The following is a 60,948-nucleotide window of genomic DNA, read 5'->3' as shown; positions in this document are numbered from 1 at the left end:
ATTTTCTTTTTTTTCACGAGAGTCATGGTTTTGCTTCCGCGAGAGGCACAGTTGTGCTTTCGCGAGAGTCACGGCCGTGGCTCTCGGAAACGAAAAAGCATACGTTTCTGTCTTCTTTTTCTTTCGCGAGAGTCACGGTTTTGCTTCCGCGAGAGGCACGGTTGTGCTTTCGTAAGAGTCACGGCTGTGCCTCTCGGAAACGGGAAAAAAATGTGTTTTCTGTTTTTTTTCGCGAGAGTCACGGTTTTGCTTCCGCGAGAGGTACGGTTGTGCTTTCGCGAGAGTCACGACCGCGCCTCCTCGGAAACGAAAAAAAGCGTGTTTTCTCTTTTTTTTTTCTTTCACGAGAGTCACGGTTTTGCTTCCGCGAGAGGCACGGTTGTGATTTTATGAGAGGCATGGGCATGCCGCTTTCGAAAAGGGAAAAACCCGTGCTCCCGGTTCGGTTTTTTCGTCCGGTTTTTTCATGAAAAAAGTTCGTCAAAACCTATCAACATAGGATCTAGTTTTGAAGATCTCGACGCGGGGAATCCAACGGTGAAAGCGTTTCGAGATTTGGACGCACGTTTGAGAGATAAAACGTTTTGAATAAACTTAGCTTAGAAAAAAGGGGAAACTCCCAGGTTGCGACTAGTGGCGCGCTGCATGTGCGCCATTTGTCACAACCAGGGGAGTTGGAGTGATCTTTGCAACGAGTACTCCTCAACTAGTGATTTCGCTCGTTTACTTTGTTTTCAAAGGGTTGATTTGGGTGGAACAACAAAAAGTGTACGAGTGTACGCTCATGCATATGGAGAGTCAATTGATGCAGCCGTCAGCCATGATGCCATAGCGTGGAGCTGGATCGCCTATAAATCCCAGCTGTCCAGCTGCATGCCTCCACGCAACAAGTTCCACCCAAGCTTCTTCTACTTCCTACCTGATCCAGACACCCGAAGAAAGCCATGGACGCCGCCGGCGAGAGCGCCGTGACGTGCGTCGACAAATGGGCCAACGGGTTCGGCATGAGGGCGCGGATCGCGCTGCGCGAGCTAGGCGTGGCGTTCGAGTACGTCGAGGAGGACCTCCACGTCGGCGAGAGGAGCGAACTGGTGCGGCGCATGAACCCCGTCCACCGCTCCGTGCCCATCCAGATCCACCGCGGCCGTCCGGTCTGCGGCTCCCTCAACATCCTCGAGTACATCGACGAGGTCTGGAGTGCACCAGGCGAGACCCGGCGCTTGCTCCCCGGCGACCCGGCCGGCAGGGCCGACGCCAGGTTTTGGGCCGACTTCGTTGACCACAAGGTAGGCAGTGGGCATACTTCTCTGTCGTTGCAACTTTTTGAGTCAATAGGACGTGCCTAATTTGTCAGAAGATAATTTGTCAGGATGGCCTGGAAATTAGGTGTTCCCTACTCAGACAAGGTTCCTGAAGAGCAAGGGTGAGGAGAAAGATGTGGCCAAGGAAGAGTTGGTTGAGCAACTCAAACGCCTAGATGAGGTGCTCGGGGAGAAGGGATTTTTTTCTGGTGACGAATTCGGGTTCTTGGACATCGTCCTCATCCCATTTTCAAGCATGTTCCGTGGGTACGAGCAGCATGGAGGGTTTGACCTCGAGGTTGAGTGCCCCAACCTCATGCGATGGGTGAAGAGGTGCAAGGAGAGGGAGAGTGTAAGAGAGGTTCTTCCGGATGAGGCAAAGATGTACGATTTACACAAGGAGTGGTACGGCATTGAGTAAAGAAGCCGGCTTCAGTAGCTGCGGCTGAATTAATCTAGTCCTCTATGTATGAGCAGTTAAAATTTGCCTCCCAAATAAATATTGTCGTTAGATACATGGTGAATTTTGTATTGTGTATTTATTAGGCATAGTTAATGTCGACGTTTTCCCTTTAAACTAGGTCAATTTTTCTTTTGTGATGGTAATAGGGTGTTTTATTTCAAACTCACAGAATTACAATCCTTAGCAACAAGTTCAGAAATAAAAGGAGGGGATTGGTTAAGCCAGCACGCAGTGCTATCCCCAGATCTACCATAATTTGCTAAGCAATGTGCAACTTTGTTTTGATCACGAGAAACTTTAACACGAACAAACACCCTATTCTCCAGTAAACCTTTGATTTCTGCCAAGAAATGACCATATGCTGATCTATCCAGTGAATCATTAGACAGTGCTGACAAAGCTACCGAACAATCAGATTGTAGCTGAACTGGTCGATTGGACCACTGAATCGCGAGACCTACTCCTTCCATAATCGCATGTATCTTTGCTTCCAGCGCCTCATTACAATGATAAATGCGTCGGTAAGCCGCAAAAATAACACCACCTTTGTCATCACGTAAAACCATACTCGATCATGCAGCTCCGTCTTCCGCACAATAAGAACCATCAACAAGAGAGAGCTACCCACCCCGGCGGAGGAGCCGGCCAAGGAAGGCATGGCGATGACGACCGAATTTTCTCAATCACCGGTTCCATCAACATTGGAGCCTTACCTTTGATCACCTCTTCCACACCCATGCAGCCTAATTGTAGCAAAGAGTTAAAATAGCTGCATAGATAATCACACGACACCTCTGTAGGTGGAATAGATTTCACATGCATGACTTCATTACGTAAATGCCAAACCCTCAAGAGCACCATAATGATCATGTCCCGGACATTGCTCTGCTGACCAGCAAGCAAGTGAAGAAACCATTCATCACCCGTACATCAATATCATACCTGTTCGGCAATGGCCAACAGTCCTTCATCGCGTCCCATAAGCTTGCCGCATTGGGACAGACTAGTAAAGCATGAAATGATGATTCATCTTCTCGCCCACACATTCCACAGGTCGCCCTTGTACTAATATGACGTCGATTCCTTTCTAAGTTAGTTGCTAGTGTACCAGTAATTACCTTCCATGCAAAAACTTTCATCTTAGGAGGAACCAAGGCACGCCATACAATATTCCACATACCACGTTCACCACCAGGACATGTACTGGTTGCTCCTTGTGAGAAACGGTCCATGTGCTCACCCATAGCTAAATGATAAGCGCTCCTAACAGTGAAAGAGCCCGACTTCTCAAAAGGCCAAGCAATAAAATATTCCCGCTGTCTTGGCGATGTACGAATTTTCAAAATAGCTTCAACGTCAACATGGCAGAATTTTTTTTCCAATAAATTTACCTTCCATGCATCATTGGCATCCAGAAAATCAGCAACTTTGTTTAGACGACAATTTCTTTTAGGGGAAATAGGCGTAAAAGGACACTCGTAGGACTCCATGGATCTCGCCAAGTTTGAATAAGTTTACCATTGCCGACTCGCCAGATCATACCTTTTTTCACCAAGTTCAATCCATGTCCGATACCCTTCCAAACTGCTGACGAGTTACTCGGAAAAACTGTATCCAATAGATTCCCATTTGGATAATATTTAGCCTGTAGCAGTCTTGCACAAAGCGATTCAGGTGCAACAAGGAGTCGCCAGACTTGTTTAGCAAGCAAAGGTTGATTAAACGTCCTCATATCCCTGCATCCCATCCCTCCTTTGGGTTAAGGTAGAACCAATTTATCCCATGCCATCCAAGCCATCTTTTCCTTACCATTTTGCACGCCCCACCAGTACTGTCTCATCAACTTTGACAAATCATCACATACCGAGAAAGGAAGTTTGAAAACACTCATTACATAGGTGGGGATGGCCTGGGCTATAGATTTGATCAGAACTTCTTTACTCGCCGAAGATGAGTATCTTTCACTCCAATCCACAAGTCTCTTGCTCATACATGATTGTAAAAATTCGAACCTCCCTTTATGCATTCCCCGTCTGGTATAGGGAGACCCAAATATTTTGCATCAAAAACTTACTGAGTCACACCAAGAATCCTTTTGACCTCCACAGAATCCGTATCAGGACAATCATCAGTAAATAAGATGGAACACTGGGATGGGTTAATAAGTTGACCCGTAGCTATAGCATAAGTGCTCAAAACATCTTTGACAATCGCCGCTTGATCCGGCTCCGCACGAAAAAATAATAGTGAATCATCCGCAAATAAAAGATGAGAAATAGGAGGAGCTCTTCGACAAATCTTTATAGCTTGTAAGCCCTTCTCTTGTACAACATCATGTAATAAAGCAGACAGAGCATCAACAACAAAGACAAATAAGAACGGTGATAAAGGATCACCTTGACGGAGACCCTGGGTAGGAGAAAACTGTTGAAGTAATCTTCCATTAAACTTTACTGAATACTTGACAGAGCGAACACACTCCATTACCCGCGAGATCCAGAGATTAGAGAAACCCCACTTAATAAGAGCTCCCTCCAAGAAATCCCAGTCAACACAGTCATAAGCTTTAGATAAATCCAACTTATATGCGCAAAAGGAATTACCTCCACTTTTCCCTTACTGGATATGATGAATACATTCAATGGCAATGATAGAATTATCAGAAATAAGCCGTCCGGGAATGAACGCACTTTGATTTTCTGAAATTAAATCCGCAAGAAGCGGCCGCAAACGATTCACCATACACTTCAAGACTATTTTATAAATCACATTACACAAAGATATAGGCCTGAAATCCTTCAAAGATATCGGATGAGCTATTTTTGGGATCAAAACAATAGCTGTATCATTCACCCACTTGGCATAAATCCTGTCCCAAAAAATAACTTGACAAAATCAATAATCTCCACTTTCAAACAGGACCAATTCCTCTGATAAAATCTCGATGGAAAACCATCCGGGCCTGGAGCTTTTAGAGGTCCTATTTGAAGCAATGCATCTGAAATTTCCTCCTCGGAGAAGGGTGCATTCAGACTTTCATTCATAGCATCTGAAACCTTCGGAACAATTAGTTCCAGCACATCATTAGTTAACAAGGTTGGGTCTTCAGTATACACTTCCTGGAAATAAGACTGGGTCATCCTCTTCATCTCAGACGGAACATTGCACCAAGACCCATCAACCTTTAGCAGCCTTCTTATATTATTTCTTTGGGCGCGCCATACAACCTGCTTATGGAAATATTGTGTGTTGCGGTCCCCCTCTTTCAACCACATAATTCTACTCTGCTGCAACCACATCATCTCTTCCATATACAAAAGCTCATCAAGTCTCTCCATCTTCCGGCGAATAAGAAGTCGATCATTATTACTTTGATGAAGGTCCTCAAGCTCTTGCCAAAGGAAAAAAAAATCTCTTGTTCAACATGAACAAAATGTGTTGGAATATTGTTGTATTGAGATAGGACTAGTGCTTAACTTGTAATCCTCTCCTATCTCTACTTCTGCTTATCTCCTCCTGTATCGACCTTCTCTTGTAACTTCATGATCAATCTCTTGATCGTCAGACTTGTAAGCCACGACATCCCTAATATAAATACAATCGCGGCCCGAGAAAAGGGTTCAACGCTTCCCACAATATTTACATGGTAATCAGAGCATCTTCTTCCTAGATCGAGAAGAGATCGCATCTAGCCTTCCCCAAAACCTAGCCATGACTTCGGCCTCCACCCAACCCAGCACCATGAGTGCGCTCACCACCTCCCTCGCCTCCACATCCACCTTCGCCCTTTCATCCAGTAGTTCTCAAGCCATGTCCCTCGGATCACCACCGCAGGAGAAGCTCACGAGGAACAATTTCCTCATGTGGAAAGCCATCGTGCTGCTACAAATCGAGGGCGCCCAGATGGCGCACCACCTCCATCCGACGAGCCAGGCGCCGCCGGAAACTCTCACCATCACTAAGGATGGGAAGGACGAATAGAGTGCAAACTTCGCAAGGTATCACTGGTACGCTCAACATCAGCAGGTTCAAGGTTTCTTGACGGGCTCCCTGTCTCGCGAGATTCTTGCAAAAGTCGTCACCTTGGAGACTCCGGCGGAGGTGTGGGCAGCGATCCACGCCACGTTTGCTGCCCAAAACCAAGCCCAAGCCATCAACACTCGAATAGAGCTCACAAATCTAAAAAAGGTAAACTAACCATGACTGAGTACCTTGCCAAGATTAGATGTTGTCTGATGAGATTGCATGCATGGGAGCGGCACTAGGCAGTGCTGAGATCATCTCCCACGTCTTGGCCGGCCTCGACCTCGACTACAACCCGGTCGTGCCGGCTATTGCAGCGCGGGTCGAGCCCGTGACTGTACAGGAACTCTTCACCCAGCTGCTGAGCTTAGATGCCCGCCTCAATCTTCTTCATGGGACGAACATCCGCCAATCCTCTGCCAACGCTGCTTCACGTGGTCATGGAGCAGGCCGTGGGGGCGACCAGCAAGGGCGGGGCCGCAGCAGCGGTGGCGGCGGACGCGGGCGCGGCAACAGCCAGAACATGCACTCTGGTTGGGGCGGCTTCACCAACAACAACGCTCCCACGTGCTCTAGAGGAGGTGGCTACACCAACAACAACACCTCCTCTGGATCTTCCTCCTCCACCCGCGTTCGATGTCAGCTATGCAAGAAGGCATGCCATGAAGTCATGGATTGCTGGCATCATTACAATGAGGACTATGTCCCTGATGCACGTCTCGTTGCGGCCACAATGAGGGAGCAAGGTGGTGGAGATGGCACAGCCTGGTATGCAGACTCGAGAGCTACTGATCATGTCACCAACGAACTAGAGAAGCTGGCCATGAGGGAGAAATACTTCGGCAATGACTAGATTCACACTGCTAGCGGTGGAGGTATGGACATACGTCATATTGGTCAAGTATCTATTAATTCCCCTACTCTTAAACGTTATCTAGTTCTTAAAGATGTCCTTCATGTTCCACAAGCTAAAAATCTTGCATCTATGTCTCGTTTGACCACCGTTAACAATGTCTTCTTTGAAACTCATCCTACGTATTTTTTTATTAAGGATCGCGCAACGAGGGAGCTCCTTCATCACGGTAGATGCATTGGAGGCTTGTATCCCATCACATCCGGAGCATTTAGTCGAAAGCGTCATCGTCAAGTTTACTCCATCGTCAAGCCCTCCTTGGCAAGATGGCATCAAAGATTAGGACATCCTTCTTCGATCATAGTCAAGCAAGTAGTGAATAAAGACAATCTTTCATTGTCATCTAGTCAAAATACTGAGTCTGTTTGTGATGCTTGTCAATGTGCAAAAAGTCACCAACTTCCTTATCCTATGTCAAATAGTGTGTCTCATGCTCCTTTGGAACTTATTTTTAGTGATGTATGGGGTCATGCAAGAGATTCTTTTGAAAGAAAAATAATATTATGTTAGTTTTATTGATGATTTTAGCAAATTTACTTGGATATATTTGCTTAAGTTCAAATCTGAAGTTCTCTCCGTATTCCAAGAATTTCAGAAACTTGTTGAGCGTCAATTTGATAGAAAAATCATTATAGTCCAAAGTGATTGGGGAGGGAAGTACGAAAAACTCAACTCATTCTTTCGCGATATTGGCATTGCTCATCCTGTATCTTGTCCTCATGCTCATCAACAGAACGGCTCTGCCGAGCGTAAACATCGCCATATTGTCGAAGTATGTTTATCCCTTCTTGCTCATGCATCAATGCCACTAAAATATTGGGATAAAGCCTTTATCCCTTTATTGCATTCCAAAATATAATGCTAATAGATTTATTTTATAAAAAAATCAAGCTTCATAAAGTTTGAGAAAATTTGTAGAGAAAAATGTCTACACCAATAATACCAAATAATATCATCATTACATACATGGTGAAACATTTAATATTGTATTTATTGGGTACTATTAATTTTGAAGTTTTACCTATAAACTTGCATGGTTGAACTTTACAAAGTTCTACTAGAATAATTACCGCAATTGTACGGCCCGAACAATTCCCCATGTATATTTCCAGCACGACACCGTGTGTATCGTTCGATTTGCCGAGCGTCCACGCACATCGATGGCTATATGGCACTACAATGATATCACCAGCACATCGATGGCTATATGTGGGGTTGCGTGAAATTATGTCGCTCTGTAGTGAAATAGATAATATTATACGTGCTATATTTTCAAACGAAGGGAGTGCAGGGTAGAAATGAGAACTTTAAACAAGTTGTCATTTTTTTTGCGAGAAAGCCCTCGGATCTATTAATAAGCCCAACCAGTTACGAGCAGCTCCGCATAAAGATTAAAAATTACAACCAAGTCCTCAGCAAACCACCACACAGCCGCATCCGCCGGAATGAGTCGATGGCGCGCCGCTACCGTTGCAGGTCCGCATGTTCGCCGGCGAATCTCCATGGCAGACGGGAAGTCATCATACTTAGGCCCAAAGGACAAGCACCCCGACGAAGAAGCCATCACCGGCAAGGCCTACAACAGATCTAAACACCCTCCCCCACAAGCACTGCAAAACCCATCCTCCGCACCGGCGATGGGAAACTTACCGGCGCAACGACGAAGAGGAAGGGGACAACATAACTCGGGAAGCACAGCCGCTAATGTCGCCTTGCCAACCGGCCAGAGTCGGGAACTCGTCGGATCCCAGGATCAACGAGGAGCAAAATGGACTCGCCATCCGCCGCTGCCACCAATGGATGCAAGGCTTGAACTACCACCGAACGGCGCTAGAAGAACGCCGTCCACAAGTCGGCCACCGCAACACCAGCAAAGGGGAGAAGGCTGGCGGATTTATTCCGCCGGAACAACGACGAGAACTCCACCACCACGTCGTCGCCGGGGCCTACCGCTACCCTATCTACACATTGGTGCAAGAGGAACGCGATCCCCACCTCTTCCCGCCGCCGGAGCGGCCGGAGGAGGCAAGGATCAGCGCCCTCGCCGGCGGAAAAGAGGGGAACTTGACGAGTCTCCCTTTCGCCGCTCTCAACTGTAGTAGGGGGAGAGGATAAGGAAACCGACGCGTGATTTTAAACAAGTTGTCATTGTACAAATTAGCTAATTAACTAATCATTGCAATTAAATTGAACACTCAAAGAAGCCGGGGAGTGGGCTGTTGGAGTTGAAAGAGATAGAATATGTTTTGCCGTACGTAACACGACGGACTTGCTGTGTATTAGTATGGAGGCAATCTTGGTTGCCAAGAATACATAGGATTACATGAGATCTCAAGGATCAAATAATAGGAAACAATCCTAGCTAATCTGTAGTCATAACTACACTGATTACATGCTGAAATATACATTAACAGTTGGGACCTCCCAACAACTATCTTTACGGTTCTTCCTCACGCATATTGGACATACTAGCAAAAAGGCCCGTGCGTTGCAACGAAAATCCTTACACGTACCTAGCGACACATCGGTCTGGTCACTTCTCCCATTCGTGGATGGTGGTCATGTATTCCACCTAATCACGATAAACACTTCCCCCGTTCGTCAATGGTGGTCATGTATATTCCACCTAATCACGGTAAACTTGATCAATTCCATGGCGATGAGGTTGGCCATCAGCAAAAGTGTCAAATTTTTCCTAAGAATATCAATAGTCATGTTGCAAATATGTCCGTACGTTGCAATGGGCGAAACGCTATTATCCCCACATGGCCGCATCCTCTTACTAAATGAACACGTTGTCCAGGACTCAAGAATCAGGCTATGGTGATGTGGTGGAGATAATTTTATTTGAAATTATATGCCAAAATAAGATAAGGACTTTTAAAAGGCAACTGAGACTAAAAGGGCTACGATGTTATCGTCGCCTAATTTCATATTAGCATCCACGAGTAGTCATTTTTGGTCCTATAAAGGCAGCCTCCATACACTGCGAGCATCAGAGTCAGTTATCTTCAAGCTTGACCTCCCTCCAGCCTTAAAGTACATCTCCAACAAATGAACAAATTTAGATTAATTGGTCTCACTTATGAGCAAGCGTTGCGGCTAGCTAGTGATGTTTATTAATGGATCGATCGTAAGCAAACCGATCCAAGACAGTCGAACAACAAAAATGATGAGACAAAAAATCAAATAATTGTTTGGAAGTTAATTAAAATGAAAAACTAAGAGAACAAACCGATAATTGAGAAAGAATTGTAATGCAATTGAGGGTTCGTCTCAGGTAAACCTTTTTTTCGGTTAGGTAAACTTTTTTTACACCATCTCAGATAAGCCTACTCGTCGAGAGCATCCAACGTGTGACATGTGATGAGGCTAACTTGATGCGAGCTCATAGGGATTGATTATTGAACGACAACCAGTTTTTTGTGTGCTTCCGTGCAGGTGTGCGTCGAGGTTTAATAGGAGCAAATACCACTGAATCAACAATTTCTATGATCCTCCCATTTGTTGAAATCCTTTCCCATCCTCTTTTCCTAAGATAGGAACACAATTCCTTTTAATTGTTGATCTTTCCTTTTAAGACAATCCACATAATTCCTTTAAATTGTTGATCCTTCCTTTAATGCACACCATCAAGACAATCCACATAATTTCTTTTAATTGTCGAAATGCATCCTTCCTTTAATTCCTCCAAGACAGCCCGTAATTCCGTTTTACCAGTTCTTGTCTTGCTGACATTTCATGTAAATTACGAAGTATATAAACTGGTAGGCATACATCTAAACCAGCGAGGTGGGATAAATTAGCATCCATTAGCCAAGTTGGTTGCAGCTATCGGGGGAAGATCATGAGTTCGATTCTCACGCAACACTTAAATTTTTGATGCACCACGCGTGGCCCATGAATGTACATTTCTGTCTTAAAAAAGGCCCATGGAAACAAAACATTTTTTATCCCCGTGTATAGAGTCGGGCGGTTTCTTTTATTTTCTAGGAAACTCTATTGGTCAATAACAGGGTGCCTTCTTCGGTTTTTTCATATAAGTGTTGGCTAGTTGAGTTGGATTGCAAGGGCGTTTGCTTTCTTGGCAGACCAGGTCCGAGTCCTATGTACAGCAATTTATTTTTTGACGCGTTGTTGTTTTTGATGTACGAAAAACACAGGATATATATGAAGGACGGACGAAAAGTATGAATACTTAAGGGGGCTTTATGCAAAAATTCTGGAATTAAACGTTTTTGGATTGGATTTGGATGAATAGTACCACCTCGGATGTAGAAAATAATATAGGTGGGAAAAATTGAAAGCGTAAATTCATGGGGAAAAGCGTATTGTGACGGTGAACCCACGGAGTCAATCCGTACTTTATTATTACTAGCACATATGCCCGTGCATTGCAACAGGAGAAATAAGTCTATACATCAAAACAACATCCGAACGGTGGCGTCCGGCAATGACACGGAGGTGCACGCCAAAATCTAGATAAATGTAGTTGTTTTTTGTTTCTCCTAAAAATCAGATTATTTGCATGAAGAAATGATGGGTAACGTAATAGATGCACTATTTTTTTCTATTAAAAAATTACAGACTAATAGCACAACATAAAAATCAATGAGTTTATCCCTTCACATCGAACCACGGGCCTCTGCATTTTCTATTTATCCCATGTCAGCACAAACCCATATAGACAACAGCAACAAAACTTCTCATAAAAGACAGAGTTGAACCAAGTTGAGCTGCAGTCTAGCTTCGTGTGGTAGCATAAATTGGGACGGCTCATGTTGTGCGGTGGTAGCATACACTGGGACATCTCTTGCTGTGCGGGGTGGGTTGACGGCAGAAGTCTCGCGTCTCACAACAGCAGCAACACGTGGCCTAGCAGTCGGAGTAGGAATGCGGCTTCGATCGTCAGAGCGTTGTGTGGTGGTGGCGGACAGACAGAGCATGCAGCGGCAACCTTCGGACCTCATCTTGTTTAAATACTCTTTATGCAGCCCATAATCCTCTGCCTTTAATTACTGAGGTAGCCTACAAATCCTCTTTCTTTTAAATTATGGGGCAGCCCACACAATCCTTTGTTTTTTGTCATGGAGCGTGCACAACACGCCCCCCCCCCCCATCTTGTTTATTTAGCTCACATCCTTTAGTCACAACAATGTTCCTTTCCTCCTTCCCCACGTTTGCTTGTTGACCATAACGTATAACAGCTGCAAATCCTTTTCTGACAGCGAGGTGGAAGTAATAAACATGGCATGTGCTAGCTCAGTGGTTGGTGTCTCCTAGACTGAACGAAAGGTCCTGAGTTCGACCCCAGTATTCTACATGGCGTCTGTTTTTTGCTGCTTTTCAAAAATCCCACGCTAGCCTCTGTCGGTCAGATGCGCCAAGGCCCATTACAGCAGGGGCGGAGGCCCATTATTGCTGGCAAGGCAATGTTGACGAAAATATAATCAGGTGTGGTGCGTCAAAAATTAGTACCACCTCATAAAAAACAATAATAATATAGATCATCTAAGCGGGACAAAGCCGGAAAAAAAACTAAAAGCGTAAATTTACGGGAAGAAGCGTATTGTGACGGTGAACCCGACAAAGTCAATCCGTGCTTTATTATTAGGGATAGATTAGGGAAAGATATTCAACTAGGCATGTGTTAGCTACTTGGAACTTGGAAGGTTCCCTCATCTCTTTCATAGGTTAAGTTAAAACAGATATCGCTATCAGCTGATAGGGACCGACTTTCCACCTGTCGGGCATATACAACAACAGCGGTCTAATTAAGTGTTTAATTATTAGTGTGTGTGTGTCAGCCATGATGCAATGGAAAGCAGCAGGATCTCCTCTAAATCGCACATGTGCTGCCTTCTTGCATGGAGAAAAGTACCGGTGCATGTCAATGAATATAAAGCGTTAGACTGGGTACCCTTCCCTGATCGATGTTTACTTTTCTCTACTTGTTGAAACTATAGCGGGTCCAATGACATAGGCGTCAGCCATGATGCCATCGAACCCTCCAGTGGAGCTGGTTGGTTCGCCTATATATAAATCCCAGTTGTGTGCAATGCATGCTGCCTTGGCCAGAGTTCGACCCAATCCAAAATTGCAATTCTTCCCACCTTGAAGACAGGACAGGACAGGACAGGGCATGGAGAAAGCCATGGAGATGGAGGCCGGGCGGGAGAGCGAGGTGACGTGCGTCGACTTCTGGGCCAACGAGTTCGGCATGCGGGTGCGGATCGCGCTGCGTGAGCTAGGCGTGGCGTTCGAGTACGTGGAGGAGGACCTCCGCGTCCGCGAGAGGAGCGATCTGGTGCGGCGCATGAACCCTGTTCTCCACATGGTACCCATCCTGATCCACCACGGCCGTCCAGTCTGCGGCTCCGTCAACATCGTCGAGTACATCGACGAGGTCTGGGGCGAGGAAACCCATCTGCTCCCCGGCAACCCAGTCGACAGGGCTGACGCTAGGTTCTGGGCCGACTTCGTTGACCACAAGGTATGCAAATTGTTGTCACTTTTCTGTTGGAGTAGATTTTGCTTCGTCGACTCGATGCGTTAATTTATATGAGTATGTGATGACCTGAATGAAATTAGGTGTTCGGCGCCCAAGTAAGGTTTCTGGAGAGCAAGGGCGAGGAGAAAGATGAGTTGGTCGAGCAACTCAAACGCCTAGAGGAGGTGCTCGGGGACAAGGCCTTCTTTTCTGGCGAAGAATTCGGATTCTTAGACATCGTTACTATCCCATTTTCAAGCATGTTTCATGGGTACGAGCAGCTTGGACGGTTTCACCTTGATGTGGAGTGCCCCAAGCTCACGCAGTGGGCAAAGAGGTGCAAGCAAAGGGAGAGTGTAAGAGCGGTTCTTCCGGATGACACAGAGATGTACGAATTACACAAGCACTTGTACGGTATTGAGTAGCCAACCCGACTTCAGTAGCTAGCTGTACGCGGCTGAATTAATCTAGTGTGCTATCGTTGTCATACAGATACAGAGTTTGCCTCTGCGATGCATGCACTTGTGTAACATAACGTGAATAAGTTTTGGCAGACCAATAAGACACCGGCATATATACTTATTTTCAATGACATTAATATTAATATATACTTAACAGCTATGAGAGTGACTCTTTCCTACTAGTAGAGGGTTCAGGCAAGGAGACCCCTTTCTCCTCTGCCTGTTTAATCTTGTAGTCGATGTGTTGACTAGAATGCTTAATAAAGCTACATGTTTTGGATTGGTCGAAGGTCCATGTCATAATGTTTTGCCTGGGGGGTTGTTAGTCTACAATATGCAGACGGCACTATCTTATTTGTAGATAGTAATCCTAATCTGGCTGTTAACATGAAATAGGCCTCACCTGCTTTGAGCAAGTGTCCGTGATGAAGATTAACTATGACAAAAGTGAGCTCATTCCATTGAATCTAGCACCCCACAGAACTGTAGAGCTTTCTAATGTTTTTGGTTGCCGTATTGGGTCCTTTCCCGTTAAATATCTAGGGATTGCTCTTCACTTTGACAAGTTTTCTAGGGAAGATTTACAGCCTTTATTAGATAAGATACTGAAGAGAATAGCTGGATGGAGGGGGAAATTGCTTTCTTATAAGGGCAGGATCATTTTAATTAAATCCCATTTAGCAAGCATCCCCATCTACTTGCTCTCCTTTTTCAAGTTCCCCAAGTGGCCTATTGACCTTAGTAATTCTCAAATGACTAACTGCTTGTGGAATGACTTGGGGCACAGGAAAATTCATCTAGCTAACTGGCAACTTGTGTGTATGAGACAAGAGTTTGGGGGTCTTGGGATCCCCAACCTTGATGATCTAAATATCTGTTTATTAGGGTCGTGGGTTAAAAGATACATTAATGGATAAGGGAAAACATGGAGGAATTTTGTAGATGCCAAATATATGTCTAACTACCCAAACATTTTCTGTAGTGATTCTTTCGGGCCTCTAACTTCGGGAAGGGAGTTATTTGGGTAGCTAAAGCTGTCAAATTTGGGTCTAGATGGATGGTAGGACATGGTAAAAACAATAGGTTGTGGGAGGATCTATGGTTTGGATCATCCCCTTTAGCTATGCAATACCGGGATCTTTATTGCATCTGTAGAGACCAGTGCCAGACTATCCAACAGATTTGGGATGATCAGACACATAAACTTTCTTTTAGAAGGAACTTTGATGATAATATGATGAATGCCTGGCTTGAGCTTACTGAGATAGCCAAGGGCATTTCCTTTACAGACTACTGATTCTCTATTGTGGCAATATGAAAACTCCGGGCAGTATTCATCTATTGCCCTGTATGCAATCATTAGTTTTAGAGGGGTGGTGCCTTTTTACATTTTTGCTGTTTGGAAACTGTTGATCCCACCCAGAATTCATGTCTTCTTGTGGCTCTTGTTCCACAACAAGCTCATCACTAGGGATAACCTCAAGAAGAGAAAATTCAGGAATCCTAAAGACCGTGTTTTCTGTTCTTGTAATGAGTCCATTCAACATATGTTTTTTGATTGCATAGTAGCAAAGCAAGTGCGGGGTAAAGTTAGTGAGTTCTTTGGTAGACCTTTAGGGAGCAATGTTACTTCAATTCCCTCTCTTTGGGTTGCAGGAAAAAGTCTAGATGCTTTAAATACAATCTGTGCTACTGTTCTCTGGGCCTTGTGGAAAAACAGGAACAATATTGTTTTTAATGGAGTTTCTTGGATATCTCTCAACCTGATCTGGTGTCTAGTCATACCGCTGGTTAGAAAATGGGGCCTGATCTACAAAGATCATATACTGGACAAGGTGGAGCAATTCTGCCAACATGTTCAGTAGACGATACGTTTGCCTTTGTAGCTGGAGTGTGGGTGACCATGAACCCTAGCATTAATGGTGGAGGTCATCTCCCGGAAGTTGACCCTGGAGCTGGTGACAATGGTGATGCAGCATGCAAGAAGCACATTGGAGTGGTATCTGAGAGCCCAGTCTCAACCCTTGAAGCTGCATATTTGGCGTCGCCATTCATAGCTTGAATTTCCTTGTAATATTGGAAGAAATCTCCAGGAGAATGTTTTTCGTTTTCGTAGTTTGGGCCCATTATTTTTAATATTTCGCTGCTTTTATGCTTTCACTAAAACACTGAGACCTGTACTGGACCTAGGTTTGGTCAAGCTTCTTTCTATCAAAGTGGAGCCAGGGAGCTCCCCCTGTTTTTCAAATTTTTAATATTAGTACACATTTTTAAAATTATCGCATATTTAGTTAATTTTTTCTCTTCCGCTCACATTTATCAATTCAAAAATAATATACTCCCTCCATTTCAGTACACAAGGCCACTTGATATTTTTATGTCTAACTTTGACCATTAATTTTACCAACAAAAAGTGAGTTATATGCCACAAAAAGTATGGCATTGGATGCACATTTGAAAGAACTTTCCGATGATATATTTTTGATGACATGTAACCCATATTTTGTTGACCAAATTATAAGTCAAAGATTGACATGAAAAATGAAGTGGCCTTGTATACAGAAATGGAGGGAGTATAATTGTAGTAGGTGTATTTTCTTGCTTCGACTAGCATCTAAAAGGCTTGACCATATTTTTCACTTTCAACGAATATTGCATCTCCATGCATAGGGGGAGTGCCTATTCAATATCTGGTGACTTTTATTTTAACAACTAGATGATGCTCCACATGTTGATGCGGGAATGCGTAGAAGTATATTTATGGAATCATAGACAAAAAATATAGAATATTGAGTAACATAGAATAATATAAAGAAAACCATTTGCTAGGTGCCTCATGGATTGCCATAGGCGCAAAATGCATGCATAAGAAGTCTCAGATGCAAAGGAAATGACACTAAGGGCATGTTTGGTTGCCCTCCACACTTTGCCACACTTTTGTGTCACAAGTGTGGCATGCCACAATTTTTAGGGTGGTCAAATTGATCGCCACACTCCTGGCAAAAGTTGTGTCTGGACCGGCAATGTGCGCAAGCATCAGAGCATGGCGGAAACACCTGAATGCCTTGTGTGCTATCAATATGTCGGGTGACTAATGATACATGGCGTCACTCCCTGTTTGACTATCGGATGGCTAGGTGCGTCTGGGCCTTAGCGGACAAGGAGTTGACAGAGTTAGCAATATCAAACCGCATGAATGATCCCATACATTGGATGCATTGGCTCGTGGACACTTTGCTGGCGGAGGACCTCACAAGGGTGCTTGTGACGATGTGGGCGATATGTGAAGGAAATATGCCCTAGAGGCAATAATAAAGTTGTTATTTTATATTTCCTTATTCATGATAAAGGTTTATTATTCATGCTAGAATTGTATTGATTGAAAACTTAAATACATGTGTGAATACATAAACAATAAAGTGTCCCTAGTAAGCCTCTACTAAACTAGCTCGTTGATCAAAGATGGTTAAGGTTTCCTAACCATGGACATGTTTTGTCATTTGATAACGGGATCACATCATTAGGAGAATGATGTGATGGACAAGACCCATCCGTTAGCTTAGCATAATGATCGTTCAGTTTTATTGCTATTGCTTTCTTCATGTCAAATACATATTCCTTCGACTATGAGATTATGCAACTCCCGGATACCGGAGGAATGCCTGGTGTGTTATCAAACATCACAACGTAACTGGATGATTATAAAGATGCTCTACAAGTATCTCTGAAGGTGTTTGTTGAGTTGGCATAGATCGAGATTAGGATTTGTCACTCCGAGTATCGGAGAGGTATCTCTGGGCCCTCTCAGTAATACACATCATAAGCTTGCAAGCAAATGACTAAGGAGTTAGTCACGAGGTGATGTATTACGGATTGAATAAAGAGACTTGCCGATAACGAGATTGAACTAGGTATGAAGATACCGACTATCGAATCTCGGGCAAGTAACATACCGATGGACAAAGGGAATTACGTATGTTGTCATAACGGTTCGACCGATAAAGATCTTCGTAGAATATGTAGGAGTCAACATGGGCATTAAGGTTCCTCTATTGGATATTGACCGGAGAGGTGTCTCGGTCATGTATACATAGTTCTCAAACCCATAGGGTCCGCACGCTTAATGTTCGATGATGATATAGTATTATATGAGTTATGTGATTTGGTGACTGAATGTTGTTCGGAGTCCCAGATGAGATCATGGACATGACGAGGAGTCTCAAAATGGTCGAGAGGTAAAGATTGATATATAGGACGAGGGTATTCGGACACCGGAAGTGTTTCGGGGGGTACCTGTTGGAAATATGCCCTAGAGGCAATAATAAATGGTTATTATTATATTTCTTTGTTCATGACAATTGTCTATTGTTCATGCTATAATTGTATTATCCGGAAATCGTAATACATGTGTGAATACATAGACCATAACGTGTCCCTAGTAAGCCTCTAGTTGACTAGCTCGTTGATCAACAGATAGTCATGGTTTCCTGACTATGGACATTGGATGTCATTGATAACGGGATCACATCATTAGGAGAATGATGTGATGGACAAGACCCAATCCTAAGCATAGCACAAAAGATCGTGTAGTTTGTTTGCTAGAGCTTTTCCAATGTCAAGTATCATTTCCTTAGACCATGAGATCGTGCAACTCCCGGATGCCGTAGGAGTGCTTTGGGTGTGCCAAACGTCACAACGTAACTGGGTGACTATAAAGGTGCACTACGGGTATCTCCGAAAGTATCTGTTGGGTTGGCACGGATCGAGACTGGGATTTGTCACTCCGTGTGACGGAGAGGTATCTCTAGGCCCACTCGGTAATGCATCATCATAATGAGCTCAGTGTGACTAAGGAGTTAGCCACGGGATCATGCATTACGGTACGAGTAAAGAGACTTGCCGGTAACGAGATTGAACAAGGTATTGGGATACCGACGATCGAATCTCGGGCAAGTAACATACCGATTGACAAAGGGAATTGTATACGGGATTGATTGAATCCTCGACATCGTGGTTCATCCGATGAGATCATCGTGGAACATGTGGGAGCCAACATGGGTATCCAGATCCCGCTGTTGGTTATTGACCGGAGAGGCGTCTCGGTCATGTCTGCATGTCTCCCGAACCCGTAGGGTCTACACACTTCAGGTTCGGTGACGCTAGGGTTGTAGAGATATGAGTATGCGGAAACCCGAAAGTTTTTCGGAGTCCCGGATGAGATCCCAGACGTCACGAGGAGTTCCGGAATGGTCCGGAGGTGAAGAATTATATATAGGAAGTCGAGTTTCGGCCACCGGGAAAGTTTCGGGGGTTATCGGTATTATACCAGGACCACCGGAAGGGTCCCGGGGGTCCACCGGGTGGGGCCACCTATCCCGGAGGGCCCCATGGGCTGAAGTAGGAGGGGAACCAGCCCCTAGTGGGCTGGTGCGCCCCCCATGGGCCTCCCCCTGCGCCTAGGGTTGGAAACCCTGGGGGTGGGGGGCGCCCCACCTGACTTGGGGGGGAAGTTTCCCCCCCTTGGCCGCCGCCCCCTTTGTAGATGGGATCCCAGGGGCCGGCGCCCCCCCCTAGGGGGCCTATATAAAGGGGGGAGGGAGGGCTGCTGTACCCTAGCCACTGGCGCCTCCCTCTCCCTCCCGTGACACCTCTCTCTCCCGCTTGCGCTTGGCGAAGCCCTGCCGGGATCCCCGCTACTTCCACCACCACGCCGTCGTGCTGCTGGATCTCCATCAACCTCTCCTTTCCCCTTGCTGGATCAAGAAGGAGGAGACGTCGCTGCTCCGTACGTGTGTTGAACGCGGAGGTGCCGTCCGTTCGGCACTCGGTCATCGGTGATTTGGATCACGACGAGTACGACTCCATGAACCCCGTTCACTTGAACGCTTCCGCTCGCGATCTACAAGGGTATGTAGATGCAATCCTTTCCCCTCGTTGCTAGTAAACTTCATAGATGGATCTTGGTGATGCGTAGAAAATTTTAAATTCTGCAACGATCCCCAACAGTACCGGGTACTTATCGGGTCACCGGAAGTGGTTCCGGGCACCTCCGGCAAAAGATATGGGCTTTATGGGCCAAGAGGGGAAACGCACCAGCCACAAGGGGCTAGTGCGCCCCCCATATGGGCCGGCCTAAGAGGAGAAGGAAAGAGGGGAAGGGAAAGGAAAGAGTCGAATAGGACTCCCCCTTCCTTCCATCTCCCCCTTCTTTCCTTCCCCCTCCGATAAACATGGCAGGGGGGCGGCCAAGGGCAGGAAGCACAAGTACGATTCAGACCTACTTGGGGTGCCCCTTGGCCTCTCCCCTCTCCCTCCCACCTATATATATGAGGAGGGGGGCACCTAGCACACCCCAGACAGTTGCCTAGCCATGTGCAGCGCCCCCCTCCACCGTTTACACCCCCGGTCATATTTTCGTAGTGCTTAGGCGAAGCCCTCTGGAGATCACTTCACCATCACCGTCACCACGCCGTCGTGCTGATGGAACTCATCTACTACCTCGATGTCTTGCTGGATCAAGTAGGCGAGGGACGTCACCGAGCTGAACGTGTGCAGAACGCGGAGGTGCCATGCGTTCGGTACTTGATCGGTTGAAGCGCGAAGAAGTTCGACTACATCAACCGTGTAGTGAAACGCTTCCTCTTACGGTCTACGAGGGTACGTAGACACACTCTCCCCCTCGTTGCTATGCATCTCCATGCATAGATCATTGCGTGTGCGTAGGTTTTTGTTTTGTTTTCCATGCAACGATTCCCAACAGCGGCATCAGAGCCTGGTCTATGTGTACATGATATGCACGAGTAGAACACAAATAGTTGTGGGCGGTGATAGTCATACTGCTTACCACCAACGTCTTATTTTGATTCGTCGGTATTGTGGGATGAAGCGCCCGGACCAACCTTACATGTCCACGCACATGAGACCGGCTCCACCGACTGACATGCAACTAGTTTTGCATAAAGGTGGCTGGCGGGTGTCTGTTTCTCCTACTTTAGTTGAATCGAATTTGACTACGGCCGACCTTGAAGAAGGTTAAAACAGCAAACTTGATGAAACACCGTTGTGGTTTTTGCGTAGGTAAGAACATTCTTGCTAGAAACTCATAGCAGCCACGTAAAACTTGCAACAACAAAGTAGAGGACGTCTAACTTGTTTTTACAGGATATTATGTGATGTGATATACATTATTGTATGACATGATCATGTTTTGTAAGATATCAAGCAACCGGCTGGAGCCTTATGGTTGTCTCTTTATTGTATGAAATGCAAACACCATGTAATTGCTTTACTTTATCGCTATGAGTTAGCAATAGTTGTAGAAGCAATAGTTGGCGAGACGACCACGACGCAACGATGGTGATCAAAGTGTCGAGCCGGTGACGATTCAAATCATGACGATGCTCTGGAGATGGAGATCAAAAGCACAAGATGATGATGGCCATATCATGTCACATATTTTTGATTGCATGTGATGTTTATCTTATATGCATCTTATTTTGCTTAGAACGACGGTAGCATTATAAGATGATCCTTTCACTAAATTTCAAGGTAAAAGTGTTATCTTTGAGTATGCATCGTTGCTACAGTTCGTCATTTCGAGACACCACGTGATGATCGGGTGTGATAGACTCTACGTTCACATACAACGGGTGTAAGACATTTTTACACATGCAGAATACTTGGGTTAAACTTGATGAGCCTAGCATGTACAGACATGGCCTCGGAACACTGGAGACCGAATGGTCGAACATGAGTCATATAGTAGATATGATCAACATAGAGATGTTCAGCATTGATGACTACCCCATCTCACGTGATGATCGGACATGGGTTAGTTGATATGGATCATGTATCACTTAGACAACTTGAGGGATGTTGAATTAAGTGGGAGTTTGTTAGTAATTTGATTAATTGAACTTAATTTATCATGAACTTAGTCCTGATAGTATTTGCAAATCTATGTTGTAGATCAATAGCTCGCGATATGTAGCTCCCTTATTTTTTGATATGTTCCTAGAGAAAAATAAGTTAAAAGATGATAGTAGAAATGATGCGGACTGGGTCCGTGATCTGAGGATTATCCTCATTGCTGCACAGAAGAATTATGTCCTTGATGCACCGCTAGGTGACAGACCTATTGCAGGAGCAGATGCAGACGCTATGAACGTTTGGCAAGCTTGATATGATGACTACTTAATAGTTTAGTGCGCCATGCTTTACGGCTTAGAATCAGGACTTCAAAAACGTTTTGAACGCCACGGAGCATATGAGATGTTCTAAGAGTTGAAATTGGTATTTCAGACTCATTCCCATGTCGAGAGGTATGAGACCTCTGACAAGTACTTTGCCTACAAGATGGAGGAGAATAGCTCAACTAGTGAGAATGTGCTCAGAATGTCTGGGTACTACAATCGCTTGAATCAAGTGGGAGTTAATCTTCCAGATAAGATATTGATTGGCAAAGTTCTCTAGTCACTATCACCAAGCTACTAGAACTTTGTGATGAACTATAATATGCAAGGGATGATGAAAATGATTCCCGAGCCCTTCGCGATGCTGAAATCGGCGAAGGTAGAAATCAAGAAAGAGCATCAAGTGTTGATGGTTAACAAGACCACTAGTTTCAAGAAAAAGGGCAAGGGAAAGAAAGGAAACTTCAAGAAGAATGGCAAGCAAGCCTGAAACTGAGTGCTTATACTGCAAAGGTAATGGTCACTGGAAGTGGAACTGGCCCAAATACTCGGCGGATAAGAAGGATGGAAACGTGAACAAAGGTATATTTGATATACATGTTATTGATGTGTATTTTACTAGTGTTTGAAGTAACCCCTAGGTATTTTATACCAGTTCAGTTGCTCAGATTAGTAACTCGAAACAGGAATTGCAGAGACTAGTTAAAAGCGAGGTGACGATGTGTGTTGGAAATGATTCCAAGGTTGATATGATCACCATCGCACACTCCCTCTACCTTCGGGATTAGTGTTGAACCTAAATAAATGTTATTTGGTGTTTGCGTTGAGCATGAATATGATTAGATCATGTTTATTGCAATACATTTATTCATTTAAGTCAGAGAATAATTATTGTTCTGTTTACATGAATAGAACCTTCTATGGTCATACACCCAATGTGAATGCTTTATTGAATCTCAATCGTAGTGATACACATATTCATAATATTGATGCCAAAAGATGCAAAGTTGATAATGATAGTGCAACATACTTGTGGCACTGCCGTTTAGGTCATATTGGTGTAAAACGCATGAAGAAACTCCATACAGATGGACTTTTGGAATCACTTGATTATGAATCATTTGATACTTGCGAACCATGCCTCATGGGCAAGATGACCAAAATCCGTTCTTCGGAAAAATGGAGCGAGCCAATGACTTATTGGAAATAATACATATTGATGTATGCGGTCCGATGAGTGTTGAGGCATGCGGCGGGTATCGTTATTTTCTGACCTTCACAGATGATTTAAGCAAATATGGGTATATCTACTTAATGAAACACAAGTCTGAAACATTTGAAAAGTTTAAAGAATTTCAGAGTGAAGTGGAGAATCATCGTAACAAGAAAATAAAGTTTCTACGATCTGATCGTGGAGGCGAATATTTGAGTTACGAGTTTGGCCTTCATTTAAAACAATGTGGAATAATTTCACAACTCACGCCACCTGGAACACCACAGTGTAATGGTGTGTCCGGACATCGTAACCGTACTTTATTAGATATGGTGCGTTGTATGATGTCTCTTACCGATTTGGCACTATCGTTTTCGGGTTATGCATTAGTGACAGCCGCATTAACGTTAAATAGGTCACCGTCTAAATCCATTGAGATGACACCGTATGAACTATGGTTTGGCAAAAAACCTAAGTTGTCATTTCTTAAAAGTTTGGGGATGTGACGCCTATGTCAAAAGGCTTTAGCCTGATAAGCTCAAACCCAAAAGCGTAGAAGTTCGTCTTCATAGGACACCCTAAAGAAACTATTGGGTACATCTTCTACCACAGATCTGAAGGCAAGATCTTTGTTGCTAAGAATGGATTATTTTTAGAGAAGGAGTTTCTCTCGAAAGAAGTGAGTGGAAGGAAAGTAGAACTTGATGAGGTAGTTGTACACCAACTAGATATGAAGCAAGTGATAATGATCATGAAACTTCAGATAAAGTTGCTACTGAATCTCGTAGGTCAATCAGAGCACGATCCGCATCAGAGTGGTACGGTAATCCTGGTATGGAAGTCATGTTATTAGACCATGGCGAACCTATGAACTATGAAGAAGCTATGATGAGCCCAGATTTCGACAGATGGCTTGAGGCCATGAAATCTGAGATAGCCACCATTTACTCTGTAATCTATTTTGAACATGATATGATTATATAATGAAGATAAATACATGAATTAGGATTAAAAAAGAAATATATAGAAGCACTAGATTCTGGTGTCAATGTCTAGTTCAGTCTGTCGACATCCGATGGTGAGATCGATCATTGGCACATGTTTGTACAAGTGGAACCACAAATGGAACATGCTCGAACAATTATACTTTTAACAGAAAAGGAATATGACCAAAGAAAAATAAAATCAATAAAATGAGTGCTTTTTAAATAAGAAGATTGATGCTCATATCGCGGAGTTCATAAGTATCTAAGCTATATTTTCTCCTTTCCAAAATACAAAAGATAGTGCATATAGATTTCCTTTATAAGAAAAGTGTAGTTTTCTACACTTTGACTAAGTTTGTTGATACAAAGATTTACTAAATATTATCGTTAGATACAAACCAATCAACAATAGATACATGGTTGAATTTTTTTTGTACTATATTTATTTGGTCTTATTAATGTGGATGATTTTCCCTGTAAACTAGGACAAAATTTACGTTTAACTTTGGAATAAAAACAAGGCAACTCTATAGTGCGAAACGTTCCGCACTTGTTCTTCTAGCGCGACGTGTGCATCTTTCGATTTGCCGAGCGGCCACACGCATCCGTGATTGTGATGCTATAATGATGTCAGCAACACATTATTGATACGGTGTCATGCGATACTATGTCACACACTGTAGTGGAATATGTAAAATTGTACGCACTATATTTTCAGAAGGGAGTACAAGATAGAACAAGCTGTCATTGTCGAAATCAGCTAATCGAACAAGCCAGGGAGTTGGCTATTGGGACCTCCCGACATCTTTACGGTTCTTCCACCCGCATATTGAACATATTCAACGATGCATGTGTGTAGACTACTTAGAAGGTTCCCTCGTCTCTTTCATAGACTAATAAGTTAAAGCGGATATTATCTTTTAATTAGATCACCTGACAAGGATCAACTTTCCACCTGTCGAACATATATAACCATACCGGTCTAATCAAGTCTCTAATTCCTCCGTTTCCAAATATTTGAAGTTCTGTGTTTGCCAAATTTCTTTAAGTCAATAATATACAACATATTGAACGACGCATGCATTTGCTACTTGAAACTGTGAAGTTAACAATTTTCTTTTGTTTTGTGTTAGACCAAACAAATACTATCTACGTCTGTCGGGCTGGCATACACATGCCGGTGCTGCCTTCTTGCATGAACAACTTCCAAGGGAACAAGCACATAATGGTGCTGCACGGCACACGTATTTCGATGACTGCCCGCGCAGATCTGACCGGTGCGTGTCAAAGAATATTAAGCGTTAGACTGGGTAACCTTCCCTGATCGATGTTTACTTTTCTCTGCTTGTTGAAACTATACTGGGTTCTTGATGTAGGTGTCAGCCATGATGCCATCGATCAAGCGGAGCTGGATCACCTATAAATCATTGGTGTCCGCTGCCTCTCATCTGCGCAAAAATTAAATTCGCGGGCGAAACTGACGCTCGACTAGAGAGCCTTCCGTGAGACTGTCCGTTTTTCCGCGATCTACCGCTATGGCCAAGATTGGTGCGCGAGATGGCTTTAAATGGCTTAGCGGTCGGGGTCGTTCCAATTTCCCGGGAATGGCTCATTTCAGCGGGCCGAAGCAGGGGGCCAGACAAATCTCAACCCAAATTTGCTCCGATAGGCCAACTCGTCAAGGAAACCTAGCTTTGTTCTATCCCCATTCCCTTCTCTCCCTCCCATCCGAAAAGCTTGCGGCAGCTCGACGGCTCAGCACAGCTGTGCTCCACAGGCCGGCGGTTGTTTCGCTGCAAGCCGAAGGCAGCGACTGGCGAAGCGGCAAGTCGGCGACCGGGGCTCCAGGCAGCAGGCTGCGACCCACAACAAGGGGCCTCTGCACCACGATGTCGTCTCAGCCGGTTCCAACTCCCAGTCCATCAACAGCAGGTAAAGGCACGTTCCTCTCTGTCCACTTCCTGATTCACTAACAATAGTACTGGACTCAACATTTTCCTGTATGGACAAAAGGTTATTGCTATCGGGGCCGTGGTGGGTTCGAGGAGGTATTGGGGTGACAGAAGCTATCTTCCGCCTTCTCTGACATCTTGATAGGGGATTACCAGAGACCGTCTTTATCTACATTCACGGGGAGACCCTTAATTATCAGTGCCGAAACATGAATGTGGGGACCAACTGTGATGACTTCTGTAATATGTGGCTGCTGCATGTATCCACGTATCTATACTTGGCTTCGCCCACTTGTAAAAAACATATAAAGTGGCTTAGAGATGTGGACCTAGAACTATGCATTAGCATATGTCACCATACATGCATACTATTCCCTGAGAATGCCTTAGCCTTATTAATTTCAAAACATTTATTATTCTCTTGCTCCTTTTTACTTTAATCTTGCACTTTTATTTTAGTCACCTATTACTTGCTTTAATTAAAACTTCCGCATGCTACTGGCATACTTGCTTGCTTCGGCTAGCGTCTAGAAGCTTCGGCCTTTTGAACCTTCTAGCAGAACAACAATATCGATACATTGTGTTAGAATTAAATACTCTTAGAGGAATAAAATTAAATTCAAAAAGTTCATATGTACATACTAGTCGAGCAAGGAAATTAACTCTGAAGAAGTCATGACTTCCAACCAAAAAAACATGACAAAAGAAAATCCAAATCAATAGAAATGGTCGCTTGCTAAATAACAAAAGTGATAGTATTCATTTATCGCCCTGAGTCTAGTAGTCCCTAGGCTATAAAAGGTAGAAATGAGAATGTTAAGCAAGCTGTCATTGTCAAAATCATCAACTTTCCATCTGTCAGGCTGGCATACACATGCACTACAACGCCAGTCTAAGTGTCTAACTAGTGTGGCCGTCAGCCATGATGCCATCCATGGAAGGGAGCTGGCCGGATCTCCTATAAATCTCATATGTGCTGCCTTGTCTTGCAGGTAGAACACGTACCTCCATGGCCGACAACATGGTCTCCGGAGAGAGCGAGGTGGTGTGCGTCGACTTCTGGGCCAACCTGTTCGGCATGCGGGTTCTGATCGCGCTGCGCGAGCTAGGCGTGTCGTTCGAGTACATCGAGGAGGACCTCCGCGGCCGTGAGAGGAGCGACCTTGTGCTGCGCATGAACCCCGTGCACCGGATGGTGCCCATCCTCATCCACCGTGGCCGTCCCATCTGCAACTCCATCAACATCCTCGAGTACATCGACGAGGTCTGGGGTCACCTTCATGCCGAAGCAGGTGGAACGCAGTTGCTCCCTGCCGACCCGCTGGAGAGGGCTTCCGCCCGGTTCTGGGCCGATTTCGTTGACCACAAGGTTTGCGACTAAACGCACTTTCTGCCTAACAACAATTTTGTCTTGTTTCTTTCATGCTCGCTGCGTTGGCTACAAATATTTACTTGATCATATACACCACTTCTTTTTTCCAGCCAAATTCATTTTATTAATGCAATTTCTTGAACTTTGACACACACGAAAAATATCTAAGCTGAAATGAACATTCTTGTTCAGTTTACTCATCCTTTTCTCTGATGAATTATTTTACCTAGGTGTTCAACACGGAGATGATGTTGTTCAAGAGCAATGGTGATGATCAGAAAGAAGCCGCAAAGGGGGAGCTAATCCGCCAACTCAGGCAACTCGAGGGGGCACTTGGAGACAAGAACTTCTTCTCCGGCAATGAGTTCGGATTTCTGGACATCGTTGTCATCCCGTTATCGAGCATGTTTCGAGCTTACGAACAACAAGGAAAGTTTGATCTTGAGGTGGAGTGTCCCAAGCTGATGCGGTGGGAGAAGCGGTGCAAGGAGAGGGAGAGCGTCAAGAGTACTCTTCCAGATGAGGAGGAGGTGTACAGGATGCACAAGAAGTGGTACGGCATAGAGTGAAGTGAGCCATAGATTGTGCTCGAAACCTATCATGCTTTAAACTTGTATAATACTCTCCATCTATTATTGTTTGACACACAAAAATAATACACTATGGGACGTGTCAGTGTACCTAAGTACAGGTAAACAAACAAAATATAGGGAAACTTGTACTCTTTTTATTAATCTCTCATCGAGCAAACAAAATTAGATGATCCTTTTACATATGTGCTCTGTGCTCTGCTGGGGTGATCGATATGCCTTGGGCGAATGTGTGTTCTTGTTCACTGGGCATCGGAAAGCTCCCAATTAATTACGTCCGCGAGTCGAAGTTGCGGACCATTCCCGAATAAGTTGCTTCAATGGTAGTCATGTTCAACTTTTAAATTTCTATTTAAACTAGCACGGTGGGAGGGCATCGTGTCTATTTTGTGATGTCCAAATCAATTCTCACTTTTCCCTTTTTGCAAAGAAGGATTCTCATTTTCCCATGTATTTCATATGTGCTTGTATATAATAATCATGCCTAAAAGCATGAAACTTCATATGAATATATGTCTGGTGCTTAATTTGTTATAAAGATCTTCGATTGCTTATGAAGTTAATAAAAGAAATTTACCCTTGTTGAGATGTAAGCCAAAAACCACATCCTCCTATTTATTTCCCCCATTCTAATACGTAATGTTTTAGACATGCAACATACAAAATCTCAAAATATGCAACTTTGACCCTTACTATTTTTGTATATGAATACATTGTAGAAAATTAGAAAAATTATTTGAAACCAAAAAAAATCAGCGAACCAACTGATGGTTGGATGGTTGGTTGGACAGTGGTCTCCCCAGCCCACCAGGTTTAAGTCATGGTGCTCGCATTTATTCCTGGATTTATTTCAGGATTTCTGATGATGCACGTTCAGTAGGAGGAGACATTCCCATTGACAACGAGACGCCTTTGGTGACTTCGTCAATCTCAAAATGACATGTCGGCTCAGTCTCTCGGAGGTCCTCATAGGGGTAGGGTGTGCTTGTGTTCATGGGATGAGTGTATATGCGTATATATGAGCGCCTGCGTTTATACTATATTAAAAAATGACCAAAAACTAATAATCAGTAAATAAATTGATGTCCATATATTGCGCTTGTCCAGAGGTCCCTAGGCTACACAGGGTAGAGATGAGTTTTTAAGCAAGTTCTCATAGTCCAAATTAGGTACTCCCTCCGATCTAAATTAATTAATGCAATACAACTTTAAACTTTATACTAAAGTTGCATCAATTAATTTGAATCGGAGGAAGTAGTTAACTAATCTCAATCCAATTGGAATACTCAAACAAGCCAGGGAGTGGGTTGTTGGACCTCTTGACACATTTACGGTTCGTCACATGCGTTTGGTACTTGGAAGGCTCCCTGATCTCTCTCAAGCATGAAGTTAACCTTTTATTAAAAAAAAGACTTTCCATGTGTTGCGCATACACATACATATATACCAAATAATTAGTGCCGATCTATGTGTCTCACTCGTGTGGCCGTCAGCCATGATTCAATTGAAAGGGAGCTGGATCTGCTGTTATTCTGATATTTACTGCCTTCTTGAACAAATTCCAAGGGCACACTGTGGATTATTTCCATGTCCGATACCTTTGGCTGCTAGCAACTAACCAACTACTACTCTACCAGAAATAATAAAACACAAAAATTACCGGCACACATTCGCTGACTTTATGTCAGGTGACATAGGGCCACTAACATGTGGGCCAACTGATACTTTCAATCCCACATGCTGGTGGCCCCAAGTCACCTCACATTAAGTCAGGTCATCCCAGCCGAGAAATTACTATTGCAGGTGCTGTTGAAATACAAGTTGTACAGGAATAGGACTGGTGCTCTATAAACCTCTCCAATCCCTTCTTCTCTTGGAACCCTCCTTACCGACCTTCTCTGTACGTCTCTCGATAAAATTCCTGATTGATCATCTTGTAAGCTACGGCAACAATGATATAAATAGAACCGCGGCCCGAGAAAAGGGTTTATCGCTTCCCATAGATTTTACATGGTAATCAGAGCATCTTCTTCCTAGATCAAGGAGAGATCGCATCTAGCCAATCCCGAAACCAATCCCAAGCCTGGCCATGACTACCCCCTCCATCCAATCGAGCAACATGACCTCCCTCTCCACCTCCCTCACATCGTCATCTACCTTCGCCCCTTCATCCAGTAGCTCCCACGTCACGAGCCTCGGGCCACCACCACAGGAGAAGCTGACGAGGAACAATTTCCTCATGTGAAGAGCCATCGTGCTGCCACAAATCAAGGGCGCACAGATGGCACATCACCTTGATCCGACGAGCCAAGCGCCGCTGAAAACCATCACCGTCACCAAGGACGGGAAGGAGGAACAGATCACCAACGTTGCAAGATATCTCTGGTACGCACAACAGCAGCAGGTTGAAGGTTTTTTGATGGGATCTTTGTCTCGCGAAATCCTTGCCCAGGTGGTGACCCTGCAGACGCCGGCGGAAGTGTGGGCATCGATCCACGCCACGTTTGCTGCTCAAACTCAAGCTCAAGCCATCAACACCCGAATTGAGCTCAGAAATCTGAAAAAGGTAACCTGACCATGACTGAATACCTCGCCAAAATCAAGATGCTGTCCGATGAGATTGCCTGCACGGGAGTGGCGCTAGGCAGCGCTGAAATTGTCTCTCACGTCCTGGCTGGCCTCGACCTCGACTACAACCCAGTTGTCTCAGCTCTTGCAGCGCGGGTTGAACTCGTGACAGTACAGGAGCTTTTTACCAAGCTGCTTAGCTTCGATGCCCACCTCAACCTACTCCACGGTATGAACTTTCGTCAATCATCTGCTAATGTTGCATCACGTGGTCGTGGAGGTCGCCGTGGGCGCAACCAGCAGGGGCAAAACCGTGGCAACAGCAGCGGCGGCGGGCGCGGACGCGGCAACAACCATAACGCACGCCCGAGTGGGGGCGGCTACAACTACAGCAATCCTTCTATGCGGTTTGGAGGCGCTGGCTACACCAACACTTACACCTCCTCTGGATCATCTTCTTCCAACCGTGTTCGGTGCCAATTGTGCAAGAAAGCAGGCCATGAAGTCATGGACTGTTGGCACCGTTATGACGAGGATTATGTTCCTGATGCATGTCTTGTTGCTGCTGCCATGAGGGAACAAGGCGGTGGCGATGGTACCATCTGGTACGCAGACTCTGGAGCCACTCATCATGTCAACAATGAGCTAGAGAAGCTGGCCATGAGGGAGAAATACTTCGGCAATGATCAAATTCACACCGCTAGCAGAGGTATGGACATATGTCATATTGGTCAAGTATCTATTAATTCCCCTAATATTAAACATGATCTAGTTATTAAGGATGTTCTTCATGTCCCACAAGCCAACAAGAATCTTGCATCTATGTCTCGTTTGACCACCGATAACAATGTCTTCTTTGAAACTCATCCTGTGTATTTTTTTTATTAAGGATCGGGCAACGAGGGAGCTTCTTCACCACGGTAGATGCATTGGAGGCTTGTACCCCATCACATCCGGAGCACTTAGTCGAAAGCGTCATCGTCAAGTTTACTCCGTCATCAAGCCCTCCTTGGCAAGATGGCATCAAAGATTAGGACACCCCTCTTCGGTTATAGTCAAGCAAGTAGTGAATAAATGCAATCTTCCATTGTCATCTGGACAAAGTATCGAGTCTGTTTGTGATGCTTGTCAATGTGCAAAAAGTCACCAACTCCCTTATCCTAGGTCATATAGTGTGTCTCATGCTCCATTGTAACTTATCTTTTAGTGATGTATGGGGTCATGCAAGAGATTCTTTTGGAAGAAAAAAATAGTATGTCAGTTTCAGCGATCATTTTAGAAAATTCACTTGGATATATTTGCTTAAGTTCAAATCTGAAGTCCTCTCTGTGTTTCAAGAGTTTCGGAAACTTGTTGAGCGTCAATTTGACAGGAAAATTCTTGCAGTCCAAAGTGACTGGGGAGGGGAGTATGAAAAACTAAACTCATTCTTTCGCAATATTGGCATTGCTCATCATGTATCTTGCCCCCATGCTCACCAACAAAACGGCTCTGCCGAGCGTAAACATCGTCACATTGTTGAAGTAGGTCTATCTCTACTAGCTCATGCCTCAATGCCATTAAAATATTGGGATGAAGCTTTTATTGCTGCCACTTATCTTATCAATCGTCTTCCTAGCAACGTCATAGGCAACATCACTCCTTTGGAAAAATTGTTTTATAAAAAACCGGACTACAATTCTCTAAAAAAAAATTGGATGTGCTTGTTATCCCAATCTTCGTCCATATAATCGACATAAACTTGAGTTCCGTTACACTCAATGTGCCTTTCTTGGATATAGTAATCTTCATAAAGGGTACAAATGTCTTGAGATCTCTACTGGACGTATTTATATTTCTTGTGATGTTATATTTGATGAAACAATATTTCCCTTTGCCAAGCTCACCCAAATGCCTGAGCCCTACTTTGTGCAGAAATTGCACTCCTTCCGGACTACATGGCTAGTCCAGATCACGGGGGCGGATTAAATAGTGTTGATCATGTGACAAACTCCACACAAAATGAAATTTTTAATTTTGATGCTAAGTGTGCAGATTCATGGCATCATTTTATGCAAGCAGATATGGACGAAACGTGCACAGGATCCCAGAACGATTCTGGTGGCAGCAGTGGCGCAGGATCCGATGGAGATCGGCCTGGCAGCATGATTGGCGCGCAGCCCCACAAAGATTCCAGCCCAGTCCGTGCGTCTGCTGATGCGGTGGCCGATAGCCCAGGAAGTGGCGGGCCCGCCAGCCCAGCTAGTGCGGACCGGCGTGACTCGCCATGCGCCACACGTGTGTGCGGTGGCCCAGCCGCCGACCGAGCGACAGCCGCGGGCCTGGGCGCAGACGTGTCGTCCCGCCTGTCTGAGCGGGCGCTTGCCGAGGATGCCACTCGACCTTCGTCTGCTGGCGAAACGATCCGGAGGGGGATTTCCGGCGGCCTGTTTCCCTCGGATCGGAGGCCAGATCATGCAGCGGTTCCCTTGGGATCTTCTATGGAGACCAACTCTGCTGTTGAACCTGCTACTTCGAGTTCCTCTGCACCGAAAACTGCACCTATACTTCCACGTCGTCATACAAGGTCCCAATCTAGTATTTCTAAAGAAAAAGAGTACACAGATGGTACTATAAGGTACGATAAAGTAAAACGTGCTTTTCTTACTAGTATGGGTGAACCAACTCATTTACATGATGCACTTGCTAGTAAAGATTGGAAAGAAGCTATGGATAATGAATATGAGGCACTCATGAAAAATAAAACAGGGCACTTGGTACCACCAGAAAAAGGCAAAAATGTCATAGATTACAAATGGGTGTATAAGATTAATAGAAAGTCTGATGAAAGTATAGACAGATATAAGGCGATATTAGTTGCAAAAGGCTTCAAACAAAGGTTTGGTATTGATTATGAGGATACTTTCAGTCGTGTTGTGAAAGCAGCTACTATTCGACTTGTATTGTCCATTGCTGTTTCAAGAGGCTGGAGCTTAAGGCAGCTAGATGTTCGGAACGCGTTTCTTCATGATGTTCTGGAAGAAGAGGCTTTTATGCGGCAACCACCAGGTTATGAGAAGAAAAAAAGCACACCTCGTCATATTTGCAAGTTAGATAAAGCTTTGTATGGTTTGAAACAAGCTCCAAGAGCCTGGTACTCAAGGTTGAGCACAAAGTTACAACAACTTGGGTTTACACCATCTAAAGCTGCCACCTCACTTTTCTTCTACAGTAAAGGCAATGTTACTATGTTTGTTCTGTTATATGTTGATATAATTGTTGCTAGTTCAAGTCCAGATGCCACAACTTGTCTGCTTAAGGATTTAAGGATGGAGTTTGCTCTTAAGGATTTGGGAAATCTTCATTACCTTCTTGGCCTAGAGGTCAAGCAGATGAAAGATGGTATACTTATATCACAGGAAAAATATACCAATGATATACTCAGGAGAGTAGGATTGGAAAATTGCAAGCCTGTAAGCACACCAATTTGAACTTCAAAAAAGCTCACAATTGATATTGGAGAAGCACTTGGGTCTGAGGATGCAAAAAACTACAGGAGTGTTGTGGGTGCATTACAATATCTAACTCTTACACGTCCTGGTATTTCTTATTCTGTGAACAAAGTTTGTCAGTATTTACATGCACCTACCACTGTTCACTGGACTGCAGTTAAGAGAATTGTGAGATATCTTACGTTTTCAGGAGAGCTTGGACTAAAAATTGTCAAGTCTCCTATGCTTGTGTCTACCTATTCTGATGCAAATTGGGCAAGGTGTGCTGATGATAGAAGATCTACAGGTGGATTTGCTGTGTTCCTGGGTACAAACCTTATATCATGGAGTGCAAGGAAACAGGCTACAGTTTCTAGATCAAGCACTGAGGCTGGATACAAAGCTCTTGCGAATGCTACAGCAGAAGTCATCTGGTTCAGACTTTACTTTATGAACTTGGAGTTAAAGCTCCACCAGCTGCAAGATTATGGTGTGATAATATTGGTGCAAACTATCTTTCAGCTAATCCTGTTTTCCATGCACGTACAAAGCATATTGAAGTCGATTTTCACTTTGTCAGAGGAAGAGTAGCTCGTAAGCTGCTTGATATAAGGTTCATTCCTACAAGTGATCAACTAGCTGATGGTTTCACAAAACCTCTTACTATGAGAAGGCTTGATGAGTTCAAATACAATCTTAACCTTGGAGTTCCTTAAGGTTTAGATTGAGGGGGAGTGTTGAAATACAAGTTGTACAGGAATAGGATTGGTGCTGTATAAACCTCTCCTATCCCTTCTTCTCTCGGGCTCCTCCTTACCGACCTTCTCTGTACATCTCTCGATAAAACTCCTGATCGATCATCTTGTAAGCTACGGCAACAATGATATAAATAGAACTGTGGCCCGAGAAAAGGGTTTAACGCTTCTCATAGATTTTACAGGTGCAACCATATAATAGTTGGCAAGATGTTATACTTCATTAGCATACTTGAACCAATAGAATACACACCTCGGTGAGGTGTCATGTACTTGCAAGTTCATACACATCCATACATAGGTAGTCCTGAAGTTCTTGGGCTATAGTCTCTCAGTCTCAAAATTATAATGTTTACAGATTTTGTAAAGTTTAGCCAAGTTAACAAAGAAATATCAAACTTGGTCAAACTTTACGAAATGTGACTATCGAATAGAAATATACACACTATATTTGCTTCCAAGGGAGTACCAGGCAGGAATGGCAATTTTAAGCAAGTTGTCATTGTCGAAATCAGCTAATTAATTCTTAATTAAGAAATCTAGTTGGATTGCAACACTCAAAGTAGCCAGGGAGTGGGCTGTTGGGACCTCCTGTACCTTTATGGTTCTTCGACCCTGACATATTGGACTTATTTAACGACGCATGCGTTTGCTACTTGGAAGGTTCCCCTCATCTCTCTCATATGTTAACTTTTTGTTCATTTAGACTAACTATAAATGGATATATTTTAGGTCACGTCATAGAGGCGAACTTTCCACATGTCGGGCAAACACATACATACACAACAATGCCGGTCTAATTAAGTGTCTAATTAGTGTCAGCAATGATGCAATGGATAGGAGTTGGATCTCCTGTAAATCTCATATGTGCTACTTTCTTGCATGAGCAACCCACAAAGCTAGGGAACAAGCACAGAAGGGTACTGCCATGGCTGAGTTATTTACGTATTAAAATACTTTAAACTATACTTGTCCATTGAGGTAGGCGTCAGCAGCCATGATGCCATCAAATATCGATCGGGTGGAGCTGGATCGCCTATAATTCCTAGGTGTTCTGCTGCCTCTGCGCAACAAATTGCAAGGTTTAATTTCTTTTACGAGTACTCTACTAGACACTGCTGGAATCGGCAAAACTCGGGAGTGAGATTGCCGAGTTCCCTACTCTGACTTCCATGTTAGTGTACTGGAACCAAGAAAATACACAGCTCGATTAAGTGACATGTACTTCAAGTTCATACTCTGTATGTATTAATAAAACCCCATTGATTCAGCTTAACCCATCGTTCGTCACTGCTGACCGTAGTTAATTCGGAGTAAACTAAAACCCCTTCTGCCATCATCGCCTATAAAAAACCTCTGAAACCTCAAACCTAACACACCAAAATCAGCATCACCAACCAACCAAGCTGCCACCCACACACTTTCCTCGTAGTACCAACAATGGCGGATGTGATGCTGCTGGACTTCTGGGCGAGCCCATTCGGGCAGCGGTGCCGGATCGCGCTGGCAGAGAAGGGCGTTGCCTATGAGTACAGTGAGCAGAACCTTGAGCAGAAGAGCGAGCTGCTTCTGAGATCCAACCCCGTCCACAAGAAGATCCCCGTCCTGCTCCATGGCGGCAGGCCTGTCTGCGAATCTCTCATCATCCTCACCTACATCGACGAGGCGTGGCCGGAGATGATGCCGCTCCTCCCCCGGGACCCCTACGCCCGCGCACAGGCCCGGTTCTGGGCTAACTACATCGACAACAAGGTATATACAATGGAACCTCGCTTTATTAAGACAACAGAGAAGAGAACAAAACCATGCCGCTTCAATGTACCTCAAAGTTGAGTTAAATTTCTCTATACACCTAGTAACAAGCATTCTTGTAAAAGTTCATTTGATTTATGAACCATATATAGCTTCCATGAATCCAGCAAGTAAACTTAGCTTAACACAAGGGTGCATGACCTATTTTTCCAATCAAAGGATGCAAGACTAACATTCCAAATGTGAAATTGTAGATCGTTGACTGTCAGACCCGCCTGTTGACGACGAAGGGGGAGGCCCAGGAGCAGGCCAAGAAAGACATGATCGGGGCTCTCAAGACCCTGGACTCAGAGCTCGGTGATAAAGACTACTTTGGCGGCCAGGCGTTTGGCTTCGTTGACGTCGCATTCGTGACCTTGACTCCCTGGTTTTACACCTACGAGAAGTACGGTGACTTCAGCGTGGAGGAACACTGCCCAAGGATCGTGGCCTGGGCCGCCCGCTGCAGGGAGCGTGAGAGCGTGGCCAAGGCACTTACTGATCCTGAGAAGGTGTATGAGATCGTCCAGGAGGAGTATGGTGCCAACTAAACAGAGTACTAGGTTATCTATGTAGGCATGCATGTAATCTGGTTATATGCCCGCTGTGGCTTTATCTCCTAGGTGTGTGTTCTCTTTGTCACCCAACTTGGTCAAACTTTATGAAATGTACCTTCTGAAAGAAAGAAATACCCACACTATATTGAAAGAAAGGGGTATGAGGTAGAAATTAAAATTGTAAGCAAATTTTCATTGTCAAAATCAGCTTATTAATTTTTAATTAATCGATCCCATTGGATTACAAAACTCGGACATGCCAATGAGTGGACAACCCGTAAGTTGGGACCTCCGGGCCTTTATGGTTCTTCGACCCCAATATATTGGACATATTTAACGACACATGTGCTGTCCACTTGGAAGGTTCCCATCATCTCTCTTATATGTTAAGTTAACTTTTTTCCGTTTAGACTAATAAATTGTTATCTCTTATACAAACAATTAAACTTCTAAGTGAAACAAAGACATGACAAAAGAATGCCAAATCAGGTAATGAGTGCTTGACAAATAACAAAAATGAGATTCATATATCGGGCAGTCCGGAAGTTCTCAAGATATATATTTTTTTCATCAAAATTCAAGCTTTATAAAGTCTAACAAGTTTTTAGAGAAAAGAATCACATCTACAATACCAAATAAGTATAACCATTAGATACATTGTGAAACATATCTTAGATTATATTATATATATTTCATATTATCATTATTGACATTTTTCTGTATAAACTTGGTCAAACTTTATGAAACATGAAATTTTAAAAAACATGTGCTATATTTATGACGAAGGGAGTACGATGTAGAAATGAGAACTTTTAAGCAAGTTGTCATTGTCAAAATCAGCTAATACGTTATTATTTAATCAATCCAATTGGATTACAACACTAAAAAAGCCAGGGAGTGGGCTGTTGGGACCTCCCGTACCTTTATGGTTCTTCTACCCCGACATATTGGATGTATCTTCTATATATAAATAGCTAGCCCCCACTAACACGTTTCTCTCAAGCATGCCACCTCATTATTGAGGATGCATGGGAAAAGGCCCACCTCAACATGCAACTATAATAAAAAGCCACCTAAACATGCAAACATGCGTGCATGGATAATTCCATTTTATCATGGTAGTTACATTTACTTCTTATATTTGTTCAAACTATTATTTCAAATATTCATGTTCCAAATAACCAAAACCTCACTGAAATGCAAAACATTCCCAACATCTAGTTTATTTAACAACACATGCCTTTGCTACTTGGATGGTTCCCCTAATCTCTCTGACTAGGTAACCTTTTGTTTTGTTTAGACTAACTACATGTATAGGCCAACATTCCACCTGTCGAGCATACACATACATACCCAACAATGCCTTTCTAATTAAGTGTCTAATTAGTGTCAGCGATGATGCAACGGATAGGAGCTGGATCTCCTGTAAATCTCATATGTGCTGCCTTCTTGCATGGGCAACTCCCAAAGCTAGGGAACAAGCACAGAAGGGTACTGTAATGGCTGAGTTATTTACGTATAAGAATACTGTAAACTATACTTGCGAGGTTTAATTTCTTCTGCTAGTAGAGTTAGTGTAGAACGCAAAAACAAAATAGTTAGTGTAGTTGAACGAACAAAATACACAGCTCGATGAAGTGTTATCGACTTCCAAGTTCATACATTGTAGTACTAAAACCCCTCTCACAAAAACAGGGTATTAAAAGTCCATCAATTCAGCTCAACCCATCGCTCGTCCTTGCTGACCACAGTTAATTAGGAGTAAACTAAACCAATCCAGGCCAAGAAAGACTTTATCGGGGTGCTCAAGACCCTAGAGGCGAAGTTCCATGCCACACCATGATGAGGAGCTAAGCTTCCCGTCAATGAGGAGGCTGGCACCATGACATATGCCACGCCAATGGTGCCCGCTCTTACGCCAATGGACACAAAGCATAAATGGCCATGGAGTTGTCCCACGTCGCCGTGTATGTCGCTTGCACCAAGGCCGCTGCCCATGTTGAAGCAAAAGCAGCATCACAAGATACGCCATGTTGCCTCTGTCAAAGCCAAAGACGTTCTGTATGTAGTTTAATTTAACTATCTAATGCCATGTAGTTCAATTAGTTTAACTGTCTAAATGTTGCATGTCGACCATTTTTCTTTAAATTCTGCCTTATGTATATGTGAATGCGTTTAAATTTAAAACTCAAAAATTGTAATTACTTATTTTCAATACTGTGTATGTTTACACACAAATAAGAAACGAGAGAGGAAAAATTATAAAAGCAATGTACATTCCAAATCTATTGAAATTGTTTGAAATTTTAAAATTCATGAGGTTATATCACGACTCAGTGCATTTTTCATATTTTGGAACAGCTAAAGACCCATAGTGGAATAAAATAAATAAACGGTCCATATTGTCCACAAATATACATGTACTCCCTCTGTAAACTAATATAAGAACGTTTAAATCACTACTTTAGTATTCTAAACGCTCTTATATTAGTTTACAGAGGGAGTATTTGTATAAATACATTATAAGTACAAAACATGAAGACATATGAAGCTGCATCTGTGATCTGTGCCTGTAGACATTCTAGAAGTCCTTATCTCAAGGCGTAGGAGGTAGAAAGGGAGGACCGGATTTGGGATACAAACACGAAAGAGTCAAGGATCGTGTGGATTAAGGACACCGCCTTCCTTAATCGTAGGTGACTTGGAGTTCAAGTCAGTTCGACCTGACTAAGAGGACAAGCTATGTTGCATATATATAAGGACCCGAAGCCCCTTGGTGAAATACATGACTCTGACATTCTGCGAGCACATATGATTCTGAATACACACATCAATATTGAGGGTTCAAAACATTCTACATTGACAATCACGCTGAGAGAGCAAAAATGATTTTGAGAGTTTACACCGCTAGGGTATAGCTTTGTAAGCTCTTTTGAAGATGATAATTAAGATTATCGATAAATGGAGAAGTAGGGTTGTTACCCACCTCGGGGGCTTGAACCTGGGTAATTCTGGTGTCCGTGTCTAACTCATTCCATCAAGATCCATTGGCAAGATCCTCATGTCGCCCTCAATATATGATTTCCTCTATATGTATACTCTCATATACGTGGTACATGGATTTTGTGCATTTACACACATTTGTACTATTGGTAACACAAAATTAGCACACTCCAACTATTAAACTTCTAACAGAAAAATATGAAAAAAGAAAGTCAAATGAATACAAATGAGTGCTTGTTAAATAACAAAAACGAATGCTCATTTCACAGGTCCCTAACCAATACTCTGTGCATTCCAAATATAGTGCTTATAGATTTATTTTATAGAAGAAATCAAGCTTCATAAATTTGAGCAAATTTGTAGAGAAAAAGATCTGCATCATCAATAATACCAAATAATATCACCATTACATACATGGTGAATCATTTTATATTTTATTTATTCAGTACTATTAATTTTAATGTTATACCTACGAACTTGCATTGTTCAACATTGCAAAGTTCGACTATAATAAAATTACCGACATTGTATGGCTATGGCACGGACATTTCCCCATGTATTCTTCCAGCACGACACCGTGTGCATCCTTCTATTTGCCGAGCGGCCACACATCCATGGCTATGAAACTACAATGATATGACCAGCACATCTGTTGAAATACAAATGTGGGGTTGCGCGTTACTATGTCGCGCTGTAGTGAAATTCATAAAAAATTACGCGCTATATTTTTATACGAAGGGGGTACAAGATAGAAATGAGAAGTTTAAACAAGTTGTTATTGTCCAAATCAGCTAATTAACTAATTGTCCAATCGAATTGTACCAGTCAAAGAAGCCGGGGAGTGGGCTGTTGGGACCTCCCAACATCTATCTTTACGGTTTTTCCTGCCGCATATCGGACAAATTCAACTACGCAAGCGTTTGCTACTTGGAACTTGGAAGGTTCCCTCGTCTCTTTCCTAGGCTAAGTTAAAACAGATATCTATCACCTGATAGGGAGTTAGGGACCAACTTTCCACTATCGGGCATATACAACAACACCGGTCTAATTAAGAGTTTAATTATTAGTGTGGGTGTCAGCCATGATGCATGCAACGGAAGAGAGCAGGATCTCCTGTAAATCTCAGATGTGTTGCCTTCTTGCATAAACAACTTCCAAGTGAACAAACACAGAACGGTTGCACGGCACAGCTCTGACCGATGCGTGCCAAAGAATATTAACCTTTAGACTGGGTACCCTTCGCTGAGCGATGTTTTACTTTTCTCTAATTGTTGAAACTATACTGGGTCCATTGACATAGGCGTCAGCGATGATGCCATTTATCGAGTGGAGCTGGTTCGCCTATAAATCCCAGTGGTCTGGATGCTGCCTTGACCAGAGTTCGACCCAATCAAAGGCTCCATTTCTTCCCACCTTGAAGACGGGACAGGGCTTGGAGAAAGCCATGGACGCCGGGCGGCAGAGCGAGGTGACCTGCGTCGACTTCTGGTGCAACGAGTTCGGCATGCGGGTGCGGATCGCGCTGCGTGAACTAGGCGTGCCGTTCGAGTACATCGAGGAGGACCTCCGCGTCCGCAAGAGGAGCGAACTGGTGCGGCGCATGAACCCCGTCCACCGCTCGATCCCCATCCTCATCCACCATGGCCGTCCGGTCTGCGGCTCCGTCAACATCGTCGAGTACATCGACGAGGTATGGGGCGAGGAAACCCGTTTGCTCCCCGGCGACCCGGCCGACAGGGCCGACGCCAGGTTCTGGGCTGACTTCATTGACCACAAGGTATATATGCAAACTGATGTTACTTTAATTTTCTGTTGGAGTAAATTCCATTTCGTCGTCGACGTGTTCAATTTATCCGTGATCATCTTAATGAAATTAGGTGTTCAGCACCCAGACGAAGTTTTTCACCAGCAAGGGTGAGGAGAAAGAGGCGGCCAAGGAAGAGTTGGTGGAGCATCTTAAACGTCTAGAGGAGGTGCTCGGGGACAAGTGCTTCTTTTCTGGCGATGAATTCGGGTTCTTGGACGTCGTCTTCATCCCATTTTCAAGCATGTTTTACGGGTATGAGCAGCATGGAGGGATTGACTTAGAGGCGGAATGCCCCAAGCTCACGCGATGGGAGAAGAGGTGCAGGGAAAGGGAGAGCGTAAGCGAGGTTCTTCCCGATGGGAAGGTCCAGTACGAATTACACAAGAAGTTTTACGGCATTGAGTGAACCGAATTTCAGTCAAATTGAATGTACTCCCTCTGTTCCAAAATAATTCAAGTTGTACGATTTTTCTTAGTCAAACTTGGTAAAGTTTGTTTGACTAAGTATATAGAAATATCCGCAAAGACCTACGATATCAAGTATATATAATATGAAAATATATCTCATATATCTGTTGATGGAGGGGGTGAAGTTGGTGTAGAAACCCCCTCCCCAACAACATCGCACAAGGGCTCGAGTGGAGAGGTCGCCGTAGTCGGTGTAGACGCAGTAGGCGTTGCGGTCGGCGGGGGTACGTACAACCACGATCGGCACCAATCGCCCCTTCACAGGAGTGGTCGGGGCGGCCGGCCTATCATTCCCAACCGCCCGCACGGTGGAAGGAGATGGCTGGGCAGCGCCCCCTGGTGAGGCCGAGCCGCTGCATGAGTCGTCCTGTCATTTGAATCATTTCCCTTCAATTAATCAAACTTCTCAGTTACTGAGTCTATGAGCGATGAGCAGTTTCATGGAGGACCAGTCTTTGGCCTCCTAGATGAAAAATTGGGTCGTCTATATGGGATCCGGGGGTTGGACTTTGTTGTTGCGAACTATATATGTCGTTCCAAGAGCAGTGTTCAGATCACTCATAAGCTTTAAAAGAAAGGCCACTCATGAAGGTGTGGTCGCGCCTGCTCACGTACGCATCTGGAATGTGGAGCACGCCCGGCATATGGACTCTGGACTTGGGAGGATAGTTGCTCATCTTTGTTCGGCTATGCATTATGCATCGGGTGTTCGAAGGCTAGGTTACTGATGAGCTCAGCCTTTCGAGAGATCCAGATGGTACAATTCGTCATGGAGCTTTGGTGTGCTAGGTCGTAGCGTGGAGGTGTTCAGTTCTTCCAGTGCTTTGCACATCTTATGTGCCCTTGGGGCCATGGGTGCCCGGTCTATGCCGGCGGGAGGGCTCCGTTTTTATGTGCTTCTTCAAGTTTTGTTAGAGTTTGTGTCCTGCTCAGGAAGACGAGACCGTAGTGACTTCTTGAAGATGGAATAAGGTTCTCCCTGCCTAGCCCATGTCCCGGTGGTGCGGTTAGCATCGTCGGAGAGCGAGTGGAGGTGTGTCTCCGGCGGATCTCGCGAGATTCGGTCGGTAGTTGTCTTTGGTGGATCTCCTCGGATCTGATCTTCATTCGTCTTTGTTCATGTGTCTTCAGGTTGGATCCTTCCGACCTAAGTTTCTCTTCATCAACGGCGGTTGTTGTTCTGGTGTGTTGGTCCTCTGTGGCCTTAGCACGATGACTTTTTGACTGTCTACAAAAACGAGTTGTGCCCGACTCCGACAAGAGAGGGGCGATGACAGCGGCGCGCCTTCGGCTTGCTTCAATGCTTGTAGTCGTCGCTAGGTGTCTGGATGTAACTTTTATTATTTCAGATATCCGTTGTACTACCATGATTAAAGATGAATAGATCGAAAATTTCTCACAAAAAAAGGAATATCTCAGGATTGGCTTTGTAAGAGGGCTGCTTCGCCATCTTGTATCGCTCGGCCTTGCATTTCTTCGATTGTTGCTTTATATATAAAGCGAAGCGAAACTCTGTTTTAAGAGAGTTGGTACAAGTTGTACCACTTCCGGATCTGCTGTCAGAATCCTCTTCTGTTGATAATCAGAAGAAAACAGTTGGTGCTCTCTCTCTCTCTATTATATAATAAATCATTTCCCCTTTCTTTGTTACTCCGTCTAATTTGGCTATATTGTTATTGATTCGCAATTTTTGTTGTTATTGGATTTGTTCGCTCGAATCTAATTTTCATTTGCTAGATGCATTTTTCTGGATCACACTAGTAAATCTCCTTTCTTACTGTTCGGGAACATTTGTACATATTGTCGCCTTAGTTGTATGTCTTAGATTTGGACAACATTATTCTATTCCATATAAGTAGTCATAAATTGGTTGTGTTGTGGTAAACAACAACCAATCCAAACTCAGAAACCGAAATCGGACTCACGTGATGCTTACAAGATTTCATTGGCTAGGTTTGCCACGAGCTACATTTTGGGGGTAATCATCTGCCCTTTATTCATAAGCTATTTGTATGGGAATTCCAGTGCCATTTGGCGGGTTTACAAGCCACATGTGGCGCCCCACAGAGAGGGTTAGAGAATGTCTCGTAGTACTGTGAGCCTCCATGTTTGAGTTTCTGTTTACATGTTGAACCTTCTTTGTAGTATGATGTTTTCACGTCAGCATGTTCTTTGCACAATTAATCAACAGTAGGCCCCTGATTTGGTTGGGCTTTGGGCCAGTTATGCGTTGGGCCCAGGTCGGGAAGATTTGACATCTTGTCCTTTTCCTTGCTTCTCTGGAGCATTCTCACCCTGCGCAAAAGCCTTCGCTTGACTTGAGGAGGGACATCGGCGTAGTTCCGTCCGTCTATGGGTTTGTCAAAAGGTTCAGGTTAGACTTGACATGTTGTGCCATCCAACCAAAACATACCCTAATATTTTTGTAGCCTGAACTTCTTTGCAGGAAAAAATGGTCATGCCCATGAAAATCTAACTGAAACAAATATTTTAAAGGCTATTTGATGTGCCAATGTGTATCAACTTTCAAGTCATTTTAAGATAGAATGTCACTTCAACGTATTCATATGACACGGTTCATGCATTCAAATCAATCTACCCAAAGTAGAAAGAACACTTGGATGTAGCCAAACCTAAAAAGGACACTTAGATTGACCTGCTCCGCTGCTTAGCGTTTTACTGTTGTTATTATTCATAACCAAACTTATCAACAGGTGCATAAGGCTATAAAAAAACAATGTGAAGTATGTACACTATAGTGTGTGTTTAATCATCAATATCTTTTACTGAAAAAGTGAAAATGCACAACAGGCAAAAAAATCAGAATTCTCACTTAGCCAGTGTCGCCCTTGATTCCTCCCTTTGTTGCGGATTTCTTCATTACATAATCCGTTAGACTCTTCCATACGAGGATTTTCTTCATGCACAACAGGCAAATTGTGAAGTATGTACACTATAGTGAGAGTTTGCTTAACATCATGTACTTGCTTCTCACCGGAAAATTCCAGTTTGTTGTCAAGCTTGCCATCATCATTAGTACTAGCTTCTTTTCGAACTTTGGAGTGAGTTTGTAAATCAATCCTATTGGGTTTCCGCATTCCTGCAGAACGGTCTTTGCACAATCTGGTCGCCCCTGCTATCTTCAACTCTTCTTTAGCCTTCGTAACCAAGATGTCCAATTCACTCAATATTAAAAACTTTTCTGAATTGAGACTAATAACATCATTGTAGACAGACAAGACATCAATCTTGGCAAACATTGTATCATATCCAGATGAATGTTCCTTTATCTTTTGATGCATGCCACATGGAAAAATCTGAAAGAAAAACACTTCGTACATTTCTAAATGACAACTTCCAGCATATGCTTACTCAATTCACATCTAAAAATATTATGATTCACCTTATCAGGGCGGTAAACTTCATATGATGCTCTAGGGTAACAGATCACCTTCAGAGCTGTGGCAAAGTGGATTGAATTCCAATTCTTAGCGTCAATGCAAGATTTAACCAGAAAATCCTTTAGAAGAAGTCGGAAGAACTTTAAATGTTCCTTTTCATGTGATTCGTTTTCATGCAAGATATGAGCTTCCTTAACGATAGAGTCATTAACCTGGAATAAAAAGGAGAATTTGCTTCATCACTGAAAGCAACATGAAGGTAAAGAATTGTAGGAGATGTTATGTTGATGAATAGAACAAAATGGGGTTCTCGGTGTCAATTTATAGTATGATATTTCTATGAAAAACTTCGATCATTGGCAATAGAGGGCTATAAGTGCACAATCAGTTGAGGAAATCTAGCATTTAATAACAAGAGAAGATTTATTCATGCTTAATATAGATGCTGAAAAGAAAAGCAAAGAAAAGAAAGTACTGACATTGACAAGGGAGCACATCACATGTGAGAAATAAGGAATGACAAGCGGTAAGCTCACCATCTCAGGCTTGCAACCAATGTAATGTTGCTTTAAGAAGAATATTAAATCTTCATCGGGATTTGATAGTTTTCTAGGCAATAAAGTATACATGGGATTCTTCAGACTGCAAATTACCACCTCACAATCCGGAACATGAACATGCAGACATGTTATTCTCTGAAAAAGAAAGTAGTGGTCAATATTGTTCATTCAGACAGAAGCTACAAGAAAGATTATCAAGTATACTAACCAGGTTCATTTCAATTATTCTTTTATATTCATCGTTCCCCACAACTAATTTCTTTCTCAGAACAACACAGCTTAGTGAGCCTCTTGGCTAGGTGATCATCAATAGCTTTGGTCGTGGTGTCAATGGGGGAAGGCACCATCTCATTTTTTATGAATTCCTCCAGATTCTGAGAAATAAACACAAAGGAAATTAAAAGGCTTTTCAAATGTGATGCAAGTGTCTAAATCATGAAAGGAGGCAGCGAAATTTAATAGCCCTGCATCAACAATAAAGCATAGTGCTGCCCAAGTGTCCATTTGGACGATTCTCTCAGTGGTGCTCCCAAAATGTTCATGCCTAGAGCTAGATGTTAGTATTTCTAAAAAAATCCACTGTGTCGTTCTTGGTAGGAGTACAAAGTCAGGTCCCGTTCATCCCTAGCTAGGACAATGTAACCACTCACTTTGGTAGAAATTTGTGCATACCCAAATTGGGTTCCAACCAGTGTTAGTTGATCTTTTAAGGGTACATTAGCAGATGTCTGGCCACTAAAGAGAGTGCAAAAAATGGCACTAAAACCCATGACAATGAGGAAAGACTCGGAAGAAAATATGGTCGACCAGCTTGATTCGATTTCTAATCAGTTAAATAACAAAATAACAACTACCAATTGATGAGTTGGCATTTACGTTGCACCCACTCGTCGCAGCAAAAATTGAAAACAAAGACTGGTGAAACATTGTAAAGTCCTCTGTTCAATTTGGCAACAGAAAGCGTAAGGAAATATGACAAAAGGTAGTAAGAGAGAGAATGTGAGCGGTACTAACAAGCGGTGGTAAGTATTCCCAGAAGTTCTGTAGAAAAAAAAGAGATCGCTTAGATGATCTTGAATTTCTCATTGATAAGTGCCAAAAACTAAGGAGCATCAGCAACGAAAAACGAGTACCTCCACCTGATCATTGAGGTAGTCCCCATCAAAAGAGAAAATTGCAATGCCAGTAGGTGCTTTGTATAGCAGCATAGCCATGTCTCCTGCGGAGAAACCAATTAATAACCAAGCAAACTTAAGAAAATGGGTGTTGGCCCTGTCCCAATGTCAAGTACTTTCCGACGATACCACGACGGCTACGCAATAAATGGCGAAAAGGCGAACCTGTCTCCTCTGATCGTTCCACCTATGCAGTGCAAAGGCCGTTCTGCTCCTGATCGATTTTCTGTACGTACTCTGCTTGTAGCCGGAATTGATCTAGTAATCGATCTACTAATAGCTAGCAGCAATACATAGCACGCAACACAATTGGATTACAGGGGCTATAGGTACATATATATAGCAGCTGCTAACCAACAGGAGCTTAGCCTATTCGGTGTCCAACACTAGTCCTACACGGACACACACATGCACATGTAGTACTCTAATTCGCAAGTACGCGTATGGAATATTTCTGTCGGGTGGTCGATCTGTTCCGTGGGAAGAAAGAAACCGAAGACGCCCCACATAGTTCTAGCAATTGATTTCCTGCAGCGGAAATCGCCTTGCCGCATGAACGAGCCTCTCTTGGGTTTCCTTTCTAACCCTTACGGCTCCAGATTTCTCCCCGACAGAGATACATCTGGGCGGTTGGAGGGCTCACCTTCCTGCAGGGTCGCCGGCGCCGGTGTCATGAGTTGCTGGGTATCCATCGGACTGTCTGTGGGAAACTCTTCGGATAAACAGGAAAACGTTTTCCATGAACCCCCTATATGTAGATCACGTCGTATTGGACTTGGGCTGGCCGGGCCAATGGGCCGGTTCTTCTCCACGCTTGTGATTAACGGAGAAGCTCTAGGGTTTAGGGTCAATGTTTAGGGTTAGGGTTAGAGTTTAGGGTTGAGGGTTAGCTCTGGGTTCTCTAAAAAAAGCTCTAACTCTGGAGCAGGATTTCTAGCTCAATAATATTCACATAGCATCAGAATGTATGAGAGTCGTCAAAGAGCTAGAGGCCTCGCGGAACATGGGGAAACATTGCATGATTTTGCAAGACATCAAAACTTGCAAAGCTTCGTTTATGGCACGTCGAAATTTGCCATGAGCAGAGTGATAGCGATGGGGAAGCACAAAGACTAGCTAGAATGGCGACCACACATGCGGTGGGGCGTCATGTTTGGTTTCTCAAACCTAATGGATATCTTTGTCTTGCATTATTTGTTGAACAATGAAATAAAGTCAGGTCGTTCATCTAAAAAAGCCGCCAACGGTTGGCTGGTGCTAACGTTTCAACCCATATATCTCCCTAAGAGCAACTCTAAATGTTCCCCAAAAAACTTCCCTTAAAAGTGTTTTTACAGGATGTCCGTAAATTATAGGGGAAATTTCTTGAGAGCTACTTTTGTCAGATCCGGTAAACTTCTTCCCATAAAAATATTTTTTATTTTCTTTTTCACTAATCAATACTAGATAATGGTCTAGTGTCTGCCAGCCAGTGACGTGTGTGACGGCCTTCGGCGTGGGTGGCCGGCGCGAGGCAGTGCGGTGGCCGCCGGCGAAAGGCTGTGTGGTGACGTGGGACGGGCAACGGCGGCCTGGCATGGCGGCGGGCGGTAACACGGGCGGCGGTGACGCCGCGATGCGGCGGCGTGGCGGGTAGTGGCGGCACGACTGCTTTTTGACGGTGAAGCGATGGCTTTTCGGTGCGGCGCCGGTGGGTGGGCGGGCGGCAGCATTTCAGCGGGGTAGCGGTGGCGCGGCGGGAAGTTTCAGCCAATGTATTACCCATCAAAAGTTTACGGAAGGAAAACTTCACCTAAATCAAAGGCAAGTTTACATAATCATGTAAATTTACTCATGTTTACGGGATCTGTTGGATACGTGTTTTGTCCATACATCCCCCTAGACGTTAGTTATTTTATGGATACAGGATTTGTTGGAGTTGCTCTAATATTCTTCTCTAATCTACAACCTTATTAGTTTGTATTAAAAAAACCTATTAGTTTCGCTCTTGTTAGTGTTTTAGTCCTCTCGCCGACAACCCGAAGGTTGAGATTTGAATTCCCTGCTCACCTCCATCGCCACTGCAATTCTCGTTTGGGCAGATTAATGGGTGATCCTCACATCACGCCTTGGTGAGCTGTTGGTGGTGGAGTGACCACCGGTGTGTGGGGCCGATAAATCTCAGCGATTCCAGTGAGTCGAACAACATTGTGTATTTGTTTAGCATGGCATGTTCAAACTATGTTATTTGATGTTGGACCGTTCTACGTCACAAACATTATACCCCGCTTATTGTGAGGTATAGTGCGCACTCGCTCACATGTGGCCCGACTTGGGCTGTCTTAGGTGGTGTTTGGTTCTCTAGTCCTAGGACTTTTTCTAGTCCCAACTAAAAAGTCCCTAGTCCCTAAAAAGTCCCTCCCTGTTTGTTTTCAGAGACTAAAAAGTCCCTAGTCCCTTCCTAGAGGTTATTAAATGACCATGTTGCCCCTAGTATATAGAAAAATAACAATCAAACAACACCATGGGGTGGCGGGCCAATGGGTGCATGGAGGGGCATTATTGGAAAAGTCCCAAAAAGACCCAAAAAGACTCTCCTTGAGAGTCTTCTTCATTTAGTCCCAAATGCCTAGTTTAGTCCCTAAAAAGCCCCTCCCGTTTGGTAAAAAAGTCTCTAAGAGGGACTTTTTCTAGTCCCTACACAAAAAAGTCCCTGGAAACAAACACTCCCTTAGTAATGTGGGGTAGAAAATGATTCTTTTTGCATTTGTTCTTCTTATCTTTGTTTTCTTCGCAGTTTTCTAGGGTCCTTTTGCTGTGATTATTTAATGTTCTCCCACTTTCTATCTATTTGATATTCTGTTTCGTTCATTTTTTTTATCTAAATAACAATGTTTTAAGAGTACATGAACATTTTCATAAATATATATAAACATTATGTACAACAACGTGAATATTTGTTTGAAACAGCATGAACACCTTAATTTTATTTAAATGCTCATATATTTGTGAGGTTACATAAATATATTTTTAAAGGCTACATAATTTTTTTTAACACTTGACATTTTCGAATTATAATATTAACTAATGTATATGTGCAAATATTAATTATAACATATAAATAAGTTTATTTCTTTGCAAAAAAATCTAATATTACTTAAATTAGTTAGATAAAGACATGGTGATTTTCTTTTTGGTCGGCAATGAACCATTAACTATTCATCATGCAACAGAAAATGGAATACAAAATTTTCTATTACCTTTCAAAAAAGAAGAAAAAACTTTAATGGGCCACGCCCAAAAGCTAGTAGCCTCTCTCTCTCTCTTCCGCGTGAGAGCCGAGATCTCGGGTCTACTGGTTAATAGGAGGCGTATCACCACAAGGCTAGGGTCAAGCTATTAAAATAGCAGAAGGGGGTGGTCTACTTGAGGCGCAATAAGCTGGTTTACCACTAGTTTTACCGGGATTTTTGTTTTCATTCTTTCTTTTGTTTTTTAGCGTTTTTTCTCTGTTTTACTTATTTGTTTCATTTTACCTCTTTTTTCATTATTTTTCTTTGGGCTTTTTTCTTTTATTTTTCTTCTCCGTTTTCTTCATTCTTTTTTTGGAATTTTTTTAATTCGTTTTTTAATTTTATTTTCTATTTTGTTTCTTTTTTGGTTTTCTTTGTTCTTTTAGTTATTATTCTATATTTTTGTATTTGTCATCAACATTTTTCTAATACACATCTAAGGACTTGATTAAGATTTTTTCTATACACATTTTTAACATTTTAAAAAGGCTTGATTAAGATTTTTCAAATAAAGATTAACATAGGGAAAATCCATCCTACCACCCGGTGGTAGTTACCCCACATATTTCATATACTACCAAGTGGTACTATATATACTATTTTTTGATTTTAAATATGTTCATATACTATATCTAAGATATTTCAAAGCAAGTTACGTGAAAAAATTGCATATGAGCCCATAGTTTTTGTTATATTTATGAAATACGTACATATTTGTACGTAAAAAAGAGCATCCTCAAAAAATGGTACATACTACCTAAAAATTAGTATATATATACTACCTAATCATTGTTATATACTACATACTACACGTACGTACTCTCGGTTTCGACAGATACTACCACTGCAAAATGCAAGTGGTGGTAACTACCACTGCTTGTAGGAAACATTTGTCCTATATATATTATTATTATTATATATATAGGGAAAATCCATCCTACCACCTGGGGTAGTTACCCCACATGTCTCATATACTACCATGTGGTAATATATATTCTACTTTATCATTTTAAGTATGTTCATATATATATATATATATATATATATATATATATATATATATATATATATATATATATATATATATATATATATATATTGTTTTATCATTTGTAATACATGGTCAACAGTTTTTATATATACATTTGAAATTCCCAAATGCTTGATTACCATTTTTATATACATGATAAAAAAATCATTGTTTTAATACATGGTCAACAATTTTTCTATACACATCAACATTTTTCCGTATACTTGATTAACAATTTTCAAATACTTGTTCAAAAATTTCAAATATATATATATAGATAGAGATATTGTAAAGTATAAATGAAAGTACAAAAATAAAGCAAAAAATGAAACGAGAAAAAGAAAAAGAGGATGTGGCCTGCCGCGCGCGTGGGCCTGCCTATCTCGCTCGCCCGTTCAGCAAAACGAAAGCTGAACCCGCTGAAGGCGAGATATAGGGGAGGCCCTTCTGGAGCGCAATTAACAACCCTCTGTTTTTTTTGCGGGGGAACAACCCTCTGTTTAATTGTGCTTGGGCCTACTATACGCGAGGTCAAAATTGCAAGGCTGCACTTGCATGTTTCTAGGGTTTGATGCCAAATTTTGGCAACTACAAAATGTTGGCCAGAGATTGGTAGCATATCAATTTTCATTGCCAATCTCACAGAAGGTTGCCAAATGTTGGCAACTTTTGATTTTGTAAATGTTGGGCTTCCAAATGCTGGCAACGCCAAATGTTGGTAGCAAACCAATCAATCTCCCTAAAAAATTTCTCCGAGATAACGGTAAAATATTATAAAAATTGAATATAATAAATAACTAATACTATTACCATCAATCTGCATAAACATGCTAACAGTTTTTCTCAAAGGTTAAAATATGTGCTTTCTACAATTCTACTTCCTCTTATAAGCTTAGAAGGTCTATCTTAAGTCAAGTGAAAGTTGTATCTGTAGCCTAAATTAGAAACTGTTTAAGTATATGAATTCTAGATGATGGCATTTAGATCGGAGGTAGTAACCAATGCACCATATTTGGATATGCATCCAATTAATTTCTGAACTAATTAGTCTCATTCTATGTTACTATGTGGGTGTATTTCCATTAGTATTGCAGCAATGGTATTAGCAGATACCACATTTCAATAATTGTTGAACAGTGGTGTAATCGTCACACTCAACTGTAATTATCTCTCATTGAGTATCCCTATATTTGGGTATGCTTCATATTAATGTTTTAATAATGGTTGCACCATTGAAAGCTTGTCATAAATGCCCTATTAATGCCCATTCGGATATGCATTCAATTCATGTTTACCTCTTATAGTGATGTCTATTTAAGCACCCACGTCTCGCTTGTTCTAGAACCCCTCACTCTGAAGTTCACCAAAGTCCCTCATAAACCAACTTGCCATCTCAAGCTCAAAACACCATTAACCAGCTAATAGTGTCTTTGGCACAAAGTTAATACGCCATGAGGACAACCAGCATCCTCCTTGTCGTTGTTGCCACGGTCATGTATGCTACCAGCGCATCGGCCACGCGTTGTGCAGATTTGATGGGACATCAATTGTGGCACACGACAGTAGAGGATGGATGGGAGCCAATCGTGAACATAAATGATGACCACATCCAGGAGCTCGGTGACTGGGCGGTGTTGGAGTTCAACAAACATGTGAACTGCACAGTCAAGTTCAACAAGGTGTTGAGCGGCCGACAAAAACATGTGTCCGGCATGAACTACGAGCTCATTATCGACGTGACACACTTTGGTGGGGAAGACGGTAACTACAAGGCGGAGCTGTACGAGCAGGAGTTGACGAAAAAACGCCAGCTCCTCTCCTTTACCAAAGTGAAATAGGCGGGCACCAGTTATTTCATTAGCAATAATTTGGTTCCTGGAATGTTGTTAGTTCGTTGTTTAATCCAATAATAAATTATCCTCTTGCATTGTCATGTGGTTTGGAGCTTGTCAAAACATACATATGCAACTTGATTACGATGAGGGGAAACAAATGTAACACATAAATAAAACCAGCAATGTCTCAACTCTACATAGATCTATAATTTCATAAAAATAACGGATTTTATTAAAATAGTAACAATAATATATTGTGGTATGAACACAGTCCTGAAGCTATATATTCGATACAAAAAAAATTGTGTGTTCCATACTAATAACTTGTAAAGGAGGTGAGTCTATATAAGTGGCCTCCCTGATTGTCTGTGTAGGAGTCCACCGGCCATTTGACTTGGGAAAGGGAAAAATATTTTGTGGTGGCATCGGTTACGATGACTATCAGCCTAATATGTTCTTGCCAATACGGGGATTCCTTATATTTTCTACTTTACTCGAGTGATAGTGAGCATTTTGCCTCAATAAAATGTACATATTAAATATTACTAGAAATAATGAACATAAAAAAATGAAATGTGAAAAAATCACGTGAAAATTTATAATTAAAACCCGGAACATGGGTCGGCCCTACAACACTCTCATTAGGGAAAATGGCAGCTATCCTAAACAATAAGCGTAGAATAGGATTTCCTGGACACAAAGATGGGAAAATTTGAGCATGGATAGTTGATGCATCTCCAACGTATCTATAATTTTTTTATTTAAATACTATTATATTATCACTTCTATATACTTCTTATATTATTTTTCGAGAGAGATGCCACTAGTGAACCGATGGCCCCCGGGTCAATTCTCTATTACTCTTTTATTTACTTTTACTATTTTAACTTTTTCCATATCAGTATTTGCTTTTAACCTTGCAACTATCAAGATGAGCGGATTGATAACCCCCTTGCCAAGTTGGGCGCAAGCATTTATTATGTTTGTGTGCACGTGCTGCTTATCTTGTTAGCTTGTAGACTTCAACTGGTTCGATTAAACATTGGTTCTTTACTGAGGGAAATACTTTCTACTATTCTGCTACATCATCCTTCCTCTTCCACTAAATCCAACAACTCCCATAGGAGTAGCAATAGTGTTCAAGTGCATTGAAGGATGAACTCAACAAAGGAGATGGAGGCGGAGTTGGTCGTCCCACATTGGTCGATCCAATGGAGAGCATTACTAGACCGCTTGATGTGCTACATGATGGAGGAGAGCGTGGATGAGGGGATAGAGGAAGGAATTTGGGTTGTGGCGAGAGATAGGGCATGTGTTGAGGTGTGTGTGTGTGTGTGTGTGTGTGTGTGTGTGTGTGTGTGTGTGTGTGTGTGTGTGTGTGTGTGTGTGTGTGTGTGTGATGGAGGCAGAGAGAGAGAGAGAGAGAAAGGAGAGGGGGAGAGAAAGTGTTTGTATGTGAATTAAGGGGTGGAGTGTTTCTTACTTCTATTTTAATATGTAAAGGGGTGTTAGGCTGATGTCGAGCAACTGGAGTAAGAACGCGTAGGAACTACCAAAAGTGATGATGAAGACAAGTCTACTAAAACCAAAAAAACTACCTATTTCATTTGTTCAAAAAAGCAGATTTAAAAAGGAACCACATGACTTAGATTGGTCATATGATCATCTAGTTAGAACCCACAATGATATATGTTGTGCGGGTAACTAGTTTTGTAATAGCAAACAACCTAAATTTTTGCATCGATATAATGGTAAAATATTATAAAATATTAATATCAATAATAATAATAATAATAATAATAATAATAATAATAATAATAATAATAATAATAATAAAACAATAATATCACAACCATCAACCTGCATGTCAACATACTAACAGTTTTGCTCAAAAGTCCAAATACACGCTTTCCACTTCCTCTTATAGGCTTACAAGGCCTATCAAGTTTATATTAAGTGAATTTAAAACTTATATATAGCCTATGTTAGAAATCTTTAAATATATGCATTCTAGATGCTTGCATTTAAATCAACGGTGGTAACCAATGCACCATATTTGGATATTCATCCAAATATTTTTTGAAGTAATTAGTCTTCTTCTAGTTTATTATGTGGGTGTATATCTATTAGTATTGCAATAAAGGTAGCAATGGATGCCACATTTCAATAATTGTTGAATAGTGGCCTAACCGTCATACTCAATAAAAAGATGTAATCATCTCTCATTGAGTATCCCTATATTCTCGTATGCTGCAAATTAATGTTTGAATAACGATTGCACCCATTAAAAGGTTGTCATAAATGTCCTATCAATGCCCATTTGGATATGCATTCAATTAATGTTTCCCTCTTATTGTGATGTATATTTAAGCACCATCATCTCCCTTATTTTGGAGCCACTCATGTTGCATGTTGACCAAAGTCTCACAAAACCCAGTCGTTATCTCAAGCTCCAAACACCATTAACCAACTAATAGTATTTTCGGCACAAACTTTACACGCCATGAGGACAACCATCATCTCCCCGTTTGTTGTCGCGATCATGTATGGCACCAGCGCATCGGCCACGCGGTGTGGAGAATCGATGGGAAATCAATTGTGGCACACAACGATAGAGAATGGGTAGTAGCCAATCAAGAACATAAATGATGAGCATATCCTAGAGCTCGGCGGCTATGCGGTGTTGGAGTTCAACAAGCACGTGAAATGTAGGGTGAAGTTCAACAAGGTGATGAGTGGAAGATGACAACATGTGTCCGACATGGCCTACGAGGTCATCATCGATGTGACACACTTTCGTGGGGGGAGACTGCAACTATAAGGCGAAGCTGTACGAGCATGACTTGACGAACAAATGCAAGCTCCTCCCCTTCACCGAAGTGAAATAGGTAGCTATCGGTTACTTAGTTAACAATAATTGGGCTGCCAGAATGTTGTTAGTTCGTTGTTCAATACAATAATAAACTATCCTCTTGCCTTGTCATGTCTTTTGGATCTTGTTAAAGAATATACATATGCAACTTGATTATGACGAGGGCAGCCAAATGGAACACATAGTAAATAAAACCAGCAATGTCTCAACCTAACTTTGAAATGAAGTGTTCATCTATTGTCAAAAAACATGTTCTTATATGTGAGAAAACAACCGAGTTGTTGTATTAAAATAATTGTTCATATTTTGAGTGAACAGGCTGGTGCGTGCAGTACTACAGATCGTTTGCGCAGTGATAAATTTATGGAATGCTTATGATATTCTATAGGTCGGGTTTGTCTTGAGCTAAGCGCCCGTGGAAGACGAGCCATGCCAAAAACTATCCGAGAAGAGTCTGTGTGCCCGAGAGAGAAGATGGTGGCTGTGGCGTGCGGCTGCGGAGAGATCGTCGGTGTGTGGTGTGGGTCCGGGAACTCTGAGCGACTGCAACTATGTCGGGATCAAATTGGTTGGGTTTTTCTGCACCGGAGGTGCAAATTGGTATTAGACCGCTGCTCCCTCGGGCTGCCGGAGCGGTTCTGCGGCGACGAGGTCACTACTACGCCGGCACGGCCCGCGCGCTCGCAGGCCAGGAGCATCGGGCGCCTACTGTAGAGGTGGCACGTCATCCCGGAGGCATCCTGTGGGGACTCGTCGAAGGAGCGGAAGTGTGACGAAGAGACCAATGAGGAGGACCTACTATATTGTGTTCCCATATTTGATCCCACCCTCCCGGAGTTCTGCTCTCCACCTCTCAAGGGATCTACGACGGCCCATCGCATCGTGCCATGATGAGTGTAGATAATTGACAATGAGAGAGAATCCAACACACTTGTATTGTTTAAGTTTTTACAGATATATAAAGAGGGGGTGAGCACGTCGTAGCTAACAACCGATTGTGTTCCAAAAACATTAATCATTGCTTTAGTGAATCTTCGAAGGCCTTCAAGAGTGTATCTTCTCCAATGCGGACATAGTCATCAATTGCATCAGCCGAACACCCGTATGCCGAAACTCAAACAGCCGCAATGCACATCATCATAGGTTTGCACTTATCTCTCCGCATGAATTCCTTCTAAACTTGAACCAATCATCATACTTCTCAACGGTTTTGAAATGGTGAGAAAAAGACTTGTGTGTATCCGAAAGCGCCGGCGAAAATACTTCTCCCGATAGGTTGCATTTGGATCAAAATAATCTCTCATATTCTTGGTATGGCCCTCTTCTCTATCTAGGTTGAGTTGTATGCGGTCAAACTATGATCCTCTCCTCGGTCACTTAAATCATGCCAAGAACATTTTCGAAGTCATCGTCGTCTTCTTCCTCTTCGGATGATGATGAGTCTTCAAAGATCATCTCTTTCAAACTCTTCATCTTTAATTCAAATGACTCGGTACAAAACAAAATGAAATAAAAATTAAAAAAATCACCTAGTCAAACCATCGAACACTTGCAAGGCGGTGCTGGCGTACCGGCCGGCCGGCAACGTTTAGGCCAAACTAGCGGGGCGACGCGCGGGAATGACCTGCAAGGGTGTGTAAGCATGGTCAGATGTGGTGGCCGCCAACAAGGAAGAAGATCCAAGGGAAATCCATTTAATCGGTCGTGATAGCGGCGTTTCACCTCGAATCCTGCGACAACAATGGCTGGAGAAGGGCGGAGAGGGCCAAGGGAGGTGGCGAGGTAGCGGTGGGGACGGTGGACGATCGCCAGGAGGTGTGCCAGCGATGAAGCAGTGGGGTGTGAGGAGGTGGTAGAGAGGCCGTAAAGTTTACTCGGTCGGGTCAAGGCCGAGCGATTTTAGGCGCTCACCGAGCCCAGGAGTAAAATATTTACTCCACTATACGGTTTAGGGGATCGGCTAGGTGCCGGTTAGAGGAGTAAATAAAATAGCCTATTAGAGGATCGGCTAGAGATATGCTCTAACTGCCTTGAGCTATTCTAGCTGAAGAGATAAGATCGCTAGGGTATAGGAAAGAAGAGGTTGGACGTGTAGCTAGTGCATGCAACAGGTAATACTCTGTCAACAACGAGGATGGCGGCATAGTCAAGAACCCGACGAAGCCGGCTGCGCCGCCATCTCCGGACGGCCATTCAGCCTCGTCAGCTTCGGTCCGACGGACGCCAAGCTCATGAAGCTTGCCGCCGACATGGAGGCCCTTCTTGGCCGAAATGCATATCCGCTCCATCGCAAGAGGACATGCAGGTACTGCCTCTGTATCGAAATATTTGAAATATAAGATGTTTTGTAGTTGATATTTTGATACAGAGGGAGTATATTATAATTAGTGATGGTCGCTTGATCACTGCAATATATCTGCACGCGCATTGATGATGCACTGCACGTACGGGCCGCTGGGGACATGGAGCCTTCTTAGTGAGTGAATCTATGAGCTATGAGCAGTTTCGTGAAGCTTGATGAAAATTTGCGTCGCCGTTAGGAGATCCGCGGGGGATCGACTTGTGCCAAACTGTATTTCGTTGGACTTTGTTGTGTCGCCTCGCCCAGAGCAGCACACCCAGCGGCTGGCCATGGGAGAAGAGCTGCTCACTTTGTTTGGCTAGGCGTGATGCTTCGGGAGGTCGCAGTCTTACGAGAGATCCAGATGGTACAAGCACTTCTAGAACCGCTGCGAAAAGCTATCCTCTATTCAGTTGATAATCAGACGACAGTTGGTGCTCTCTTTGTTATCTACTCCGTCTAATTTGGCCATATTTTCTATTGGTTTTCACATTTTGTTGTTATTAGATTTGTTGACATTTGTATTGTACATATTGTCACCTTAATTCTATGTCTTGGATTTGGACAACATTATTTTCTTTTCCATACCATGTTGTAAATCGGCTGCGTTGCAGTAAACAACACCCAATTCAAACTCAGATGATGAAATCAAACTCATCCGATGCTTACAAGATTTCATAAGCTAGGTTTGTCACCAGCTACATTTTTTTGAGTAATCATCTGCCCTCTATGCATGAGCTATTTGTACAGGAATTCCAGCGCCACTTGGCGGATTCACAAGCCACGTGTGGCGCCCCACAGAGAGGGGTAGAGAACTTCTAGCAATAGTATGAGCCCCCATGTTTGAGTTACTGTTTACATATTGATTTTCATGTCGGCCGGTTCCTCGCGCAATCAATCAATCAACAATAGGCCCCAGATTTGGTTGGGCTCTGGCCAGCTATGGGTTGAGGTTGGCAAGATTTGATATCTCTTCTTTCTCCTTCCCGTGGAGGATTCTCAACCTGTGCAAAAGCCTTCGCATGACTTGAGGAGGGACGTCAGGGTAGTTCCGTCTGTCTGTGCAAAGTCAAAGTTGTCCAGGTTAGACGTGGCATGCTGCGGCATCCAACCAAAACATGGCCTAATATTTTGTAGCATAAAGTTGTCTGTAGGGAAAAAATGGCATGCCCATAAAAACATTACTGAAAAAAATGTCTACAGGTTCAGAAAGTAAGTATAAAATTACCAATGTGTATCAACTTTTAAGGCATTTTAAGATAGACAGTCACTTGAAAGGAAAACATATTGGATTGCATGACACAGTTGATACATTCAAATCAATCTAACCAAACTAGAAAGGACCCTTGGATGTTGCCGAACCTAGAAAGGACACTTAGATTGACTTGCTCCACTACTTAGCATTTTAGTCTTGTTCTTCATAACCAAACTTATAAATTGGTACAGAATGCTATAAAAGCAACAGTGAAATATGTTGACTAAAATGTGTGTTTAATCATAACTATCTTCTACTGAAAATACACAGCATGCAAAAAAAATCAGAATCCTCACTTAGCCAGTGCCGCCCTTCATTCCATTTCTTGCAGATTTCTTCTTCATTACATGATCCGCTAGGCTTTTTCACGGGATAATTTTCTTCCAATATAGTCAAAGATTGCTTGACATCATGTTCTTGCCTCTCACAGGAGAAATCCAGTTCGTTGTAAATCTTGCCTTCAACATTAGTACTAGCTCCTTTTCGAACTTTGGAGCCAGTGTGTAAATCAATGCTGTTGGGTTTCCGTTTTCCCGAAGAATGATCTTCGCATAATCTGATCGCCCCAGCTATCTTCAAATCTTCTTTAGCCTTCATAACCAAGATGCCCAATTTGCCCAATTGTAAAAACTTATCTGAATTGACACTAATAACATCATTGTAGACAGACAAGACATCAACCTTAGCAAAGATTGTATAATATCCAGATGCATGGTCCATTATCTTTTGATGCACGCCACATGGAAAAATCTAAAAGAAAGACACTTTAGTCCACTACTAAATGACAACTTCCAGCATACGCATACTCAATACACATCTAAAGATATTATGA

General features: G+C 43.0%; 7 protein-coding genes and 2 non-coding genes across 9 annotated transcripts; all 9 read left to right on the top strand.

The window, feature by feature from the left end:
- The first annotated feature begins 929 nt into the window (after window positions 1-929).
- LOC109765920 (glutathione S-transferase U20-like) lies at window positions 930-2,166 on the top strand. Its single transcript, XM_020324690.2, has 2 exons — window positions 930-1,286; window positions 1,387-2,166. Exons 1-2 carry the CDS (start codon window positions 945-947, stop codon window positions 1,720-1,722), a joined length of 678 nt encoding a protein of 225 aa, XP_020180279.1. The 5' UTR covers window positions 930-944; the 3' UTR covers window positions 1,723-2,166.
- A 3,856-nt stretch (window positions 2,167-6,022) lies between these two features.
- On the top strand, window positions 6,023-6,159 carry LOC120975121 (small nucleolar RNA Z247). Its single transcript, XR_005770959.1, has one exon. It is a non-coding gene; the product is annotated as a small nucleolar RNA Z247 (small nucleolar RNA).
- A 6,598-nt stretch (window positions 6,160-12,757) lies between these two features.
- LOC109765921 (glutathione S-transferase U22) lies at window positions 12,758-15,713 on the top strand. Its single transcript, XM_020324691.3, has 4 exons — window positions 12,758-13,193; window positions 13,292-13,544; window positions 14,048-14,098; window positions 15,538-15,713. Exons 1-4 carry the CDS (start codon window positions 12,843-12,845, stop codon window positions 15,711-15,713), a joined length of 831 nt encoding a protein of 276 aa, XP_020180280.1. The 5' UTR covers window positions 12,758-12,842.
- Window positions 15,714-26,962: 11,249 nt separating this feature from the next.
- On the top strand, window positions 26,963-28,139 carry LOC109765922 (glutathione S-transferase U19). The gene is made up of 2 exons (XM_020324693.4): window positions 26,963-27,363; window positions 27,597-28,139. The coding sequence occupies exons 1-2, from the start codon at window positions 27,004-27,006 to the stop codon at window positions 27,933-27,935; spliced, it is 699 nt and encodes a 232-aa protein (XP_020180282.2). The 5' UTR covers window positions 26,963-27,003; the 3' UTR covers window positions 27,936-28,139.
- Window positions 28,140-30,533: 2,394 nt separating this feature from the next.
- On the top strand, window positions 30,534-34,710 carry LOC141041421 (uncharacterized). Its single transcript, XM_073507569.1, has 4 exons — window positions 30,534-31,233; window positions 32,559-33,905; window positions 34,206-34,322; window positions 34,517-34,710. The coding sequence occupies exons 1-4, from the start codon at window positions 30,534-30,536 to the stop codon at window positions 34,708-34,710; spliced, it is 2,358 nt and encodes a 785-aa protein (XP_073363670.1).
- On the top strand, window positions 30,594-30,732 carry LOC120975140 (small nucleolar RNA Z247). Its single transcript, XR_005770977.1, has one exon. It is a non-coding gene; the product is annotated as a small nucleolar RNA Z247 (small nucleolar RNA).
- A 1,439-nt stretch (window positions 34,711-36,149) lies between the features above and the next one.
- LOC109765923 (probable glutathione S-transferase) lies at window positions 36,150-37,263 on the top strand. The gene is made up of 2 exons (XM_020324694.3): window positions 36,150-36,501; window positions 36,756-37,263. The coding sequence occupies exons 1-2, from the start codon at window positions 36,190-36,192 to the stop codon at window positions 37,089-37,091; spliced, it is 648 nt and encodes a 215-aa protein (XP_020180283.1). The 5' UTR covers window positions 36,150-36,189; the 3' UTR covers window positions 37,092-37,263.
- A 4,131-nt stretch (window positions 37,264-41,394) lies between these two features.
- Window positions 41,395-42,472, top strand: LOC109765924 (glutathione S-transferase 3). Its single transcript, XM_020324695.4, has 2 exons — window positions 41,395-41,877; window positions 41,978-42,472. The coding sequence occupies exons 1-2, from the start codon at window positions 41,410-41,412 to the stop codon at window positions 42,311-42,313; spliced, it is 804 nt and encodes a 267-aa protein (XP_020180284.1). The 5' UTR covers window positions 41,395-41,409; the 3' UTR covers window positions 42,314-42,472.
- A 10,792-nt stretch (window positions 42,473-53,264) lies between these two features.
- LOC109765925 (putative cysteine proteinase inhibitor 7) lies at window positions 53,265-53,651 on the top strand. The gene has a single exon (XM_020324696.3). It carries the CDS (start codon window positions 53,265-53,267, stop codon window positions 53,649-53,651), a length of 387 nt encoding a protein of 128 aa, XP_020180285.1.
- Window positions 53,652-60,948: the final 7,297 nt, after the last annotated feature.

This window comes from Aegilops tauschii, chromosome 2 (assembly GCF_002575655.3).
Source record: "Aegilops tauschii subsp. strangulata cultivar AL8/78 chromosome 2, Aet v6.0, whole genome shotgun sequence".
Lineage (NCBI taxonomy): Eukaryota > Viridiplantae > Streptophyta > Magnoliopsida > Poales > Poaceae > Aegilops > Aegilops tauschii.
The sequence above is the reverse complement of the archived record's forward strand: the minus strand, read 5'-3'. Positions and strand labels throughout refer to the sequence as shown.

Coding starts and splice junctions, on each gene's coding strand:
- LOC109765920 (XM_020324690.2), top strand. CDS start 945: ATGGACGCCGCCGGCGAGAGCGCCGTGACGTGCGTCGACAAATGGGCC. Junction 1,287..1,386: donor CCGACTTCGTTGACCACAAG/GTAGGCAGTGGG, acceptor CCTGGAAATTAG/GTGTTCCCTACTCAGACAAG.
- LOC109765921 (XM_020324691.3), top strand. CDS start 12,843: ATGGAGAAAGCCATGGAGATGGAGGCCGGGCGGGAGAGCGAGGTGACG. Junction 13,545..14,047: donor GAGGTGCAAGCAAAGGGAGA/GTGTAAGAGCGG, acceptor AACATGAAATAG/GCCTCACCTGCTTTGAGCAA. Junction 14,099..15,537: donor GAAGATTAACTATGACAAAA/GTGAGCTCATTC, acceptor TTGCCTTTGTAG/CTGGAGTGTGGGTGACCATG.
- LOC109765922 (XM_020324693.4), top strand. CDS start 27,004: ATGGCCGACAACATGGTCTCCGGAGAGAGCGAGGTGGTGTGCGTCGAC. Junction 27,364..27,596: donor CCGATTTCGTTGACCACAAG/GTTTGCGACTAA, acceptor TATTTTACCTAG/GTGTTCAACACGGAGATGAT.
- LOC141041421 (XM_073507569.1), top strand. CDS start 30,534: ATGACTGAATACCTCGCCAAAATCAAGATGCTGTCCGATGAGATTGCC. Junction 31,234..32,558: donor AATTCACACCGCTAGCAGAG/GTATGGACATAT, acceptor CTAAGTGTGCAG/ATTCATGGCATCATTTTATG. Junction 34,323..34,516: donor TGGATTTGCTGTGTTCCTGG/GTACAAACCTTA, acceptor ACTATCTTTCAG/CTAATCCTGTTTTCCATGCA.
- LOC109765923 (XM_020324694.3), top strand. CDS start 36,190: ATGGCGGATGTGATGCTGCTGGACTTCTGGGCGAGCCCATTCGGGCAG. Junction 36,502..36,755: donor CTAACTACATCGACAACAAG/GTATATACAATG, acceptor GTGAAATTGTAG/ATCGTTGACTGTCAGACCCG.
- LOC109765924 (XM_020324695.4), top strand. CDS start 41,410: ATGATGCCATTTATCGAGTGGAGCTGGTTCGCCTATAAATCCCAGTGG. Junction 41,878..41,977: donor CTGACTTCATTGACCACAAG/GTATATATGCAA, acceptor TAATGAAATTAG/GTGTTCAGCACCCAGACGAA.
- LOC109765925 (XM_020324696.3), top strand. CDS start 53,265: ATGAGGACAACCAGCATCCTCCTTGTCGTTGTTGCCACGGTCATGTAT.